The sequence below is a fragment of the Zootoca vivipara genome, chromosome 4 (assembly GCF_963506605.1).
Source record: "Zootoca vivipara chromosome 4, rZooViv1.1, whole genome shotgun sequence".
NCBI classification, from domain to species: Eukaryota; Metazoa; Chordata; class Lepidosauria; order Squamata; family Lacertidae; genus Zootoca; species Zootoca vivipara.
The window spans coordinates 57051366-57123454 of NC_083279.1; the positions used below are offsets into that span (position 1 = coordinate 57051366).

The window sequence follows — 72089 nt, forward strand, 5'->3', positions numbered from 1 at the left end:
GCCATGGGACTTTTGGGGTTTGGGTTGGGTTTTTGGAAGATGCCTGTGCATGAATTTGTTTTATGTGTGTAGATCAGTGCACACTGACCAACGCACAGTCTTCACAGTAGGGCGCTGTTCCGATGGCATGAAGTAGTCATGACAAACCGGTAGATTCCTATCTGCTACAGCCTTCATCCACCTTCACAGCCGTTGTAACGTACCACTTGTTATCATCCGCCTGTTCTGCCGTTGAGGACTTCTTGGATCATTCTTTGTCTAGCTCCTTCCCTTTGACCTTACCGCCTTGGGTGACCCTGCTGGGAGTACGAGATTCCCGACAGCTTCGCTCACAAGGGTCATAGGAACATGCAAGCCCACTCACCACGACAAGGTGATGATCCAGCGAGTAGGCCACCCTGGCACCCTGCTTGGAGGGTCATGTATAATTTTTCTTGTGTACTCAAACAAATGGGCCTGCCAAATCATTAAAGTTGGTGATTCTCTTTTAGTACGTGGTGGTTGTGCGAATCATGCTGGCTATGTTTATAAGTAGCTGTCTTATTACACAAGAATTTCAGAAATAGACTGGAAAGAGAAGTTGCTGAACTGCAACTTATTACCAAACTTAAAACCATGGAGAGACCTGGTCTGAATAAAGACATTGGATTCTTATCTCATTATAAATGATAAAGCTATCTCTAGCCATCTCACCCCTTGCTTTTTCCTGTGAGACCAATTGCAGCCGTTACAGTTGTCAACAGTTTTACCACACCTATCAGTCAATCACCCATTCCCACCACCCTTCTGAGTAATCCTCCCCCTTCTGAGTAATACCCCCGCTCTATAAGGGTCTGGTGACTTCTGTTTCAGTGTCTGAAGAAGTGTGCATACACACGAAAGCTCATACCAATGACAAACTTAGTTGGTCTCTAAGGTGCTACTGGAAGGATTTTTTTATTTTGTTACACTATCTGGTGTATCTGGTGAAATAAGTAAAGAATCTCTCTTGGTTTGTTTTTTATTCAGCGGGTTATTGTTTTTCTTTTATATGACCCATAGGGGTTTAATACTTTGTAGCACACACAAATACATAACAAGGCTGTCATTAAATTAGTATTGTGGAATTTTATTTGGCACAGACCTATCCTAAGTGCTTTGATCAATCTAGACAGCTCCAGTTTGGTGTATGTGTCCAGAATGTTTCTCAATTTTTATAAACATATACTGTGTCTCCAGGCACTTGTCTTCAGAAGACTACATTAATTAACCCACTAGTATGAGCAATTAAAGAAGCTTGACCCTTGGGTCTGTGCATAATAATATAAAGGTAATTAATGATTCATCAGTTGCTGAACACTGAAGAACTAGAAGTCACAGCAGAAATAGGTGTTCTTAATGATGCTGTTATTATTGATATCTCAAAAATCAGTGAACAAATTCAAAGGAACCAAAGGGCAAGCAATGGGCAAGCAAGTTGCTGCACAATAATATATCTCAACCGGTGTGTTACAACTTGTGGTTGATTTGGAGTGAGACAAACCACAAATCTAGGTTTGCATATAATGCTAAGCCAAACCATGGCTTAGCTCCTGATGATGTGGAAGTAGAAGCCCTGGGGGAGAAGAAAAGTGGCCAGAATTTTCTAAATGCACACCAGGACATTTATTCATTTATACTAGGCCATTAGTGTTACATGTGAACCAGGCCATTATGTCATTGAGAAGCAATTCAAGATGCTGTAAGTCAGCTTGGGAGAGCTATGCCCACCAAGGGCAGCATCTATATTATTTTATGAATGAAGTTTGAATCCCAACATTAATTTTGGCTCGCTTCTTCTTTTTGGACAGTTCTTACTTGACAACAGAGAACTATGTGGGGGGCTTCACAATCAATCAACTGATTTTTTTAAAAAAATCTACCTCATTTGTATTATTGATACCTTTTATTTTAAATGCATTCTGCATAGCCCAATTGCTTTCGTGATATATCTACATGGTGCTGTTACAATTACTGTTGTTGACATTTTGTTTACCCTTTTGTGGCCAAGGTAATGACATTTGAACAGTGGATTCCACCTCAGAACCATGTCCCAAGTGCATCCAGTGATACAGTAAGAGAGATTCCATAATTTATATTCCTTTTTCATTTTGGCTGAATTATGCATTGGCTGCAGTGTTTTGAAAAGCCTTCTTCGACTAAATGAACATGCAGAACATTATAGAAGCAAACCCTTTTAGATCTATGTCTTTGTGCCCTCACACTGATTTTCCAGCCAAAGTTGAGTGTGCCTCGGTAGTATTTGTGCCTGTGGAGATTTTAGGAGATCAGGTTGCCCCCATTTCGCCTTATCTACAAGGACTTGGATAACAAAAAAGTTTTAAAATTGTGCTAGTCGAATGCTGACCAATGTCGCTAACTGGTAGCATCGGGACAACTAAGATAATGCGGTGTTAGATTATGGAGAGAAAGATGGAGAGCTGAATTAAGCCTAGAAGCCCCATACCTGACACTGCCCAATTTTGACCAAAACACAGCCCTGCACCCTTCTAGGTGCACGAAGAACCAGGCAGAAAAATCTGGCAGAGGGCCTTCTCAGTAGTGGCGCCTGTCCTGTGGGATGCCCTCCCATCAGATGTCAAGGAAATAAACAACTATCCAACTTTTAGAAGACATGTGAAGGGAGCCCTGTTTAGGGAAGTTTTAATGTTTAATGTCTTATCATGTTTTTAATTTTCTGTTGGGAGCTGCCCAGAGTGGCAGTCAGTACATTTGCTTCCCTGTACTTCTCTCCACTAAGGTGAAGTGCAAACAATGAAGTCTTAAAGTATATTTTCCATAACTGTGTGCTTTCTGGCACTATTCAGGTTAGCAAAATAGAAAGGGGCCTTATTCCAGATCATACTATCTGCCTTTCTGATTCAAGACTGACCGACAGCTCTTCCAAATGAGTAAATGATATCCGTATAGGCTTTGCATAGATCATATATTGTATGATTGTGACACATTCAGATAGGCACATGCTTGAGTGACTCAAAAGAAAGACAGTAATAGATTTATTTGTCCCAGATTTAAATATATTCAATTTTTATTCATTCATTTTCACACGCAACCTCCCTCCTTCCTGTTCAAGTAGTTGATATTTCCCCTACCCCCACATAGTAGTGTGATGCTCTGAAACTGTTTCAGATCCTGTTTCTGATAAGTTGCTGTGGTCATGAAGCCCCAGAACATTTGGTGCTTATCCTTAATCAAAGCAAAAAAGAAAACTCAAAAGCTTTTATTAACACAGTTTGCATGGCGACTTGCATCAATAAAATATAACTACTGCATTTATTGTTCTGCTTACATGACTTTTGCTAACATGAAACTCTCCCCCTATCCACAGTAACTGCTCTTAAAACAAAGAGGATTACACTTCATCCATTAGCAAAATAGTCTGAGTAGATTATATTCTGTTTTACTTTGAGATGCTCAACCATCCACCCCTAAAAAAAAAACAAGTTCAGACCTCAGTTCAAAATTCATAGCGATGTTATTATCAGTTAATAATTAGAGTTGGGCACATTGTCTGCTAAACATTGCTTAATTAGATTTTGCTGGAAATCCACTTGATTTGGGTAGGTTTGCTTCTGGCTAAAATGCGATGATTTCTGTGTGTTTTCAGCTAAGAAGTCATTTCACTGATAATTAACCCCATTGCCTTTTGGTGGAGTGGTACCCACCAAAGTACTGCACAGTGACTTGAACCTATTTGCTGCATGAACAGATGGAACATCCATTAATGGCAGGACTCCAGCTGCTCAGGAAAGGACCCCTTCTGCATTTCGAGGTCTCATTCTGTGAATGGAATGGCATTATAACCTCAAGGATGTCTGACCCAACCAAGTGGTTTTTATATTTTAAATGAACATGCAACTTCCCCCAGATGCAGCCTTTTGCATCTCTTGTTAAGATGACTGTGAATGAAATTAGATTTTCTATTCCAATTCCACACACTCAAACATAACTTGAGTTGCATCAACATGCACCAGCTGAGGATGGCATCAAATAAAATTAAATTCAACGCAAAACTATAGACTGCTTTTTATCTTTCAAATAGAGTTCTGATGAAAAGTTCTCCGATATGTAAAATCATTCTTATATTTCAGGGGGTCACGCTTGGTTTCAGCATATTCAGTAATGTTATATTGCATCTCAGGATCCTATTATTTTGTAATCTCTTCTCCATTATATTTTCCCTATTCTACAAAGCTGCCAGTTCCTCATATGATTTGTGTACTCTGAAATCTATGGTTAGGTTGAAGAACCATTTGTTTCAGTACTTTTCCATTAGCTCACTCAAAAATGTAGTGTATTACATATTTATTCTAGCAAAATATATTCCTAGGGTAGGGTACTCTGTGAAAATACCCTTTACCAGCCTAGTAATGGTATTCCGCACATTTGTAACAGAAATACTAGTACTTAAAGGGACTTTTGGACTACAATCCAATAGTTGATGAGCACAAAATAGCTGCAAAATGGAAACATGTATCTTATGCTCTTTCCTTGTTATATTTGTTAGTTGCCCAATAACCTAAGTTATTGAATAATTTAAAAAAACAGAAACAGAGAATTCATAAAATACAATCACATGCATACTTAAAGCAAAAACAAAAAAACAGGAGCATAAACCCAGTTCCAGAGCACCAAAATACCTTAGCAGAGCAAAACACATCCATCCTAACCACCATAAAAACATACTCCAAAGTGTTAAGATCAATGTTTTAAGTATTAAGGTAAAGTCAAGGGAGAATAAAGACTTTCCTTGCTGCCAGCAAAATATTAATGAAGTTGCTAGGCAAGCTTTTCCGGGGAGAATGTTCAATAACCAGGAGGCCACCATGAAAAAGGCCCTCTCCCTTCTTGCCCTCCCTCTGAACTTCAGGTTTGGGAGACACTCATAGAAGGGTCTCTGTAGATTACCTGAGGGTTCAGGGAAGGGTATATATGGGGAAAGGCGATATGTTAGATACTGAGCTGGTCCTAAGCAGTGCAGGATGTTATAGGTTAAACCCAGCACTATGAGTTGGATCTAGAAACAGCTTGGGAACAGACTTGGTGCACATACTTCCTTCATACCTTTTTAAGGAGTGAGTTTTATGACAATAGAGGATGTGTTCACATTATTGCTTACTGTAGCTCCAGTGTGCTCCCACCACTGTCTTTTTAAAGCCAGGTTCACATGAGATTAGCCACACTCCATCTGCATCCTGTAGCTTTTAGAAAAATACTCCTCTTTGATTAGCTTTTTCTCAAACCAGCTTTCCGTTGTGGTGTGAACAGTTCGTGGTTCCATCGTGTTGTGAACAGTTCAGGCTGCTTTTGTGCATGTGCAAATGAAAGCATCACTGACTTGCAGTTTGGTGCATGCAAATAAATAACTGGTTGGAGATATTTCCAGTCCTGCTCTGCTGTGAACAGCAGTGGAAAAAAGCTACTTGAAAATGCAGCAAGAGGAAATGATCTTTCAGTGTTTTAAGCCACTAATGCAAACATAGCCACAAAAAAAGAAAAATTCACCTAACCAGTGTCGAGCTGCTGCACCACAAATGGTTTAGTGTAGCACTAATAGCTATGTGCCAAGTGGTTCTGTATACTAGCCTTTACTATCTGAATTATTGCAAAAATAGCTTGTCTGGTTTGGATTTGAGATCTATTTGCAGGCATAAACAGAGAACCAATAGGACTTTCCCACCCATTCTTTTTCGAAAGAATGCACTTATTCTATGGAAGATAGACTTACTGGTAGCAAAAATCAATATAGCCAGTTCTGAACCAATACACCTCTGGCCGCCAAATCATAAGAACTCAGAAGTAGAGAATAGGCATTGCCATCATACCTTGCTTCTGTACCGCTATGTCTAGCAGCTGTCAATAAGTAATAATGAATGAGCCTCACATGGCATACCACAGAGCTTAGGGCAGGCATCCCCAAACCTCGGCCCTCCAGATGTTTGGGACTACAATTCCCATCACCCCTGACCACTGGTCCTGTTAGCTAGGGATCATGGGAGTTGTAGGCCAAAACATCTGGAGGGCCGCAGTTTGGGGATGTCTGGCCTAGGGCTTGCAGGTCAGAAGGTCGGCAGTTCCCAGCAGTTCAAAAGCACGTCAAAGTGCAAGTAGATAAAGAGATACTGCTACAGCGGGAAGGTAAATGGTGTTTCCGTGTGCTGCTCTGGTTCGCCAGAAGCGGCTTTGTCATGCTGACCACATGACCTGGAAGCTGTACGCTGGCTCCCTCTGCCAATAACGCGAGATGAGTGCCGCAACCCCAGAGTCGTCACGACTGAACCTAATGGTCAGGGGTCCCTTTACCCTTTACATTTACAGTGAAATGCTACAAATTCCATAATCACAGCTAGTGCATTTTCCTTTCTTTCTTTCTTTTTCACAAAGAAAGAAGCTCACAAGTTATATACTTGTGGCTGAATTAATTAATATTTTTGGTAGCACCTTTGAGAACACCTCAGAGTCACTTTGTAGCTTGCAAAAAAATTACACTGTACAGTATTTCTTTGCTTCTTGGGAGAGAGGTTGCCAATTTTTGAAGGTCAAAGGCTGACTATCTCCACCATAACTTCTGTCTTCTATCAAAGACACATACTGCTTGAAACCTGAGAAGAGGTAGTGTAGTAGATCCATGAACACTATTATTGAAGGATCTTTAGACACATGAGAAAGACTCCTGTCTGCTGCTAATTAAAGTAGACAATATTGGGTTAGGCCGACTAGTAGTCTGATGCAGTAGAAACTATGATGTTTGGAAAGCCAGGAAAATGTGTATAGAACAAAGACTCATGCAAATTCAACCTTTTCCATGAGACTATTTTTCAAGTTGTCCTTCAAGCAACCATGCAGCTATTGAATCAGTCAGCTGGCTTGATTTAATTAATATTTTTTGGAACACCTCAGAGTCACTTTGTAGCTTGCAAAAAAAATTACACTGTATTTCTTTGCTTCTTGGGAGAGAGGGAAACAAACATTTCAATGTGTTTTGGCCATATGTTTCTTTTCTACTCTAGGTTGCAGAATCTGATGAAAATAAAGCTGAAACGTTGGGAACTTTGAAACGGTTGCAGAAATTAGTGCAAACTAAGAAAGCCAGTATACACAGTTTGGATGACATCAAGCATGTTTTGATACCTCTCAGTAAGTAAAGAAACACCTTTTGAGTCTATATATGCTTGCGCTTATTTCAGTTTTCTATGTAGGTTCAGAGAATGAGTACCAAAGTAGGTAAATTACGCAGAAAAAAATATTATTCCCTCATTTATTTAAATTAAATATGTCCTGGGGAGACTATAGTGTCTCCTGAGTAAGCTGAAAGAATCTATGAATTGTGAGATCAGTGGGAAGTTAGAGACTTCCTTGCTTCAACAGAATGTCTGCGAACTGGTTCAGACAATACCTCAAAAATTAATGCGGCTCATGTGAAACATGCACACTATCCCCACCTCTGCTGGCTTCAGTCACCCATGTGGGGACAGACCATTCAAATGTGGCCATCTCTGCATAAAATCTTAGGTGCATAGGCCATAATTGTGGGGTCAGTTTCCTAGATCAACTCTTACAAATATCATATACTTTATACCAAGTGTGTGTAAGTAGTTCCACAAGTTCGGTAAAGAATTGCCTGCATCCCAATATTTCCATGTGTCTTTGGGGATGGGTGGGAAGATAAAACACTATTTCAAACCACAGTTTCATTTATTTATTTTTAAACTTTTTAAAGATCCACTGCCACAGGATGTATATGTATCTGAAGATGAGGATGAAGCTTCAACATCATGTATGAAATTAACCAAATCCCAGGACAAGAAAGTATTGAGAGAGAATACAAGGCGAAAGGATGAAGCTGAGACGAGAACAGGCCTTCTGTCGACTTCCTTGGGCAGATCTTATACATCCAGACTAAGCAACTTGGGAAATATTTCCATCCGTTCAGAAACTGAATTTCAGCTCTGGAGTGATTGGAAACCTTTTCCTGATAACCAGCTTTGCCCCTGTGATTTCCTGATTACAAGGATAGAGGAGTGGGAAAAATGTACTTGTTGCTCTCACCAGCCCCGTCTTACTTCCTCTCTCACAGACGTTGATCTCCCAGATTCATGGGTAAGTTGATTTCCTCCCAATTAATTACCTCAGCTATAAAAACTGGTTGGGTTAAATCTGGCAGTTATTCTAGTCTACCCGTGACATGGCTGAAGCATCCAAGAGAATGGTGATAGAAAAATCCTGAAAAACAAATCTGATCCAAATCTGACTAGTTGCCTTTATTCATTCCCTCCTTCAATTTTTTTTGCCAGTGTTACTCCCTTGCTTAAGCAAATTTTACATAAACAGGCCTTGTCAGACCAGGCCAATGAGAGTCTTTGCAAACTAGAAGACTGATATGCCCCACTTCACACAGATGCCCAACACGTGATACAGGCTTGGAGAACATTGCTATCTACAGCGAACTATGAAATTTGTACTTTAAAAATAAATGAAAAGTTTGAATGTGCCATTCAAATTGTATATGAGGGAGGGGGTAAAGACTTTCACATGTCAAACTGAAACTGGGCTTCCACTGCTAAGTACTTAAAACAGTGGCAATTCAGCAGTATGACACTGACATGAAGAAATAAATTTAGTTTGAACTGATGGCTCTGGCAGAAAACAGTTTATTGACAGGAGACTCTGCTTTAGCATTAATCAGAATACATATTCGTTGATCTTGATTTTAATCACAGATAGGAAGACAGATAACATCACATTTGCAGCTTGAAAGGTCATCTACTACATGCTGCTTGCTCTTGGAGGTGCTTTGTAAAACAAAGGTTTAGCAGACCTCACCCTATGTGTCTGAAATATAGTCTGTTGATAATGTTGCAAATCCTCTGACTAAAGTGTGTTCTGTTTTTCTTCTTGTCTACTCCAAAATGACTCTCCTTCTTTCAGCTTTGTACAGATCTTTCAAATCTAAAGCTTCATCAGAATGAATTGGTAGGCCCCAGCATCTCCAGTTAAAATAGAAGGGCAGGGAAAGGCCTGTCTCACATCCTACATCTTGGAAAGCAAATGCCAATCCTCTAGTCTGACTTGGTATAAGGCAGTGTGAGATGTTCAAATCATACCAGTTTATATAGTACAAAAGGAAGCAATGGAGCCTTTAGCTGATTTTTTTTACTTGGGAAAGGTGAACGTAATTATTTTGATTATGGTGCCCATTTCTCCCCTTTTAAAGTCATCATTGCTAAACTTATTTGCTCTGTGGTAATGACGCATTGTGGACACATTTACACATGAATACATATTATCGGTACGCAGTGATGTCAGTTGATAACTTTCAGGTGAAGCATCAGTGAACCGAGTCTGTTGTGAAGTGCTATCCGTTAAATGATGTGCAGTAATTTGCATGTTCTGTGTTGTGTGTGTGATAAGGCTTCTCATATTTTCAACATATCATTTAATCTTAGTCACTGAGAAGTAAGAACATAGTTATGGACTTGCCTTCTTGTTGTTTGCTATGCTCATGGCATGTTAATTAATGAGAGCCAGTGTGGTGTAGTAGTTAAGAGTGTCAGACTAGGACCTGGGAGACCAAGGTTCAAATCCCCACTCCGCCATGAAGCTCACTGGGTGACCTTGGGCCAGTCACTGCCCCTCAGCTGAACCTACCTCACAAAGTTGTTGTGGAGATTAAATGATGAGGGAGAGAACTGTTGAACTCTTTGGAGAAAATGGTGGGATATAAATTCAACAAATAAACAAATCATTGAGAGCTAGGAAGGTGATTGGGAAGTTTATTGATGAAACTGGTTATCTGGTTGCATTTGAGTCAGTTTTAGCACCAAATCAGCCTTGGTCAGCCTGATGATTGGTAGAGGACAAGTGGAGTACTTGATCTCTCAGTGGCTTTTGATACTATCAGCCATGGTAGTTTCCACAGGATCTGTGAGATGGGTGTCAGAGGCACCGTTTTACAGGAGTTATGATCCTACATGCCCTCTCAGTTCCAAAGAGTAGCACTGGTGAATACTCATTGCCCCCTTGATGTTTCTGCTATGGGGTGCAAAAAGGGACTGTTTTGTCCCTGGTGTTATTTAACATCTATATGAAGCAATTGGAAGCAATCATTAGGGGATATGGAGCAAAATGCCATCAATGTGCTGATGGCGCACAGTTCTACTTATCTGTAATATCAGAGGTAGATTTAGGTTTGGCTCGAGCATCGAGCATCGGGGGCACTGCAGGGGGTGCCACAGCCATGATGTAGAATGGAGGGTTAGAGGTGTTGGGCACCAAATTTTGGTGCTGCATAGGGCACTGCTGAAATTTGAGGCCCCCATGGTCCGCCACTAGTAACATCTTAAATGGGACTGGGTGTGCAGACTCTGGACTGGTGTCTTGCCAATGCTGTGGACTGGACGAGGACTAATAAACTGAGTTTAAATGCTGATAAGCATAGGTGCCACCTCCTAGGGGCCGAGGTCCCTTTGGCTACCCCCACCCCCCAGTTGATGGGGATTGCCATTCAAATGATGTGTGTACACCAATATTTTATTCAAGCTGGCACCCCTACTGACAATTTAGAGGCCCTGTGTGGCCTTGCATTTGAGAGACAAGTCAGTTATCTCCTTTTCTTCTGGCAGCAGGGAGCTTCTGTGCCTTCTATGAATAGAAGAAGCCCTTCATTCATGAAACAGTCAATCTTGATCCAACCCATCCAGTTTTATAATAAACCTACAAACAGCTAAAAAGTCCCATTGGCAGCTAATTTCTTTATCTATGATGCATCACTTGTAAATGCTAGTGGGCTACAGAAAACGAAAGAGATCCATTTTACCATGAATAATATAATATAATATAATATAATATAATATAATAATTTTCACTACTATTAACTACAGTATGTTTTTACAATATGGCCAGCCATATGCATGAACAACCCTGCATGTAAGTCATTTCTTACATGGGGGTGCGGGAATTTTGTAACCTGTAACATACACAAATAATCTGTGGTTTACTAAAAGGGACTGATCTGAGGTATTCAGGTGCCATTTATAACCATCCCTAATTGTGTGTGTTTCACATGCTCCCTGTTCACCTGTCCCATTTTATGATCAATGTTGTGCAATGCATTCTTCATATTAGACCATTTGAAAATTAAAAAGATACAACTCTCAGACTACATTAACTTCCCAGGCATTAAAATTCATTCAAGATTCCAGCTTAACTCAATTATGTGCTTGTAATGTTACGAGTGTCAGTCTTTCGCTCTGTTTGGTATTTTCAACAACTAGTGCAGAGGTCAAACTTTCAAGGACAAGGAGATAATCAGGTCAGCCTTCAACCTGCTGTAATTTTTCTGATGCATGGAGAGAGGAAATAGATATGGGTGGGCACTATATCTCCTGAAATGGCCTCTTTCTACCCGTTTAACGATAAATATTCTAGCAAAGGGAAGCTCATATATTACTCTACATATGAATTCTCTTTTTATTAATCACACAGATTTTAACAGTGGGCAGAAAAGGAATTAATGTTTGAATTATCAAGGTGGTTTGATTCTCTCTTAAAGGTTTATTTGGTGCTTTAAAGGTTGGAACAATGGCCAAGAGTGTAACAAATGAATTTATAATTGGGTGAACTTGGGTTCAATGTGCCTTTCCAAATGATATGATAAATGCATTACTAGGTGTGTTGTGCTCTTGTTGCATTTATTCTACAATAATTTCATGTGAGTTTGGTCAGGTCTACAATGGCATTTCAGCTGCCATTACCAGACGTATAGATATTCTACTCTTCCAACAATTTTATTATTGACTCTATTGCAAGAATACAAGATAGATTTAGGCATGTGAAACTACTCAAAATCTCATGAAAAATTTGATGAGAGAGTGAAACCTGAACATGAATTTCTGAAATGCTAAAATGGCTTTTAATAAATATAGGGACTAATCCATAGGGAACTTCTCCTACAATACTGTATTAAAATTAATGGACTCATGATTTATGGTAGGTACTGCCCTGCATAGAGCAAAAGATGACTGGATTGTGCCCATGCACTTTTCTTATTCAATTGTTTAGAAGGTTTAAAAGAAAATAGTTATGAGGAAGCCTTATAAATACTCATCATGTTTGTAATCTTTCTTTGTTAGCTAGTCAGCCCATTTTGATCAACCCATCTTGACATGATATTGCCTCCTCAGATTTGCATAAATATATACAGTGACCAGAATAACAAAATTAAATGATAACTCATCTGAAGGGTGATATATAAGCTTCAAGCTTTCTTTCTCTGGAATATTTATTGTTAACTCCAGAAAGACAGAGGCCATTTCAAAAGATATAGTACTTATCCATTATTTCTTATTCATGCATCAAATTTTACAAGGGCGGAGGGAAAGGGTATATAATTGAAGGTTAAAATATTATCCTAGCAACTGTTGATATGTGTTTGGGTCTTTTGTCAAAGTTTTGATTTGTTTTTAATCTATGAAGCACTATGCTAAGAGCTGAGCAGTACACACACACACACACACACACACACACACACACCTTACTGGTTTCATATATAAAACTATAGAGATATAATTTAGGAGGGTGCAATGATCACAAGAGTAGGTTCACACTCTTGTTTGGTGTTTTGGAAAGTGGCCCATTTTAGTTTGTGCTGCTTTGCCTTAGATTGATATCAGCACCTTAATTTTGTAAATCTGGAGCTCTGTGCCTCTTTATTGACTTGCATCAACAAATGACAATAGCTCTCTCTCTCACACACTTTTTTTTGACAGAAGTGAATGAAATTTGTAGGCATAATAGGCCCATCTATATAAAATCTTCCAAAATTCCAGAGAAATAGGTCCAAGTTATATTTTTGTTGTTTGGTGCTGGCTGCTGTTGAAGTTGAACATTTTTTAAAGAGAGAGAGAGAGAAAGAGAGAGAGAGAATCCTCTATGACTTTTAAAATTCCATGTTAGGACTACTGGATCCAACTTTTACTCAAATAACTTGTAAAATTGAGGAGTGTGCATGTTTTCTCTCTATTTGGGGAGGAGAGATTAGCAGGAGTGGGAAAAGAGGCAACAAGTGTGGGCGGTGCCCATGGTACTCTTCTCAAAATTTCAAATGGGTCCCAAAAGACCACTATGCTATTCTGTACAAGCTAAAATGGGTTACTTTCCAAAACACAAAACGTCCTTGTGGTCACTGCACCCTCCTAGATTTTATATCTCTTGAGTCTTTTATTTGAAAGCAGTGAGGTAGGGGTGTGTGTTTATTATTCTAAAAACCAGTTGGCTAGAAGTACCAGGGGTAAAGCTGATTTTAATCTCATTGATATCAAATGATCTTCACACCAAGTGTAGTCTGCTAATAAGAAATATGATTCCATTTCTGGCCAAGATGACAACCTAGGGAGGATTTTGTTCTTTAAGGATAAGGTTGTTTGGCACATTTAGAATTTTTTTTGTAGAAATATGCCCTGGAGCAATGGTTGCAAAGGAGTCATAAGCCTAGCTTCCCATGCACTTCTGAAAACCTACTCTAAAGAAAACATGTAAGAATATAAGAAGAGTCCTGCTGGATCAGACAAAGGTAATCTATCAAACAAAAGTAGTTCCTCTGTTGCCCACAGTGGCCAACCAGATGTTCCTGGGAATTGCACAAGGAGGAAATAGCAATCTCTGCTTGTTTCCCTGCAACTGGCAATGCTGCAGGAGAATGTATATAAATTGTCTGTTACCCACCCTCATTAGAATATCACATAGTAGGCAGTGTTTGTTCTTTTACACTTCAGCTCACTATATTTTTAAATTTGTTTTGAGAGGGATGTGCCAGAAGATCATGATTGTTGTGGTACTTCCTAGTATGGTTGTAACACTGAAAGAAGAGAATAATAATAATCCAGCTGTTTGGGATGTTATAAATTGTTGACAAAGCTATAGAACACTGCAGGGGTTCAAACTTCCCTGACTTGTTCACCCTTCCACACAAGGCTGCTAGTACCGGTATGGAAACAGTGCATCAAGCACTGTTTCTGTGGAAGTTGCCATGAAAGAAATGTGGGGAAGAAGCTGAAGGAGCAGCGCTTGCTGAGTTATACCCAGAGCCTCTCTCTCTCTTTCTTCTTCTCATTTTGTCTTCCTTCCTCTATCTTCAGTATTTCAACCAGTCCTAGCAGAAAGCTGAGTGAAGTCACATCCTTAGCAGAATAAGGAAGTTTTATTTTGCTGATTTGAGCTCTGTGTATCATTCACACTGCTGCACTTTGGCTGAGCAAATCAAGCAACTCTGCCTTATAATGGTATTTTGATTCAATCTGAATGTTAAGATGTTGAAGAGAAAACCTTCGAATGCTTCAGATAAGGAAAAAACTCAAAAACCAAAGGTAAGATAATTTAGAATTTAAGAAGGGGTTACATTTAGATGGAAAAACCCAAGCTGTGGTGCTCAAAATAATCTCAGTTATATAGTACCAAATTACAAGTTTTTGATATTCACAGCCCAGAGTTCATTGGGACTGAGGGCAGCTGGTCAATGTCCATTTCTGGAAGGGGGTGGGCGGGCTTTTTTTTTGGTCAGGGTAATTTCACACAAACAGGCCCTCACATGAAAATGAGGTGGCAAATGCCCTCTCTTCCAAGAGTAGATGTTACAGGCTTCAGACCAAAGTACCAAGCAAGCAGAGGTGTCCTTGAAATTGTCTTCAACATGCTGCCCTGAGTAATTCCCAGATTTAGGTAATCAAATTCCAAATGAGGATTTTACAAAGGCCCCAGCTAAAAGAGAAGACTACCACCCTCAGAGGGAGTTGCACAAGTCCAAGTCTTGGTAACTGTATGTAGCCCTCATTCCCAGTCCAGTGAGGGACCTTGATTCTAAGTCACCTCCACATACAGCTCAGTCTCACTGGATTGTGATATTTTTAGTTTAAAAAATATGGAATTAGCTCCTTCAGAAGTGTCATCTCCACAGTTCTACTTCTTTCATTGGGAAATGACCCTACAGGGGTCTTAGGACTAGTACTGACAAAAAGTAATGGACATTTTATCCACAAGGATGTGTGCTCAGTTACATGACTGTGTTCAGAAACTTTGTAAATTGCTGTGTGAGGAAGTTGTCTGGGAACTAGCCGTGGCTTAGACAGGAGCATCACTATGATTCCATAATTGTAGCAGATGCTTGTTTGTGTGAACCAATACTTTTGTTTTTCCATCTTTAGTGAACTTTTTAGTTTAACAGTCAGTTGCACTTTGCTGCAAGTGCTTTTTTTATATTAAAGCCTAACAATGGCAGATGAATGCATTTTATTTGAAGTAGCATACGCTTGTTATTTTGGTACCCCTTTGCCTTCAGGTATAATATAATTGATCCCTTGACAATGTTTATTGTTCAGTTCTTCATTGTTTTGGTTCTGATGACTGGATTGAATAATACAGATTTTCATTTTTGAAAAAAGCAAAGGGTTTTGGTTGGGTCAAAAAGATATTGTTTATGGATGGAACCCTCCCCCCCCCTTCTTATCGGGTACTCCAAGCTTTCTGTGACTGTTATTGTGTGTATGCGAATTAAAGGTTTTATGTGTATAGAAAAATTTTACTCACTGAACCACTTGAAATTAATTACAGTGGTGCCTCGCTAGACGAATTTAATTCGTTCCACGGGTCTTTTCTTATAACAAAAAATTCATCTAGCGAATCCCATAGGAATGAATTGAAATTTTTTTCGAAATTTTTTTTTTGCCCATAGGAACGCATTAATTGAAGTTCAATGCATTCCTATGGGAAACCGCGATTCGCTAGACGAATTTTACATAAAACGAATTTGTCTAGCAAGGCAACCTCCGCTCAAAAAATCCTTTCATTAAGCGGAACATTCGTTAAGCAGGGCATTTGTTAAGCGAGGCACCACTGTAAAATATTTACAGCAATACAGCAGATTACAGCTGTAATAGTAGCACCTTGTCTTATACTATTATTTGTAATAAGATTTATTAGTCACTTGTTACCTTAAAGATTCCAAATGACCTGTGTTTTTTAAAATGGAAAATAAATACATTATACCATCTGAAATTCATATAAAACATTAACATTTTCATACAAACAACTACAATTCACATACACACAATAACAGTCACAGAAAGCTTGGAGTACCCCAAGAAGTTCCTGCACTTCCTAAAACTCATCTTCTGATGATAAAGGGATTTTCCCAGATTGAATTACACTTTCTGCCACTTTCTGGGGAAAGAATGAATGAACTTGTACTATCAACAGTAATCTTGAACAAGTCAATATTTTCTGGGAAGATAGAATGGATAACACAATCCTCTTTTCGCTGATTTAAAAGCTGATTAGGACTGTAATAAAATGGATGAATTAATAATTGGTATCAATAAGTTATTTAATCTTATATGTTTAATGATGGGCAATGGCCACCATAGGGCCGGCCCTACCCTTGCCTTAGGTAGCAGTTGCTAAGCAAACAGCACTCCAGCTCTTTCTCCTGAGGCCTCTGACTATTCCTGTCAGTTGGCAATCAGAACCTTCTAACTAGATCTGCTGCCCTTGGGCGCCCTGAAAGATGGTATCCCATTGCCAATGTTGAAATAAGATTCAGCTGCCAGCCTGGTTGGATTCTATGGATGGAATGTGATCTCATCTTTTGCTTCAGGTAGCACAATGTATTGGGCTGACTCTGATGGTTGCTAAACAAGGAGGTGATTATCACACCACTGGAGAGACTTTCTCTCCTTCAACTTTGTTTATTTTAGATTAATACTGTAAGCTATCATACAAATGTTTTTATGTAGAAGGTAGTAGTATGAATTGATTTTTATAAAAACACATTTTCACACACTTGGTGAATGGAATTGCCTTGCAATAGTAAACCAGCCCCTACCCCCACCAATGCCTCACCTCCAAAAAAATATACCTTTATTCTTTAGTGGCTTTCACAGTTTCCAGTAAACTTCACCAAACAGTTGCCCATCATCGGGGGTAGATTTGTTTTTCAAACACCTCCATTCTACAGCTATAATGTATTGACCCCTAGCAGAGGGCTGATAGCTCCAGAAATTAAATCTGGCCCCTGACTGCCACAACATTGCCACAATATTGTCATGGACACATTGCTCCTTAAGGCTTTCTGCAGGCTGGAAAAAGATAGCAATTTTAAAACACCTTACATGGTTCCCCTGAGAGGAGACATGCCTCCAGACACTTCAGAAGTACATAGTCTTGCCACACTTTCACAATCATTCCATCATCTAGAGTGGCTGTGTTCTGCGTTATGACTGCTCATTGAAAGTCTCTAGATGACTGGCTTTCTACATGTTTAGAACTACTGTGTGAAACATAAAATGGCCACTACTCAGCAAATTTTCAATCTTCTTAATCAATGTAATTTCATGTGAAGGAAATGACAAAATAAATGACGAATGTACCACAAGGTAGTACATTTATCTTTTATTTTGCTATGATAATGTTTAATGCAAAACCATAGTGGTGCTAAGCCAGTGTGTCTTCCACACATTTTATATTGACTTTCACTACGTGTTTGAGAGTAGGGAACAGTGGGAGAAACGTTACTAAAATCAATTCTGCATTCGCCAAGCTGAATTTTGCAATTCCCCTCTAAAGAAGATTGTTACCCAACTAACCATATGGTTGGGAAACATTTAAAACATGCATCTATAGTTGCAAAGGAACTGGCAGGATTTCACAATGAACTTCCTTGCGTGCCTTCCTGGCTGGTCAGGCATTGCATTCTACAAAAACTAGTAACAGTCATGCTTAGTAGTTTCAATATTTATCTAGCAACCATTTATTTTTCTTTTAAAATGAGCTTCAGTATAAACGAGAATCCCCTATTCACTTCAGTGGATAAATTGAGCAGCTACACACAGACACTCAATGTCTCTGAGAGATGCATTTTTTAGGTCAGCATACACACATTATTATCTTCCTATTGTTGGTATAGCATGTTTTTGGTGTTCTGAAAGCACCTTTCCGTAGAAGATTTTACTTACACCTTACATTTCCTTGTGTGGAAAGTCAGAACACCATATAGGAACCTCCTATTGGGGAGAGTCTTATGACATTGTTGGACTGCGCTTGTGTAGATACTCCCCCACATCCTTCCATGAAGATATTAACCTGAGAGGTACCTGAGCCATTTGGTGTTGGGATTACTTTGAAGATAATCAATTTGTTCTGTAAAAAAATCCCCAAGTATATTGGTATATTTTAGTCTTTGGAGAATTGGCTTCACTAATGTTTGGCTATTTGAAAGGAGGGGGAAGAAACAGCCTCCATTAAGTGTTTATGCTCTTTAAAATGACAGATGGAAACAGCCACCATTAACTCTTTCTCATCTGCACGCAAACACAATTGGGAAGGGGCTGGCTTCTGCCATGGTATTTATTGTGGTGTTCCTTTTTAATTAATCACTCCAGTTTATCGAAACTTTGATCAACTTAGTGTTGCAATCACTAAAAACCTTTCCACCAAGAGCCATTTATCTGATGCTTATGGTAGCAGTTTGATAGATATGAAGTGCATCCGTTTTGTGCATTACCCTTGGACAAAACACAGCTGTATGGTGACATTTTAAAAACCACAATGACTCTAATGTAATTAACTGGTTTAAAAGGGAGCACATATATAGGAATCCTGACGTGCCTTTTTTGCATTCTTTGTTGAACAAATCAAACTGTGTGATGTTCTTGACCTGTCTGGTACTAGGGCAGGAAGACTCTGAGCACAATGCCAAAAGTAAAAAAAAAATCGTAGTCATGAAGTTGCTTGTGTGGTACAACAGAAGGAAGCCTCCGGGCAAACACTGAGGGCAGTATAACTGCATGTGTAGCCTTTGTTACTGGACTTTTGGTATCTCAATAAACCTACAAGCATTTTTTTATGGAGTTCAGTGGGCATTGAACAGGGAGGGAGCAAAGAAATTGGTGTGCCAGAGGTGATATGACCTCTGTGTGGCAACTGCTCATGTTGTCTGCATAGCATGCAGGTATGGACACCTGCAAAGCAATGTCTGCAAAAGCGCTTTTAGAAAAAACCCCAAACTGCAGGGTTTACTGGCTAAAGTGCACACACAGACATACTGTTCACACAGTAGCATGTAAAGAGCTCCTCCCTTCATTCCTACAAGCAAGCAGGGAAGTGGTAGCCGGTGGAGAATTCTATTCTCCTACAAATGGAAAAAGCTGCTTGATGAGGATGAATGAGATTAACTTTGTCGAGGAGTGGATGGAGGATTGGGCAGAACCACAATCAAAATTGCTGGAATCTAAGGGCTGATTTACATGTGTACTTGATTTCTGTACATTTCAGTTTCAGACAGGATCCTGATTGCATAAACTGACTCCCAAACTGTATTTTAAGTTCTATCCATGGTGACTCATTCACATGTGTGCAGGTCATTACTTCCTGTTGCAGTTCTCAAATCATGAGCATATGCTTATGAACAAAATTTAAGTGCATTGCAACTCCATACCACCTACGTAACTGTCCCATTTTTACTGGGACATTCCTGGAATTACAGAAGCTGTTGAGCACCTTGGCTGGTTGCTGCCGCCTACCACAACATGCACGAAAAGGGCCGTAGCTTCGTGATGTACAGCGCCACTTCTGGAAGTAAATCACTGTGGGCCTCCTTGTGTGTGTGTGGTGGCAGGCAGCCCCCGGCACACAAGTGAGTGGTGGTGCAGTGTGGCATGCAATAGTGGGCTGCATGCGCACACACAAGCCACTAAGGTGTTGTTTGTGGAAGCAGTGGCACGATGGGGTGCAGGGGGGCGGGCTAGTGGACAAGCAGTGGCGGCAGTGGGATGGGGGGTACAAACCAGCAACTGGTGGTGGTGGTGAGATGGTGTGTGTGGGGGGGGTGCGAGTCAGCAAGCGGCAACAGCAAGCTAGTGCAGCAGGAGGGGAGAATGTCCCAATTTCTTCTTAGGGGGTGGTGGAGCAATTCAGTGGTTTGCTATTTTATTTCCAAAAATGAAACAGAATTGTGCTTATAGATCAGATAGATTCTTCATAAATTTCCTATGTCATTCTCCTGTTTAACGGTGGATAAAATGAATTCCAAAATAGCAGATACAAAAAATAAAAGTCATGCTAAACATTCATTATTCAAAATATAATTGTGGGTTTTAAAGACCAATATATGCAATGTGGAGACTGTATACCATTAATGAATATTAACCAGGGTTAAGCTTTCTAATGTTATTTCAAAGGCATTTAGGAGGTTCAGATTTAAAACAGAAAATTTTAGATTTCATAAAGAAATTGAACCCATAATTAATCAGCTACTCATATCATTGTAGCTGGTTTCTACAACCTATTTGGCAGTCACACACACACACACACCCCATTTGCATTTATTCCTACAATAATGAGAGGTGATGAGCTGATGATAAAGCTACATTTTTCTGGCTTCCAACTGTGTAAATTTATGCTTAGAGGCAGAGATGGCACATAGGTCTGTCATCAAAGGTCTTTAGTACAATCTTCCAAGAAGACTGTCAAGGTATTTGCAAGTTCTGCAAAACAGCCACAAACAGATAACATCTGGTATGATGATTTTTGCTGGAAATACCTGTAAGCATTATCGGATGACACCCACATGCACAGAAACTTGTCTTCATATTCAGTTAAAAAAAGAACTTCAGGTGACATTACAGATAAGGTTTTCCTGTTTCCTGCAGGCCTTGTAAATTAAACTGGGTCAGAGCTAACATCGGCTGCTTCATCATCAGATGTGTGTGTGTGGGGGGGGGGGTTCCATTACCGGTAGTCAAAGTTTCTGCAGCCAACAATACTGCTTATTTTCTTGTATTCTGTGTAGGCAGTTGAGCCAAAACAATCCCCTAGAAAACTTTGTTTACCGTGGTAGCTCCTATTTATTTCAGTGATGCCTATAGAGAATAGCTTCTTAATGGTTTCCTGTTCATGATTGCTTGTTAATGTTTTTAATTTTCAATTTTTTTCAGTGAGACGTTCCTTGTTTTAAATTTGCATGTTTCTTCAATCGTGTTCATATATCATAACATTCTCATTTTAAGATTTTTTTTCTTTTTTTTACACTAAAGACAATTTTGGAAGTTGTAATACATGTAACAAAAGACAATTTAAAATAATGTTAAAATAGATTGTTGTGATGGTAATTTAAGCCCACTTTGCTAATCTGTCACTCTGTGATTGTAAATATTCAAAATCATAATGAATTGTCTCATCATCAGTTCTACTATTATATACCTAAAAGGTGAATGGGAGTTTAAAGATCATTTTGGTTTTGTGTTGCATTTCCAGAGCTCGCTGTCCCCCATCTAAGATCGTGCTACATGAATGTCAGGCATCCTTTTTTTATTAAAAAAAATAGGTGCAGCAAGAGGATGTGGTTGAAGGTTTTTTAATGGTGACAGAAAACTTCCAGTAATCCAAACCAGATGGTTCTAATCTACTAACCTCATTTTTAAAAATAAATAAAAACGATTACGATACTCAGACAGAATTTACCTGACTATTTTGCATGGCAGATTTTTCTGAGGGTTGCTGCACTAGATCACTGCACATAATGTGAATGTGTGTGAACTTAATTAGATAAAATAGCTGCTTATCTAATTTGAAAAATATCTGAGATTCAGAACAAGAAGCAACAATTTAGAGAAAAATATCACTTCAAAGGAAAGAGAGCAGAAGAGTTGTGAGCCATGCCCCTGATGCTGCTTTGTCCACATCTTTGGATGTTAGGCTATTCACCCAGTAGGGCAAAGAAGTGAGTACAGAATTTGCCTGCCTACTCACATATGTGACTGCATAATTTTCTTTTATAGTGCAAATGCATGGAAAGTGGCTAGTCTTTGTACAGTGGGCATGTTGTCCAGCTGGGATCAACTTGCCGAGGCATTCATTGATAAGAATTCAAGCTCTTATTAATTGATGTACTTTTTTTAGAATAAGTATATCTACTGCTTTTCCAACATCAAAGTGCTTTTCAGCTATAGAGAAGTGAATTAAAATAATAGACCCCCTCTGAACAACTCATGGGAAAAGGGAAGGGGAATTGTCCTGTCTGATATGCCTGCATAGATGGAATGTTTGTAATAGTGCAATGTTCAATTCAACCCAGTGTCATTTAAACTGTAGGAGAGATTACAGAGGCCACATGGAGATCATATGAATCTTCTTCTTCTCCTCTTCTTTGGCAATAACTCGTAGCCGAGTAAGATTGTCTTACATAAACACGGTTTTAACAATGAGTTCATAAGTGACTGTGGAAGCCAATTCTGGATCCACACGTCCTTCCACAGTGGGGACATTGGTTTCTGAGCAGGAGTTGATCACAGTGTGGATTTGCCAAGCATGCCTTCCTCTTAGCACGTTTCTCCCTTGCGTCCTCCTTATCCACTTATCCACTAATCCACCATTAGTCAAACTTACGTGCATAGATTTCATTAAGTCTGCTCCCGGTATGACTTAGTTGGACACCCAATGTAACCAAGCCATCTGCATACTGAACCCATGTCACTTAAATAACCTATACAGTACAGTCTTCATTTGGTTCCATTCTTGCTCTAAACAATGCAGTGCTGGGCCAAACATGGAACAGCTTCAGTACTGGGGGTTTTTATACACTTTGCTCTTCCTTTTCTGCATCTAAGTCAGCAGGCTTCAGTTTTTAACATCTGTCAAACAGCTACTCAGCTGGTCCCAGTTATTTGTAAACTTCAGTGCGCTGGATCAACCTTGCATTTACTTTACATTTAAAAAGTCCTTTTACAGATTTACAGTCCGCTATATAAATGAACTGGAGACAGGGCAATCCAATAATATTTGAAATAAATTTTCCTCACTTTGCACTCAAAGGTGAAACCTCTGTAGAATTGACAACACAAAGTCCTTCACTCTATATTTTTCTTCCTTATTAACCTGCTGCCTGCAACATCAGCCATTTGTGCTCATTGAGCTTACAAACCTTCTCCTCCAAAAATCCTAAGAAAAGATTTACTTATTTTTATTTATTTAGGATTCCATGATATGGCATATTTGCTATGCATAAAACTGTCATTTGCTTTTTTAAAAATAAAAAGTTTAGGTTCAAAAAATCTGGTGGATTGGGGGCTGCTTGGGCATGAGGTTGTTTATAAGCCCTGTTATATTCACTGCAGCACTCAACCTCAGGTGATATAAAGCATGCAAAAAAGAACTTTCTGTCAGTTTTATTATTTCTAAAAAGGTTCCCCTTGAAGGAGAAGAGTGACCTTGTTCTGCTGAGCTGACATGTGCCATTGAATTAATGGCTGAGCTTCGCTTTAGGGAAGCTTGCAGAAACATTACAACTCTCGTGGCTGAGTTTGCTGTGCACATTAATCAGGTAAACCAAAATGATGCATCAAACACTCATTTAAAAGTAGTAAAATTCCTCCCTCCCCTCCACATTCCTTTAAAAAAATCTTCCTAAGAATTAGTGTACAGTTGGTCATTGCTTATGGTCAAGGGCACTGCTGGATGGATACAGTAAAACATAGCTGAGGGGACTGGAACTTTTCTTAATCTCCAGCTACTAAACAAGCTCAAGAAGGAAGTTAGATATAATAGGGACAGGTTAGGACCTGTATTTAATACAAACCTTATCTCCTAGAACATATTTGCTCTAATTCTCATGACCATAACATTATTTGACATTATGATTCATAACAATGTGGTAGCAACATTGATAAAAAAGGAACGAAAGGGTTTGATCACACTTCCAATGAAGACAACAGGGAGTTTATCATTCATTTAATGGAGGCCATGATCAATGGCTTCAGGCAAGACAAACAGTTTCTCCCATTGACAGTGATTTTTGTAATAGTCTGTTAATGAGATTTATGAAGTATTTAATAGTGCTTAAGGGTCCAATGCACCTTTTATTTTTCCTGAGTCATTTTGTGGTGGTCGTTAACTGAACATAGTGCTCTTCTGGAGCTCCCAAAACTAAAGTTGTGATAGACATGTCCACAAAACAGATTTAAAGCAGATTGCGCATGCACACACACACTTGTAATGAAGAAAGCATTCATCTAGAGCAAACATCCCCAGAGTTCGGCCCTCCAGATGTTTTTGACTACAAATCCATCATCCCTGACCACTGTTCCTCTTAGCTAAGAATCACGGGAGTTGTAGGCCAAAACATCTGGAGGGCCACAGTTTGGGGATGCCTGATCTAGAGCTACCCAAATTGTGGATCTCAACATGGTTGAACATCCCCATTTTTCAAATTCAATGACCAATAATCACATAGCATAGGGCAAAGAAGGTAAATGCATTTACAAAACTGAAAGCTTAAGCTTATATTAAAGAACTGAGATGCTTTCAGGAAATGGTTATTTATTATGTATGTCAATATTTGCCAAACATCTCCACAGTGACACAGCCACTAAACTTGCTAACAAAGTCAGCCACAACCTGCTTTTTGAGACCAGATCAGAAGGCTGCCTTTACAAAGAGAGCATATATTATGTTGAATGCTCCAGTTCTATAAAGCCCAGAATGGTTTGCACCGATGGAAGCAGCTATGGACTAGGTGGAGTGCTTCCACAATGGCATGGCTCAGAATGGATGCAATCTGCTCCATAATTCTTAACAAAGCAGAAAAGTGCCATGCACGAATAAAAAGAAGCGCCTTGTAAAAAAGCTGGATGAATATTTGAGATGTGAACAGCTCACTAAAGTCTCTCAACAGTTATCCTAAGAAACTAACCTAGTTCCAAAGGAGCACTTATGGTGATGAAAAAGTTTATGGCCATATTAAACAAAAGATTTTGCACATGGGACAAATAAAAGCCAATGTTATAAAAGCAGGTGGATGAACCTGATTCCTGTTCAGAAGACCAGCACATGATCTCCCACTTCTTTATCCTTTGTCTTAGTGGTGCATGAGGCCCTGTGTTGTCTTTCCTGCAGTGCATATTTACCATAGGTGCAATCTAATAAGCACTGATCTCATATAACTCCCACATGTGCTTATAACTTGGCAAAGTTATTTTTATCATTAGCAAGATTCAAAGATTTGCCCTGGCAATTTGCACACGGGAGAGAGGCTGTGGGGAAAAAGAAGTTGTCCATGTGACGCCCCTTCTCTCCCCAAAGCAAAGTCAAGCACCTGTCCCTTGGAGGGCGAGGTTCCAGGGGCAGAAGAGAGCAGCAGCTGGCATTTTGGGCACGGAGCTTTGCATGTGGGCATGACGAAGGCGCTACTGGGTTGAGCCCAGGAAGCGCTTTGCGCGACGCTTCGCCACCGGCGGGATTCGGGGGGCTCTTGGGCTCTGCGTGCTGGGCTCCTCCGTAGCCCAAAGGCCAAAGGGGGGGGGACTGATTCCAGGACACAAATTTGCTTCCCATCGTTTTAGTGCCTGAACTCTTTTGGACAGAGAGAGCAGAGATACGGAGCAGCGGCAGCGGCTTCGCAGCCACCTCCGCGGCACCCCCTCAGCCTGCGGCTTGGCTTGGCCGCGCAGCGGAGGGAGAACCGGCCGAAACAAAGCAGCCCCAAGAGCGAGGCAAGTGAGCAGCTGAAAGGCGCCTAGAAAGAGCCGTTGCCGCGACCGCCCTTTGCTTGCCTCCTCTCCATGGGTTGCGTGGGGGGATATGGGCGATTCGCCCACCGCGCTACTACTGTGGAGACGGTGGCAGCAAAAGCAGCAGAAGCGCCAGCCCTGTCCTGATTGCGCTGCTGGGGCCGGGCTCCCCCCACCCCCAGGAAGCAAGAAGGGCGGTATGTCATTTCTGTTATGTATTAAGTTAACTGCAGTAATCCTTCTGGCCACCGTGGCTGCAGTTCTCACCCTGCCCACTGTGGCTGCAGTTCTCACTCAGGTCCACAACATGCAAATGAAGGATTGAGAGTGCTGTTCACGGATTAGGTAGCTAGGGGAAGTTTGTTACTGTTGCAAGTTACTGACTACTATATAAGCCAGTTGGCTAAGCTACTGTTCAGTCTGGACTCAGAGCTAGAATAAAGAGCTGGTTGTTTTGAGAGCTGTGTCTTCATCCTTCTTACCCACTATTTTACAATTTCCCTTACAGGGAGAGGAGGGAAAAAAAACACAGGTCTTGCATTGCACTGTTTTTTCTCCTCTCTCTACAGCCGCCTCTTCCTCCGCTCGCCACTTCCCACATGTCCCCAGGACCTTTCTGGCTCCTTCATCCCCTGGCGAGGGGTGGGGGAACCTGAAAAACACGCTATCGCCGGGTCGAGAGCGCATGGAAGCGCGCTGTGCCGCTGCTCCTCCTGCAACCCTTTTCTCTGGAAGTCAATCCAGCCGGAGGTCCCTCCCGCACTCTGCAAGGCCGCCGCCCCCCTTGGCCGCCAGCTCAGCGACCTTGCAGAGAGCGGCCCAAGACTCTGGTCAGGCCTCTTGTGACACCCGCGACCTGCCTTGGCCCTCCTGCCAAGAAACCTGAGCAGGGAGGAGCAGGGAAACGAGAGAAGGCAGCGGCCTCTGTGCTTTTTAAGCGGCGGTGGGGACAGGAAGCGCGGAAGTGCTGCTCCGACGATCAGCTGTCTGGTGGGTGCAGCGGCGCCCCTGGTGGCCAGGCGCCCCGCGCCACCGCACCCGGGCCTGGAGATGGCCCTGCTGGTGGGCAGAGCTGGAGGCGGAGCACAGCTCAGTGGAGCGTGAGTTCGGCATTCCTGCCCGCCACGCCATGCGCTCCAGCTTCCCATTGCGCTCTCTGGTTGCCTGCCACGCTTGGCCTTGCCGAAGGGCGCGACAAGGAGCTGGAGGGAGGGCACAGTGTGGTGGGCGGGAACACCAAACTCGCACTCCGCCGGGCTGTGCTCCGCCTCTGCCCACCAGCCCCGCCAGCGGCGCTGCTCTCGCCCACGGCTGCACCAGCCCTGCTTCTAGGGGGGCAGCTGCCCCGCGCTGGGTACGCCCATGCCTCACATTCTTCTTCTCATGGCAAATCATCCAATCAGAAAGATTTTGGTGCCCAAAGGGAACCTCCTGCGTTCTTGCTCCTTCTTAATGGGTGCATGCAAACCCTTCCCTTCCTGCAGCACATTTTATGTTCAGGGAGATTAATTTGCTTAATGTAGTCATCCTTCCAAAAGAAAATCACTTAATTTTATGGGATTCTGAATACCAGTGTCAAAATCAATGGCCCATTCTCTTCCAAGAGACTTGCATTTGCTTTAAAAGCTTTTTGTAAAACTGGAAAATAAGGCTCCCACATTACACCAATGGCTTCACTGGGCAGATACTCACTGAAGCTGATGTGGCGGCTGGCACAGGTGAGCAGAAGGACTCAGGAGTCACGTACACACACACACACACACACACACTGCAGGCCCTCAGCTCCTCAGTGTGTTTTTCTACGCTGTTGTCATGGGGTTAAATGCATTTTAAAAGGTGGCAGCTATATTGATTACTTAATGGGGAGAAAAAAGAAGTTGGGACTGAGAATTGCTGAAGTAGCCCTGCGTAATGCTCTCCTGTGCAACAAGGCCATTATCTAGAATAGTGGAAACCATCCTGCAGTTCTTATTAATGTTTAATAAGTACGGCACAACACAAAGGTACATGACAAAATAGCCCAAGGCCTTTGCTCAGATAGGATAGAAGATTGTTGTGAGCCTCGAAAGGAATAACTGATTTCCCTCAGCTCTGGCTCTTTATGAGAACAGCAACGATAAGCATTATTTCCCCTCTGCTCCACAGTGCCTCACTATCACGTTGGCACTTCAATAAACAGGGATTCATCGTAGGCATCCCGAACGCTACTGAAAGGCACTGGCTGCTAAATTTGTATCATGGCACGAGCCTGTTCCTCAATTAAACATTGTGGTGAATTGTAGCCTGCCTTCATTTATCTGCAGTGCTGTGGGGCATATTCAGCTCAGGACTGAAAAGTCAGCAAAAGGTGTTAATCCTGCCTGATAGGCCCATAATCTTTGGTGCTGTGTGTGTTATTTCACACTATTGAGGTGCCTCTCACCACTTGTCAGGATATTGTTCATTGATTTAATATAGAAAATCTGTAAATGAAATGTTAACTGTATGAACTGAAGGAGGTATCCGATGCCCTTTTGCAAAATGTACACACACACACACACACACACACACACACACACACACACCATATGTAATGGGTAGCAATGAAAATGCTCTGTTACCATGAATCAAATAAGGGGGCAAAGTAAACTTGATGTAAAATTAGAGTAAGCCAGGAGTGGAGAAGCTTTTGTAGCTCAAGGGCCACATTGACAGACTGTTCGGCGGCTACGTGCATGGGATGGATGTGATAACCCCAGGCCTGAAACTCTCACATGCACCAGTAGTGGCTCACTAGGTGGGGCACTACTAGTTTCAAGCAGATGGGGCATTGCTGCCTGCCAGGAGGGAGGGGAGATGAGACAGGGAGATCAGTGTGTTGCAAGCACATTGGCAAAACCAATTTGGCCGTCCTGCTGGTGTGTTTGCACCATGATGGCCACCCCATTGCCCCATTTTAGGGGGTGGAGGAGGTGTTGAAAATGAATAGCACTGCAACCCTAAGCAAGTTTACTCTGAAGTCATTTCCACTGCACTCAATCAGATTTTTTTCACTAGTGAGATTGCAGCTCTAGATAAGGAATTATTCCTGAGCCTTGAGGATTAATGTGGGCTATAAAATCGAATAAACAATCAAAAGAGGGTTGCAGCTAGCAAGACTGATCTTCATGTGATTGCGAACTAGTTGTCCAAATGATAATTTTATTCCATCAGTAAATTGTCTATTACTCTTTATTTTTAGTTTCAAAAGAAAGTGAAAGAAATGAGAACTAACACAGGTAGTAAATTTGTGATTTATTACCAGGATTGTAATAAGATGAGGCACCTTCCAGAGTGAAAATTCTCTAAGGAAGCTACTTTGTAAAGTGTACAGTTAGTGTCAAATTGCATGAACATCGTTCTTAGAATCATCACTGCTGAACTTGAATGCACACTTGTCACTTTGCACAACGGTCAGCAATGTAAACATACCCATAATGAGACTCTTTCAGAACCAACCATCAAACCCTTGCAGAACTAAATGGGCAATATGTAAATATAGCCAAACTACCTTTAATACATATGTTTCATTGTTATAAAAGAAACGGAATTAATAGAGTAGGATTCAGTAATACTTAAGAGTAGACTCGCTGAAACCAGTAGGGCTTAAATTAAGCATAACACCAAATCTGGATCCAACTCATTGTTCCTACCTTATCCATTGTTGATTTGATCGCAATTAAAAAACAAACACTTTATAGTACATTAGGAGTGTTTGGCACCTGTGTAGAAGAGAACAAAAAGTGTGTGTCTTGAGGCAGACATTTAAAGCACATCCAATGCACATTTGAAACACATGACTTTTCCCCAAAGAATCCTGGGGACTAATTTCCCCTCCCAGAGTTACAGTTCCCAGCACCCCTAACAAACTACAGTACCTACAATTCTTTGGAATGGGGAGTCATGTAGGCTGGATGTGCTTTAAATGTATGGTGTGGATTTGCCCTTAATTCCTTTAAAAGTCAACTGTAGCTCAGGGTGAGATTGTTGAGCAGAGCCATCCTTTGGGACTGGACTCAGGATAAAGGTAACAACTGATACCTTCCAATTCTGCAAAGTTCTGGTTGACTCATCTATAATGTATTTAATTATCATCGCTGACCATATGTCAAATATGAATGCATAACATGTACCAACTGGAACACTCAGAAAAGTTATGAAAACTTTGTATCAGCTTACTCTAAAAATAAATAATTATGCCAGTGTGTCTATCTACATTTATTTTATTTATTTTTTTATAGCGAGCAAGTAGCTTTGGGAACTTTGACCAACGCAGACATCAGTCAGTTTCAAAGCCAGATGATTCATCTGAGGTTTGTATATTACTCAATCTAGTTATTTTACATAACGGCTCCTTAACTTTTGTACATGCAACAGAAAGCACATTGTGCAAAATACAGTGGATTTTGTACCAACTGAGTGAGCAACTGACTGCTGAATTGAGTAAAATTTGTACACACTTAATGATTTGATGATACAGCACACAGAACCTTGGTTCTGGGAGGGGAAAACACTCAAACAGGTTACTGTTGAGAAGTTGTACGTCTCATAGTCATCTATTGTCTATTGCCTGTGACAGTGCTGGTGATTAGTTATACACGCACCTTCCATGCTTTTGGAGATTTGCATTGGCATGTCCAAACACAACTGGACAAGGGCCAACAAATCTTGTCTTGCCTTGTTGCCAGTCAGAGTACTATCATCTTTACCCTAGTCCCCCATCCAAGTACAGGGGGAAGGGCCTTCTTACATTATGTTGAATTCAACGCTCAGCCTGGCTGTGGGGTGTGAGAAAGAAATCTACTGGCTCTCCAAGTATCTCTGAGGTTCAATGCAGTATCAGGGAGAGTCTTTAAATTTCTCCCATGCTTCTGAAGCCAGCCTGGTACTTTTCTAGGCACTGAAGAATGGCAGGGGCTGTTCTTGATTTTGTGCTCTTTCCAGAGCAAAATATGTAGATTCTTGCCAGTGGAACTCTTACACAACTTGCCTGCAATGAACAAACTGTAATTTGGGGCAGAAAACAATGACTTGCTACATGTATCATCAGAAAGCTGCACCAAGAGACTCCTATAAAGTTTTAAACAAACTTTTTTCTTTTTTTTCTTTTTTTTTAAAAAAACAAAAACAGATATGTGAAGCAGATGCTGTAAGTGATGGTGGAGAACTTGGACATAACAAACCACCAAATAGTGGGGGAAGCCTTGGAAAGAAGATGAGGGCCATTTCCATGACTATGAAGAAAAAGATGGGTAAAAAATACATCAAGGCACTTTCAGAGGAGATGGTAAACATATCACTAAACTCTTTCGATCTTCTTTATCTGCTTGTGGTTTAACTTCCGGTTTTTAAGCTCTGCTGTCAAAGTTGCTTCATATTTAGCTGTGTATGTCACTGTGTTCATGCAACATCGTAAACACTGTAGTGATATTGGAAAACTAATATGTAAACTAATTTCCCCCAAACTTATTGAACTTAGACCTACTGTCTATGCTTAATCATGCCAATCCACTTCTTTGAGTGAACATGTGCAACTGATTGTGCATCTTCTTACTGCAAATGAAGGCTTTGGGAATGAAGTGGGGGGAAATGTTCAGATTCTGTTAATAGCACTAGATTCAACACTGGAATCTACCTTACATCTTAGGTGTTGCAATTCAAATACTTTCCCTTATTCACTCCCATTTGGGAGTTAGAATGTTCAGATGGGGTTAGGGAGATTACATCTCACACTGATTTGAATAAATTAATCAAGCAATTATTTTGTTGCAGACGTACAATACATTAACTGAATTTTTAATAGCATTTCTGGGCTCCCATTGTACACAGTGGTGTTTACTGTATCCCTGAGTAGACAAGCATAGGTTTACATTTTGATGACTAAGCTAGAAGTTACCCTGAGTTGCTTTTCCCCCTGTTTGGCCCCTTGCTGATATTGTGTGTTATAAAGTTTTTCTAAGTCTCTTTCACCAAAACAAAATGCCAAGTTGTTGTTGTCATTGTATTGAAATAATACCTCTCTTTGACTACTGTTTAAAATCACTGGAAGCCAAAAGTAGTGCATAACTCCCAAAATGGCAGATCCCAGAAACATGCCTGGAAGAAGTTATATTCTTTGACACCTCCCCAAAGCTTTCTGCTAATTCCAGATGTGAAATAGCTGGCTGAAGTTACCTAGGGCAAACTACACATTATACCAGGCATCCCCAAACTTCAGCCCTCCAGATGTTTTGGACTACAATTCCCATCATCCCTGACCACTGGTCCTGTTAGCTAGGGATCATGGGAGTTGTAGGCCAAAACATCTGGAGGGCCGCAGTTTGGGGATGCCTGCATTATACAGAACCATGTGTAATTAAAAAACCAATGGCTATTTTCTGGTGGAGGGTGGAAGCAAGAGTAGATGCTTAATAATAATATTATAATAATTTATTATTTGTACCCCGCCCATCCGGCTGGGTCTCCTCAGCCACTCTGGGCGGCTTCCAGCAAAGATTAAAATACAATAAAATGTCACAGATTAAAAACTTCTTCTTTCTTTGCCAGCTGCTTTTCCCTCCCTCCCCAATCTGAACCTCAACTTCTTTTTCTGCCCAAAGCTTGCACTGTGAGAGTAAAGATGTGTCTGGATCTCTGCAGCAAGAGCGATGCATTTTGGGACAGTTGCTATTTGGAATAGAAAAGCAGTGGGCATCCTCCTTCCCCTTTTCTACTCAAAGGGTTCCCCTTGCAGCCATCAGGCTTGTGTGATATGTCCTGTGGTCCTGATTCTGTCATTAATTCAGTTGCCATGGTACATACAATGGGAGACTCTTGATTAATATTACTTCACTTGCTCTGATGTCTTAAACCAACAGATGTTCGGGCTGAGGCTAAGCCCTTGTTCAAATTAAATGCTGAGTTGATGATAGGCATAAATAATCAGGCAAATCTTTTGGCACGAAGGTGTGTTCAGTGAAATAGTCTAATGATTTTTTATTCTCATATTTATTTATTTTAAAAATCCATTAATAGCCTGGGGAGGACTGTGAAAAGTGAAATGGCAGAATTTGATGAAAGTACTAAAGTAGGCTATGAAGAATTGCATAAGAATCTCAGAGCCCAAGCAGAATGGGAAACTATAGGGCAGCTGAATATCCATTACCTGAAGAAATGCACCTTGGAAATATAACCCAGTTCTACATAAATATGGTTAGATACTGAATACACGATTACTGCCAAGTAAGGAAGTTTGGGAGTCACTGTGCACACTTCCTGGAAATGTCAACTCGGGCCACTGAAGTCTTGAAAAAGTAACAAATGTTAGTGATTATTATTCAAGGTGACATAAAATAACATGCTTCTAATTGTGTGTGGAGGTCCCCCAAACCACCCCTCAAATAACTCACACCATAGACAGAATTTTTGTTTAATGGTTTTTGGCATGAATTTGGCCACAACTTTTATTGAATACAATTCAAACCAGTGCGTGGTTGGACAGAAATAAACTCGCCTTGTCAACAAGGGGAAACCCTACAGGGAGAGACAGGAAGTCGGGTCCAATAGGCTCTCCCCTCAGGCTCCCAGGGGCTCATGCGTGTTGCTGGTCCCCTACCGGGGATATGGACACTGCATAGAGCCCCTGTATTCCTGACTGGAATTTCCCCTAACTCAGGCATTAACACAAGGGGCCAACGAAGTCAACAGACCCCATATACAACCAATAACCAATGCCTAACCACCAACCTTACAAGTTGTTACTTATTTGCTATGCAGTAGGCAAAAACCAGATGGCACCAGCCAATCAGCCAAATGGAAAAATTCCTACCAGGCCCCTGAATACAGGCGACCCCTTGAGAGGCACAGCAATGTCAACACAGAGGCCTAAAAACAGCAGAGGGAGGGTGGGGATCCGAAAACGCAGCCAAAGAGAAAGAGAAACCTCTTTCCTTGGCTTTTAAACCCAGGGGGCTGACCCTCAAAATCACAACATCTGAATTTGCCTAGCAACATAGGGGTGACTACTCATGCCCCCACCTTTGGACTCAGGAGTGGTTTTTAAGCCCCCACCGCAAATCGTGCTCACCATGATGTTGAACCCGCATTCTCTATATAAAGTGAATGGTACAGTCTCTTGCCAAAAAAAAAAAGTGATAGAATGTGAATGTTTTCAAAGAAGAACAACTGAGATTGTCAGTGGTAGGCTAAGTTTTTCATGTAAAGAGAGTCTAAATGAATAGGATTTTTCAGTTTTAAGGGCGGGAAATCCAATAAACACAGCATGCACAACTGTGCATAAGGCAACAAAAAGTGGTGGGTGAGCAATACCACCTACTGTAGGAGTGCACAAAGGAGGTGCCATTTCTGAATGATCTTCCATGTGAAAGCATCCAAAAAGAAAGACACCAAGGAGAAAAATTCTAGCTAAGCACAGTTCCTAGAGTCTTGTTTTCCCTTGCAGGGAAGGTTAAGTTGGGGGGGGGAGGTACAACCCTCATTCTGTTATGTGGGTAGACTCAGTGTAAGTTGTTGAGACAATCACCTGCAGTTTGGTAAAAAGAGACCAGGGTCTGACCTATATTGGATACAATGGATTCTTATGGTGTAGCTTTAAAATAAACTATTTTTTTTCCATTTTGTATATAGTTAACGGGTGGAATTTAAGAGTGCAAATGGGGCAAAAGAACTGGACTCAATAATAGACAAGATGTAAAAGAATATTACCAGAAGGCACACAGTTCTTTTTGATGGTGGCAGTGGGCACATTTGCTAATGAATCAACAAGCAACATGAATAGACTAGTAACTATTGGGGCACTACAGGTAGGGGGAAATGCTACAAGCCAACAACAGAAACCCTCTTGTGGGGGCAATGGGTGATATTTTGCCACTGCAAGAATAGTGGACAGAATCCTGCGGTAGATGGGCCATTGGCCTGATCCAGTAGGCTCTTCTTATGTTCCTAATGAGTTACAGACAAGCTTGTATGAGTTGGTCCTAATCTAATATTAATACATTTTGGAACATAAAAATTCCCATAATGGGCATCATGGGGAAATATGCTTCAAATCTCATCCTGTGTGTAGCTGCTTAAATCAGGCAGCTTTTGAGTCTTATCTGGGGCATCTGATCATTTAATCCCTTACTAAGCCAAAAGAAATTGCACTTTGTCATCAAGGTAATGCATCCTGCCACCCAAACATGAACTTAGAACTGCAGAACTATAAAACTGGAAGGCACCCCAAGAGTCATCTAGTCCAACCCCCTGCAATGCAGAAATCTCTACACGGGGTCACCCATCCAATCTGAAACTATGCTGGACCCTGCTTAGCTTTGTGAGACTACTTCATGTAGTGGATTAAATAGTGTCATTGCTCACCAAACCTAATAACGTGAATGTATTGTAATCTCCCAAGGTACATGCTACCTCTCTGTCATGCTGACTTCATATGATGCAACAATAGGGAGAAGTTGCTTCCCGAGTTCCCCTTTTCTTGTGAAGTTATTGTTGCTTAATTATTTAACTTAGACAGTGACACATAGCAAGTTCCCATTTTAAAAATAAAGCAGTCATTAGTTTAAGTACTCTGGATTTTTTTAAAAAACCAAAAACAAATCATAAGCAAAGGTAACCAATCCTGTTAGGCCATAAGAAGAAGAAAAAACCTTCAAAACCCACAATTTAGAAATACTAAAAATGTCACAAAAGTGTGGTAAGTTTTCAAGATCTTCTAAACTCTTCCTTGGGCAAGATGTTACAAAGAGGAAGGAGTGAAGGGGGTGAGGAAGAATTTAAAGTACAGTACAAAAATTTAGCTAGGTGTTAGAGTTGTGAGGTCAGTTTGTGGACTCAGTTCCAAAATGGAGATTGCAAGCAGAATTAGTCCCACCCAGGTGCTGCAGATAACAGCTTCCACACCAGGATTCTGGGATAAAGAAAAAATGGCTTCTCCCCATTTCAGAGAGATTTAAGACTGGCACCAGCTATAGCAAATTTTAGATGAACCCAAGTTTCTGTTGAAATAAATGATCCCCCCCCCTTTTGCCTATTTGGTTGCTACCTACAATGATGTACTTGCAGGGCTCAAAACCACTAGGATTTTTTTTAAAAAATGATGTTGCTCTGTTATGTGAAAGCTAGTAATTATAGCCTTGACATACATGTTTGTCCCTTGAATTCTGAAAAATAAAGTGATTTTCAATCTGACAGCAGTTGAGAGAATGGCAGAGAGGAGTGAGCACTTTTTCCAGGTGACAGGAATTGTATGTCTTCTGCCAAAATTGCCTTCGTTTCAGACAGCCTTGCTTTCTTTTGAGTTACTATATATGTTTAGCAAGCTCTTTCTCTACTCCCACCACCACCTACACATGGCTTTACTAAAACCATAGCATGTGACATCTCAGCTAAAACATCTGTTCTCGCTGCCTATATCCTTCAGGGACAGGTTCAAGGTTCATGCATTGATATACAAAAGCCTGAATGACATGGGTGCAGGATACCTTAGAATCATAGAATCATAGAGTTGGAAGAGACCACAAGGGCCATCCAGTCCAACCCCCTGCCAAGCAGGAAACACCATCAAAGCATTCTTGACATATGGCTGTCAAGCCTCTGCTTAAAGACCTCCAAAGAAGGAGACTCCACCACACTCCTTGGTAGCAAATTCCACTGCCGAACAGCTCTTACTGTCAGGAAGTTCTTCCTAATGTTTAGAAAGAATCCCATTATCACATATATCCCATTATCACAGCTCGATCACTGAGACCACCTGCTTGAGCACTGTTAGTTGTCCCCATGTTACAGAGGCCCAGCTGACCTCAACTAGAAGTTGGCTATTTAGTGTTGTTGAATGCTGTAGAATGCTCCTCTAGCAGATTCAACAAATATTCTCCCTTTTGTCTTTCGGGTGTCTCTTGGTGACTTTTTAATGCCAACATGCCTATGCAGATGTTTAAAATGTCCCTTGATTAGCCATACATTTTAATGACCTCTTTGTATCACTTTTAAATGTTTTTTATACTGTCATGCACCACCCTAATGCTTTTTTTGGGGGGGGGGAGATATATGCATACATTTATATAAATAAATAACTAAACAAAATAACACCTTCTTCCAAGTCCTGTTTGGTCCCCATTCTGTTTTGCTGCAGGTACAATGTCAAGTATACCATTCAATTTAATTTTAAGCGCATCCACATTTCCCAGAAGAATTTGGAATTTGTGATGACTTGGTGGAACTGGTTCTGCTTAAGTACAGGAGATGATGAACTAAATAGTGTGATATCTTTCGGCCTTGATATACTGCTTCTTTAAGGGGACATATTTTATTTGACAAATGCATACATGGGTAATGTTTCTTTATACTTACCATCTTCTCTCTCTCTCTCTTCTGCTCTAAAGAATGATGAAGGAAGAGATGATTCCTGTTCTAATCGAAACAGTGACCCTGGTGGAGGGTCATGCACTGAGAAGGCCTCTCTAAAGGCCAGCGACTCCATGGACAGCCTCTATAGTCTTAATAGTGGCCAGAGCTCATCAAGTAAGTGCCAGTTAATGATATGCTGCAGAATATATATATTTGAATGGCTAGAAACAATCTCAAGAACATAATGGCATCAGTAGGCTTAAGTTCACCTAATTCTGAATTGAATTGAAGCCATTGGCAATTCTTTACTTGCTTTCACATGCATGAAATGGGACTTCCCTGCCTTCCCTTTCCATTGGCAGCCCATCAAAATCCTCTCCTTGCGTTGGGTTGCCCCTGGGAATGGCATAGGATTTGGTGCAGCTGTGTACAGATAGAGCAAGAGGTGGTGAAAATCACCCCTGCTTCCATTAACAAATAACGTGGTTTGGTTGTATCTAGTGATGGCTTTGCTTTAGTGGAAACCACTTCTGCTCATAGCATCAGAGCACTTGATTTTGATCCTGACCCATACTTCTTGCTAAGGCAAAGCCACCATCAGATACCACCCACTGTCTTTTCCCAAACTACTTACCGTACATTATATAATTTAACATACTAGGGTATTTACATTGTAATACCAATTTTAGTATTTCTATAGTGCTGTAGAGTATGCAGATAACTTCACATATGTTATTTCAGTTTTTACAGCAGTCCTATAAAATAGGTCATTCTTCTTATTCCCATATTACAGATGTAGGGTTCAGTAGTATTAGTTTGGCCCAAATGACTCAAATGAGTTCAAATCCTAGGTAGATTTATGCTGGGGATTTACTGACTCACAACCAACTCTTTGGGAGATGTACCCAGTGTTAGTTATACTGTTCAAATTAATATACACAACTAACTTAGGTTCATTAATTTTGGTGGGCCTACTTTTGGTTAAAATTTAGTTAGATAAGTTGTCATTAAACTATATCAATATCCATGTTATTTAATACAATGCATTTAGGTGAAATATTGTAAACAAAATACATTATTTGTCATTGCTGACTTTGTCTTTGGTGAAAATTAATTTAGAGAGAGCCTAATTTTCCTGAAGAAATATTTTATTACCTTTGTTTATTTATGATTTTTTTTTAAAAAATGGAACACATTCATAAAGTTATCTGTTCTTGCTATTGCAAAGGGTATCTAACATGCTGCAGAGAACATGAGACTAAAAACAAGAGGCCAATTATTCCCTTTTTAACAAAAAGCTGGAGAAGTTGACGGCACAAGCTTATAGAAGTTTACTCACATGTAATTCCCATTCAGTGGGGATTAGTCCTTAGAAAGTGAGTTTAAGATCACACCCTGAATCTTGTGTATGTCAATAAAAAGTGTGTCCTAGGATGTGTTGCATCTGATCCACATAAAAATTATGGATGAGGCTTGTATCTGGTGAGCAACAGTGTTTGAATGGCAAGCACTGATAGGGATTTTGTTATCATATGCTTTCACAGAGAACTTATGTAAGGTTTTATATTGTCAGTCTGTCTAATAGAATTGATTAATGACACTAAATGATCCTATTTCAGTCTTTTGAGCTAAAACACCACTCCACAGTAAAACAGAATTGTTCACTGACATATCAATTCAATTTTCATTTCCTAGGTCTAGGTTAGCCATATTTCCAAAGTGACATGGCTTTTGTCCATTTAAGTGCTTAAATGCAGGGTAATATTCTGCAGGTGCTACTTCTAACTCTTAACTGCAATGGTGAGTTCATACAGATAACCTATCTTACCCAAACCTGATCTCTCCTACGTAGGATAGTCAGACTGTCTCAGGTTTTTTAGTATTTAAAGATGTGTATGCCCACAAATGCCCACACAAGTCCATGGAGCACCTAACAACATTGTGTAAAAGAACTGTAAAGCCACTATAAAATGGATAGCTAATCAAATCACACATGTAAACTACACATCCCATACACAACCTGCAGTTGCAGCCATCATATTTTAGATACTTACGTCAATGCCAGCTCATATGAACAAAGTCCACAGGTACAAGATGGTCTACAGAGGGGGTCTCCAGCTGTTTTTGGACTACAGTTCCCATCATCCCTGACCACTGGTCCTGCTAGCTAGGGATGATGGGAGTTGTAGTCCAAAAACAGCTGGAGACCCACCTTAGGGGAAACCTGGTCTGTAAATAAAAACTGAGCCTACATGGTGGGCCTTTTGAGGGAGGAAGTTTAAAATGAAGATGCCACTGCAGAAAAGCCCATTACAAAGATGAACGTTTAGATGCCTATATATGTATTGTGGGGCTCATATGGACAAAGTTCTCTTCCAAGTGAAGATGGCCCAATCATTTTAGTTTCTTCATCTCTCCTGTAGGGGCATACCACATGGTAAGTAGCATTTTACCAGATACCAAATGCTAAGATGTGGTATTGCTGGATGGGAAAAACTGTACCTGTGGAACTTTTGTTTCCCTCAGAGATCTTCAAAGTACAGAAGCTATGTCCCTCTGGGAATGTGGTCACTATGTTTAGGCCTCAACCCTAGTTTTCCTTTGTCAATGTGATACGAAAAATGGTCTGTTGCATTCCAAGCTATCTATGCAAGAACAAACTCAAACAATTTCTGCATGTGAGAGAGACCGAAAATGGAATATAAGTTGCCTCTTGGGTTTCTTTTACACTCATGTTGCAAAGAAGAATGAAGGCATAGCTACCAGAACATAGGAAACCACTTTATACTGAGTCAGACCACTGCCCCACCTAGTTCAGTACTGTCTGACTGTCAGAGGCTCTCTAGAATTTCAGGCAGAGTTCTCTCCTAGCCCTAACTGGAGATGCCAGGGATTGAACCTGGGACCTTCTGGTGCAAAGCAGCTGCTCTACCACAGAGCTACAGTTCTATTTCTCCCCTGTTTCCAGTGGCCACCCTCAACTCCTGCCAGATGTCAGAAAGAATCAGAAGTCCTGCTTGCTTCAACAGGAGAAGCATAGGGTGAGCGAAGTCATAGACCAGGCATGTCCAAAGTCTGTTTCGGGGGCCTAATCCAGCCCACCGGTCAGTTTAATCTGGCCCCTGTGGCAGTTTCATGGGGTAAAATCCAAAAAAAGATCAACAACATTTGGGGGCTAAAATTTAAAAAAAAAAAAAGCTGAACAACTTTGGGGTAAAATCCTTTTTTAAAAAAGCTCAATAACTTTGGTTGGGCCTCACGCATGTCCACTTCATCAAATCTGGCCCTCTTTGAAAAAGGTTTGGGCACCCCTGTCATAGGCTAAAGAAGCTATGGATGGCATTCAATTAAGTTTTACTCAGAGCAGTTCTATTGACAGTAATGGACATAAATTAGTCATGTTCATTAATTTAAATGCATCTACTCTGAGTAAAATGTAGGTGAATACCACCCAATGACTGCATAGCATTTTGATGGTGTGGTGCTGCTTTTAAATTATCATGACCTAGCAACTGTATTTATTCCTCCCCCATGTATAGCTAAGCAAGCACATCAAGTGAACCAATTTTTGTGTTCCATTATCTGTTTTGTCGTGGGAGAATTCAAGATGCTGCTGTTATCTAAAGCATATTTGAATGGAATATTTCTGGGCTTGCTCAAATGTGCTGATGCAGGTTTCTTCAGATGACAAAATGACAGAAATTTTAAGAGTAAAACCTTTTCCTCTCCAGTGTGCAATTCTTTTGAAGTTATGTACTTTGTGTATTCTAAGACATCACCTGTAAAATGTTGTCCCTGTTTGTCTGAATAAAGAGGAAACAGTCAGCAGATGATTATTGTACATCGTATATGAAAAAAAAAACAGTATTAGTTTTGGGTCATTTTATTTCAGTGAGGCCTGAGTAAAATCTAGGTTCTAGTTTTCACATCACTCTATTGATGGAGATTTTGATCATTTTAATTGCTTTTCCATTGTTTCAGAATTTTGAGAACCAAATAGTTTATCTCTTAGCACTTTATCACAATTGTTATCCTGCAGCATATACTAATTAATTGCATGGGGCATGATCCACATTTGCACATCCACAGACACACAATAGAACAAGAGGCTCTTAACCTTAGGGTTGTGGGATTTGAGCCCCACACTAGGCAAAAGATTCCTGCATTGCAGAGGATTGGAGTAGATTACCTCCAGGGTCCCTCCCAACTCTACAATTCTGTTCTACTAGCTGTACCCAGCCACGCGTTGCTGTGGCTCATCTCTGTGACTGCCCCCACCCTGTTCCGACCCATGACCTATTCTGCCCCCTCCCCCCCCACCCCGGCTCATCCCTGTGATTGGCCGCACCCTGTCCCGACCGATTACCTATCCCGGCCCCTCGGCCCAGTCTGTAAAAGCCGAGGCGAGATGCTGTGGAGAGGGAAGGTTTCCTAGGTGCAGTACCGGTGTAGCCATCACTAGAGGGTGCTGTTTTGCAACCTCTCCTGTGCTCCCAGCACCCCCGGCTGTCTGAGTTTTGTGTTTGGGAACAGTGGGTTTTACCTGTTTTACCTGCCATAGGTGTGACATCTATCTACGCAACCTGTATATGGTCAGTTGCATATTCGCTTGAGATGTTGTGTCCAAATTTGAATGCAATCGATTAAGTGGTTTCAGAGAAAAGTTGAGACTAACCCACATGCCCAGTTTACATTTTTATATATACAGTATAGATTAAATCCACTGCTAAATCCTGTGAATTCAGTAGAACTGTACATTGCTTATTTTTGGCTGGAATGCATCTACTCCATAGAAAGTTGACAGTAGTGATTAATAAGAATGAAGAGTGGATGTAAATGAAGCGCAAGCCTAAGCAGAGTGCCTTGGAGGAATTGGGAGCTTCTCAGAAGTCAAACAGGATCTCTGTGAGATGGCACAGGTGAAGTGGGAACCCCTAAATCACCTCACAGTACCTTGGTAATCCAGACATTTAAAAAAATCCTAGAGACATGCATCTACTAAAAGCAGAAATAGTGTCTCTCAACTTGCCATATGAGGAATATAACCAAAATTGGGTGGTGAGGGAAGAGAGGGGAAGTACCAGGGTGGGGAGAGGATGGAGAGCCTTGTTGTGATTGACTGGTCAAGCTAGTAATCAGAAGGAATTATTTTTACTTTGAACATGAATCTATTTTAGTTCTTCCCACCCACAAAGTCAAACTTATTTGTCTGCAGTGTAGCAGGTTTCTTACTCATGAACATCTCTCTTATGTGCCCCCCCTTTTTGCCCACCTGCAAATTGCAACAGCTGCCCTTCTAGGTAAGCCACTGCAGCTATCCTTCTGACATTTGGCATAATTTATACCCTCTAGAAGGGTAAAGATAAAGACATATCCTTTTTGGTTGGACAAACTTTAAAGGTGCCCAGCACAAAAGTCAGTGTCCTGTTTCACTGTAATTTAGCAAGATTTGATTCTATCAAAGTTAAATTGTATTTTAATTATATATTTTTCTATGTTTTAGTGGTTCTTGTTTTATCTGTAAGTCACCTTGAGTCCTGTCAGGGAAAAGGGTAGGGTATAAACAAAATAATAACAACAACAAACTCCTTCTAGCAGTAAGTAAAGGTAAAGGAACCCCTGACCATTAGGTTCAGTCGTGACCGACTCTGGGGTTGCGGCACTCATCTCGCGTTATTGGCCGAGGGAGACGGCGTACAACTTCCAGGTCATGTGGCCAGCATGACAAAGCCGCTTCTGGCGAACCAGAGCAGTGCACGAAAATGCCACTTACCTTCCTGCCGGAGCAGTACCTATTTGTCTACTTGCACTTTGATGTGCTTTCAAACTGCTAGGTTGGCAGGAGCTGGGACCGAGCAACAGGAGCTCACCCTGTCGCGGGGATTCAAACTGCCGACCTTCTGATCGGTAAGCCCTAGGCTCTGTGGTTTAACCCACAGCGCCACCCGTGTCCCTGCCCACGTAAGTATGCCCTCAAATTTCATCCACTTCTGAAAAGGAGAGGGGAATTATAGTCTTTTAAAAAAGAAAAGAATACTCCCTCAAATAGTGAATTGAGGTGGGATGAAGTGGTTTCACGTGAACCCTAATCCAATTCAGACAGCCGACCAAGTGGGCTGTTTTCCAAAGTGCTGTATTGGAAGTCCAAACCAAATCTTGTGGCTTATGCACACCTCTTGTGATTTTTCTGTTTTATATTTTTCAAATGATTTCATCTTCAAACTCTTTTGGCTTCATGTTGTATCCATCTTAAATGCTGTGAAAGGTTGACCATTCTTATTGCTTCCAGGTGGAATTACTAGTTGCTCAGATGGGACAAGCAACAGGGACAGCCTAAGGCTTGATGATGAAGTTCCTTACACTGGACCTTTCTGTGGCAGAGCCAAAGTACACACAGACTTCACACCTAGTCCTTATGACACAGACTCTCTCAAAATCAAGGTGAGTTAACTATTTGTTACATGTGCTTTATTCCCGAAGTCACTTTCCACCTGTGAGGCTCTCCCAGTTCAGGCAGCATTATATAGAATTCATTTTTATAGAAGAACAAGTCTTGCCAATGAAGAACTAGCTTGGTTTCCACAAAGCTAGCTTGTGTCTAACTAATCTTTCCATTGAGTGTCTCAATGAGCATGTAGATTGGGTTGATTTGGTGCGCTTTCAAAAAACTTTTGACACAATCCCTCACTAAAAATTCTTGAGTAAACTTTGCAGTCATGAGATAAAGGGACACATTCTCTTAAGCTGCTTGAAGAGTGGAAAGTAGATAATAGGAATAAGTGGACAGTTCTCACAATAGAGGGATGTGAGAAGTGGAGTCCCCCAGGTAACTAGACTGGAGTTTGTGGTTTTTAATTTGGTCATAAAATATCTGGAGTCAAGAGTGAGTGCGTGAAGTGACCAACTTTGCTGATAATATCAAATTGTTCAGGATAGTAAGAAACAAGATGAAGAATGGAAATTGGGGGGTCACAAAAAGAGTATCTCAAAACTGGGTGATTCGGCATTTAAATGGCAAATGTGACTTAATATAAGCAAGTGTAAAGTGATGCACATTGGAGCAAGACAAACAAACCTAACTTCACATATATGCTAACAGGGTCTGAACTGGCAGAGACTGAGCAAGGTTACAATCTTGGAATTGTGGTGGATAGCTCAACGTAAATGCCAATTCAGCATGCAGCAATTGTGAAAAAGGTGGACTCCATGTTAGATATCATTAGCAAAGGGATTGAAAATAAGCCTGTTGACTTCATAATGCCATTATAAAAATCTATGGTGAGATCACACTTGGAATTCTGACTACAGTTCTGGTCACCTCACCTCCAAAAGCATATTGTAACTGAAATGACTGAGGGGCTGGAGGAACTCTCCTTTGAGGAAAGGTTATAACATTTGGTAGTTTTTTTTAGAAAAGGGGGGAGAATATACAGTATATATAGAGAGAAGTATATACATGGTGTGGAGAAAGTGCAATGGGAGACATTTGCTGGATCCTGGAGAATATGGATCTTTGGTCTGCTCTAGGTGGTCTCTTGATATGTTCTTATCAAACTTGTACCTTAAGCTTTTTGTGTCACACAAAAAAAGACGTAACTAATAATAATCTTCAGGTGTCTTTTCTAGCCTTACTTCACATTGTGCTGCCTAACACTCTGCTGTAGTTCTAGTTGAGTTATGGCTGTGGAGTGTGACATGTGGGGAGGGAGCTGTTTCACTTTTCCATATTAACAGAGACAAGATGATGTCTCATGCCCATGTTCCCAGCAATGTGGGGTATGATTAAGTGCTGATTTGCTACTAGGGGAACTCTGAAGTAATAATTTGAGTCCCAGGAGAAAGGAGGGACTGCCCAGGTTGTCAGTATTTACTGGAGCATAACTGTGATGTGCTCTCTTTAAAGCGACGGAAAGCAAAAACCAATGACTGCTCCAAAACTACAATAACACAATGCAAATGTTTCAGAAACAGAACACAGTACTTGCCTAACAGATGTGTTTGGATCAGGTCATATTTGGTAAGCTGCATATTGTGTTAACTTAAGTGCTTTGGCTTAAATTATGCCTTGCCAGAGCAGAAAATCATTTCCACTTGCACATAGAGGTGGAAATCCCTTTTACATCTGCAACAGCCCCACATACAACAATCCATTCTGTTTATGAGGGCCCCCCAACCCTGAAGAGCAGATTGGGGGTGGGGCACACAGGTAGCTGCATCAGGAAAGAACTTAAAATTGTGATATAGAAGCTGGTGAAATGTGTTGCACAACTGCTTGTCCTTTTTCTTGGCACCTGTCTGGAAAGATTACCTCCTGTGTTTCTGGATGTTTTGATGTTGCTCTTTTATTTTTGCTATTTACCTAACATACGTGTTTGGATCAATATGTTTTGAGTTTGAGCAAAACACTTAGTTTTCATTTTTTTTCAAATCCTGCTTTAATTCTTATAATAATGCTTCATATACGTGGGGAGTGCAAAGGGGTAAGACTGACACATTAGTAGTGCACAGGCCAAATGCTATTTACATTTTAAGTAAGTATGTGAGGGGGAGTGCAGAGAGTATCAGAAAATCTGGAGGGAGGGAGGGAAAGGTAGTGATTTAGAGAAGAACATCATATGGACAACAGGAAGCTTACTCTCCACATTAAATGACAGTGTGGATAAATAAGCTCTCCTTTCTTTTTAGAAAATGTGCATCACTATTTGAGCCAACTCTGATTTTCCATTGGTCTGCTTTTGATCAACTGAGGCAGACGAGTCTTGTGTATCACAAATATGTACAGTACTAGTTTCAGAGTTACATTTTGTTTTTCTTCCAGAAAGGGGATATCATTGATATCATCTGTAAAACCCCAATGGGTATGTGGACGGGACTGCTAAACAACAAGGTGGGGAATTTCAAATTCATTTACGTAGATCTTATTACAGAAGAGGAATCTGTACCTAGAAAAATAAAGCCACACAAGAGGAGTAAAAGGGCCAAGCCTAATTCTCTTCAAGAACTCTTGGACCGACTCCATCTACAGGTTGGTAAAACTCAAAAAAATTATTTGGTAAAGCTTCTTTTTGCATACAGTACATTGATCGTTCTCAAGCTCAGAACTTGCAGCTTCAGGCCATACCTTAGGAGCTGCAAGCAAGATTTGTTGTGTACTTTGGCTAAAATGGATAATTCCTTTGACCTCTAGAGTCAAATTGCTCCATTTATTAGGCAGCTATCACCCAGGTTGGTTGTATGTGTGTGTCCAGATATAATTAGCCGATAATCAGATAAGTGCCAATCAGGTATTGAAGGGGAGACTAAATAAATCCTCTGCTCCCCCTCCCAAAGGGTTGCTTGATGCTGTCACTGATTATCTGACTAGGGTTATGCATGTACAACTGACTCCTTGTGCAGACTAGAGTCACAGGTGGCACATTTTGCAGTATAGGAAAGTTTCGCAGATTTATATTGATGTTTGGTAACATCAATACAATATGTCTCTGACAATGGTAGTTTGGGAGTTACTCTGTGAAATTAGATCCGCGCTCCCAGGTGACCCAGATCAGATGACATGCATAAAGTCAATAATATAATCGTACCACTTGCATTTTCTCCGCATTCAAAGCGTTTCACATACATCTATTAAAATAGCTGCTTTGGTTGTCCTCGAGGAAAAGGTAGGGTATATATCAGGCATAGGCAAACTCGGCCCTCCAGATGTTTTGGGACTACAATTCCCATCACCCCTGACCACTGGTCCTGTTATCTAGCGATCATGGAAGTTGTAGTCCCAAAACATCTGGAGGGCCAAATTTGTCTATGCCTGGTATATATTGCCTAAAATGAATGATCCCCTTGGTGCTCGTTATAAAATTGTTGGGGGTAATCTACGATTCTCTGGTTGTTACTGGACTAAACTTCCTGTTGGAAAACGCCCACCATCTCCGAGCATTGGCTATGCTGACTGAGGTTGATGGGATTTGAACAACATCTGGAGTACCATAGAGTATCATTCCTCGTTTTACAACAGTCCTATATGGAGGGATGTATTATTTCTTTGTCTGTAACGCAGAGAAAATAATAATAACCTCCTGAACAAAGGTGGTGTAAGGGTTGCTAAAATAATACGTGATACAAGCTTCCAGTGGTTAAGAAAGCTTCTATATAAAAAAATCAAATTGATATTTATATGATGATGATTATTATTATTAAACAGATGTGAGACAACAAATAGACATCAGGAACCAAGTCTAAGCCATAGGCAAGGATATAAACCTATCTTGAAGCGGCACTTCTTTTGATGAACCTGTCAATTGTATACTTAATATTTTGTTAATAAAAAATCCTTCACTCCACTTTCTTTATCACTAGAGAATGGTTTGTAGCTGATTTCAATGTAGTTCCTAAGGTATTATAAAACTTCCTCACATAGTATTTGTCTATTTAAACCATAGAAAAATATTACAGCATTGATGTAATGCAATATAATCAGCATTTTTATTAATGCTTCAGAATCACAATGTCATTTTCTGTTGTTAATTAGTCCTCTTAGCTTTGCACAGTAAGATACCCAAATGCTTTTTTTCACATGCACAGTCTTCAGAAATGTATTCCTATAAATATATAGCATGCCACAAAATAAAAGACATGCCTATGCTACTGCACTTCATGTTGTGTGCAAAAAATGCAGTCCTGCTTGAAATGGCATACTTATAAATTATATTGGTGACATTTCCTCCTATAAACTAGATATAAATTTTTCTTTATATAATATTCAGCAATGATTTGTTTGAAAACTGCATTAAAGAGGAATGTAAATCATTTAAAAAGCAGGAGAAAAGGTCTTTGGAGGTTTAGGTTTGCCCCAGCTTGCTTGTTGAAACCTTTCACTGAAACTGTAGGTGTAAAAATAAATAAAAACATATAAAGTTCTGAGTGCATTTCTAAAAAACTTGGGAATAATCTTGCCAAAGTTAAGCAGTTGTAAGGAAAGGGGCATAAAATCTTCAGATGAATCCTGAGTGGAACTGAGGCTTGGGAGCTTCAGAAAGATTCTGGACTTTTCCAAGCTGAAGCAGGATCTCTCTGGGGTGCTCCAAACCAAACAAGGAGCCACTGAAGCATGTACGGAAAACACCAGAGTGGGGAGAGGGAGAGTTATATGTGACTGACAAGTTTAATCAGGGAACAAGTTTAGCTTCTGGAGGGACTACTATGCCTGCAAATGCCATTCACTTTTGTCAAAAGGAATAAAATGCCCCATTACTGAATGTAGCAGGGGGAAACTAAGTGCCCTACCAGAACAAGGCAGCCTGTTTTCTGAAATGCCAAGTCAGGGCCAAATCAGGGTTCACACCCCTGAAAATACACACAAACACACACACACCATTGCTTTTCTCTTCAGCAATACAATCAAGAGAGAAAAAACTGTCAATGTAGAATATAACAGAAGTATGGTTTTTTTTTTCAGGACTACTCATCAACCCTCTTACTAAATGGCTATGAGACTCTGGAAGATTTGAAAGATCTAAAGGAGAGCCATTTAATTGAACTTAATATTGAAAACCCAGAAGACAGAACAAGATTACTGTCCGCTATTGAGAATCTGCAGGACTATGAAAGTATGTCAGAAGTTTGGTATTATATATTGTCACTTTTATGTATAAATTTCCCTGCCTCCTCCCCCAAAAAACTGGGATGGTGGGATCTAATACAGTAGTAGCCAAATTTCAGCTCTTATCAACCCCAGCTGGTATGGCCAATAGTCAGGGCTAATTGGAGTTTTTTTTTCCTGGCAACATCTGGAAGGCATCACCTTGGCTACCCCTAGTCTAATGCGCTACCATAGGTATGCCTTTAAACGTAACTCCCAGTCTGCCAACACTCAGCTTCATGGGATGACCCTGAGTTCTAGCTGCATAAGGAGGGTGTAGAAAAACTCCCAACTAATAGGAACTGAACTGTCAGTAATTGATCAAGCTAGAAAGTGTGCAGTCAAACTGACCCCAAACCACCTGAGCTTCTTTTTGGTTATACAGAGGTAGGAGCTCCATAGGGCCAGGACCATGTATGCCTTCATGATGTCAGACAGAGGAATCTCTGAAGTAACTCCCTCTACCCTTAGAGAGGGAGATCTAATGCTTCCAAAAGGCCCTTTGATGCTCTTGCAGAGGCCATAGGACTGCAGGGCCCACTATCTGACTCATAGTTATAAAGAAGCTCTTAGCAAGACATTCTGCACTTAGCTTAATGCATGTATAAGGAACACTTTAATAAAGAAACTTGAAGCGGGTCTCAATGGCAAATTGATCTTTCCTATAGAACAGTAGCATTTTCCCCCTATGTAGATTGGTATTGCAGAAGATAAGAAAAACCTGTAAAAGTATGCAATGGGATATATTAGGTCATCCAGTCAAGAAATTATAATGAAAGAACGGCAGCCAACATGATCCTGGGGTTAATTCTTAGCAGAGTAACTAATTCTGCATGACCTTGGCAATACCATTGTGTTTAAGTCAACCCGAGTGGAAAATTGGGTTGAAAAAGCTGAACATCATTGTTGTAACTAAATATTGCATCTGAAATCAACTTTCCAAGGTCAATATTTTTTTCTTAAATAGGCATGACTCTGTCTACTATAAATGATTTCCTAATTAAAATTGATTATCTGTACTGCTTAGAAGTGAGATGCATAATTACCCAATTGTACAAGAGAATCTAGATTCTGACCACAGAAATTACACTAAAGTGACAAAAATATAAGCATCACCTACAAATAGAAACGATTTTTTTTTTAGACTGTATGGGAAAATTCCACTTTTTAAAAAAAGAAAAGAAAAGCTTGTCTTCCTTTAACAAAGATCCATAGAATTAAAGCTCCTCTTTTGAAGGTTTAGATCAGGCATCCCCAAACTGTGGCCCTCCAGATGTTTTGGCCTACAACCCCCATGATCCCTAGCTAACAGTGGTCAGGGATGATAGGAATTGTAGTCCAAAACATCTGGAGGGCCAAAGTTTGGGGATGCCTGGTTTAGATGGCTGACTCACATAGGGGCCAAATATGACATGTGAGTTTTTCCCGTTTCCCAAAATTTTGACAATTGGCCTTCCATTAGTTTGACTCTACAGGAAATAAATTACATCAACAATAACTTTATTGTTACTAAAATAAATTCCAAAGAAGAGTGACCCTGATCTTGTGAACAGGGTTTGTACTGTTAAAAGTCCATTGTGAATCCCTTCCATATGAAGCCATGGTAAATTCAATCGAGCTCCCCACCCTCAATTGATGACTTCACTCTGCAACTGTTCTTATAGCTAAAAGATATCTACTTTATTGTTAGAGTTTTATTACCAATAAAGGGAATTGAATTGTATGATGAAATGAGTGCAGGTCTACATGCCTGGACTACATGCCTGGATTTTCTGCACATAGAAAACTAGCATATCACTATGCTAGAATCCATCTCCCTTATGTGCTAGATTATGTGTCTAGGAGTCTATACTTGAAGGAAAAATTAAGCGTGCAATCACTCATCTATGGAGTGTGGGTTGTATCCCAGCAGAGTTATAACATACGGTGTCTCTATTTGGATCTGACGATAAGTTCTAAATGGACCTGTGGTTCAACTGAAGGACATATCTAGAGCTTCACCGAAGTCAGGAGATGTCAAACTCATGCATACAGCAATTATTCTCCAAACAAAGATCCTTTCAACTGCAATTTTCTTTATGAAGCAAGCCATATTGTCACAACTTCCATAGCAGTGATCTAGACACCTGTACATTTGCAAAGGCAGGTTCCAAGGGCAAAACAAGGACAAAAATGGAGATAATGAATATTTATAGCATAGCTCTTGTCAGTGTGTATGCATCAGCCTTATATTTCTTCAATATCCATAGCCTAATCCTACAGACTAAAGTAGTATCAGACTATACATGTCAAAATGATGCATATCATAGACTGTGCTAACCCTATCTTAGACAACTCTGACTGAAAGCCATTTATCTTTTATGAAACTGCTATGCTTTAGGAAAATTACATGACTTCTAGTAGCTGATAAGATAGCATGTTCCGCTGATTCTGCAACATTTAATAGTAGCCTTTTAAAAAAATTCTCTATCCTGGGCCTCTAACTAATATTTAACAGATTAAAACCAACATCTGCCTTAAGTGGTACAAGGCTTCAAATCAAAATTTGTGCATTGAGTCACGAAGCAAGCTTGCTACTTTTGAAATTAGAAGATTGAAGATTGTCATATGCTTCAATTTCTTGGTCTTCGGAGTTGTACTCCTCCTCCTGGGACTGGGAGTAGTCTCTTCCACATTTGACCAACAACCCCTTGATAGGACAGTTTGCATGGAGCAGAGGTGGCTTACTTACACCTCTTCCTAATGGGCTTTTCTGGCCCATTGGTGCTACAGTGCTGGCATTTCCTCCTTCCAAATATGGCAAAGAATGAATTTGGCTGCTGCATAGGTTGATCCAAAGCTGATCTTTTGGAGTAGGGTATTTTGATTCTAGGGACCCAGGTGGCGCTGTGGGTTAAACCACAGAGTCTAGGGCTTGCTGATCAGAAGGTCGGTGGTTCGAATCCCTGCAACGGGGTGAGCTCCCGTTACTTGGTCCCAGCTCCTGCCAACCTAGCAGTTCGAAAGCACATCAAAGTGCAAGTAGATAAATAGGGACCGCTCCGGCGGGAAGGTAAACGGCGTTTCTGTGTGCTGCTCTGGTTCGCCAGAAGCAGCTTTGTCATGCTGGCCACATGACCCGGAAGCTGTCTGCAGACAAACGCCAGCTCCCTCGGCCTATAGAGTAAGATGAGCGCCGCAACCCCAGAGTCGGACACGACTGGACCTGATGGTCAGGGGCCCCTTTACCTTATTTTGATTCTAGTGGTTCTACCACTGGTAACCTGAAGGACAGACTATTGTACTGCATTATCTGTTGAGCTACCCATGAGGCTCGTTCAGAAGCTGCAACTGGCTTACAATTCTGCAGCTCTGTTGTTATCAGGCATAGGCTATAGACACCTACAGTATATAAACACCTGTGTTGAAGGAGTTGCACTGGCTGCCAGTATACTACTGAACTATCTTCAAGGTCTTACTATTAGTATACAAAGCCCCCAAAGAAATGTGGCCAGTTCTTTGCATTCTGCCATTGAGGCACGTCTGACAGGGCTTGGCAGTGTTCGACTGTCCTCAACAAGGAATTGGGAATTTAGTGTAGTGGCACTGGTGTTATAGAACTCTCTCCGTAATGAAATTTAAGTTAGAAATCAAACTGGTTGCCATCTGTAATGAGGTGTTTTTTTAGGCAACACCTTATAAATTGATTATTTATTGTGAAAATTATCTACTTTTTTATAACTTCCTTGTAGGACGAGCCATTCTGCACTTCTGTTTCCTTCCATTTTGTATTTTGCTTTGATTCTGTTTGTCATGTTGTTTTGGTTTTGAGATTCGTACGCTCCATTTCTGAATAGGTCTGTGACATAGAAATGCATAAATAAATTTGGTGGAAGAAATCAGCCCTCCGCTTCTCTTTCCCAACAAATGATTGTGCCCCCTGCTGTTCATGGAGCAGTGGCTTTTTTCATCTTTTGGGGAAACACATGCAACACTGGTTTTCACATATGATTCTTCCTATAGGATTAGGATGCTACGAAAGCATGCCATTTTTGGTTATGATTTATTTTTGATGTTTTAAATCCTGCCTTCCTTCCCCAGAGTTCAGGGTTATGAGCAGAGTTCAACTCATGTTGTCCTTGCATCAATCCTGCGAGGTGTTTTAGGCTAAAAGATAGTGACAGGAGCCAAGCTCATACAGTGAACTCCATGGCTGAATTGGGATTTTCATCCAGGCCTCCCCAATTCTAACTGCTACCCCACACTGGCTTTCTGTGATATGAATGGAAATTGGCTTGTAAGTTGTCTGATGCCCTTCCTGCAGGTCGAACCAAAGCAGCCACATAACTATCAATCTTTTACTCAAAGGGATTTTTATAGCATATTGTTTCAATTTTACAGATGAACAAGACCAAGAAGCAGAGCAAGTGCCACAGACCTTAAGCCCTGACCTCAGCTTTAACAAGTCACAGTTAAATGACTGTCCAAGAGACTCTGGTTGCTACATCTCACCAGAAAATTCAGATAACAGCAAAGAAGACCTAGATACAGAGAACCTGCCTGACATGGTGCGGGCAATCACCATCACTGAATCAAACTGAAAACGGCTCGCATTTCCAGCGTACTGACTCACACTGAATTTGCCACTTCAGCAAATGCATGGAACTGATCTGTTAGTCTGGGCATGCAATAATTGACAGTACCATGCATTATCAATGAACATTAAGACTGGACAAGCCATTTGATTTCCATCTTTTAAAAAACTGCAAGAACAAATATGTCTGTTGAATCTTCTACATGTTTGAGCAATTGCATATGTTTACGCAATTGCATTTTTATACATTATTTGTACAGTAAGCTGCTTTTCTATCATGTGAGAGTAACTAGATAATGGTTTATAGTTCCAAGATTGTTCATTTCCCAAAAAAATCTAAATATTGTAAATACTGTATGTAACTGCTATTTTGCAAGTTATCTTATCCTTTGTATCTAATTATACTTCCTTCTCCACCACCACCAAAACACCACTGTGATTAAAATGTAGCCAGGCAAATATTTAAATATGAATTTTTCTTGGCCTAATTTCAATAATGCAATGCAGAGTTAACTCTAATCATCACTTAAAACGATTTATATTGTCATAAAGTAATATTAATATACATAGAAATTAGACTTTTTATAATCACACTGGGTTGTGTCTTCAAAATACTTTATCTATGTGCTCCTTTTTATAAAGGGTTTACTTATTCCTTTTGTTGTTTTCTTTGTAAACAAGTGAAAGGAGAGTTATTAGAAGCAAATGGTTTTCTTTTTCTTAATTCTCTATTTCAAACCCTTCTTCAATGTGCTTAATATAATCATAGACATTCAGAAATTTCTATTTATTAGTGAACAGTCAATTACAGGTTGAAAAATGAGTATATAACATTGTCTGTCCCTCAGAGAACTATCATGTCTGCTTGTATCTTGCAACGGAGTTTTTCTATTCTCTTCTTAAAAGTACTCTCCTTGAAAAATAAACCAATATCACTGAGTCCATTTAATTGTTAACGTTTACATTTCTACCCCTATTATTTATAGGAAATGTTTTGCAGAACATTTTGTTCTGTATTATAACAACATAGACAAGATAAAACAACATATAACAACATATTCCGTATTATAACATATCAACATAGAAGCTCACACTTCACAATTAAAGCCCCATTTTTAAAATACATAGTTTTAGTTACAAATTGGAATTTATTTAATTTGTAAGGCACAAAGCAAAAACTACTAAAGATGGGTGAAAATATGGTATTCTGATCTAAAAATGGTTCAGTGAACCTATATTGTTCATCAGTCTGTAGAAGATCAACTCCCACTGCAACTTCTAGAATCCATTCTGGATTCCAGAGGCCCACTAGTGGACTCCGCTAATGAACTTGCCAGAAGCTGGCAGGTTCTGACTTTATCAGGTGCTTCCATGTTGGCATGGAATATGTTCTTTTCTATGGTTCTCTAATATTTGGAAGCCTGGAACCAATTTGTTGTAGAAATATGCAGATGCCTTTCACACAACTGTTGTCTTTACAACAAACTCCGTTTCGAATAACTAGTGTGAATTGCCCCATGTAGATGATTGCAAGTTTCCAAATACAGTGGTACCTCGGGTTAAGAACTTAATTCATTCTGGAGGTCCGTTCTTAACCTGAAACTGTTCTTAACCTGAGGTACCGCTTTAGCTAATGGGGCCTCCCACTGCTGCCGTCCCACCACTGAGCGATTTCTGTTCTCATCCTGAAGGAAAGTTCTTAACCCGAGGTACTATTTCTGGGTTAGCGGAGTCTGTAACCTGAAGCGTCTGTAACCTGAAGCATCTGTAACCCGAGGTACCCCTGTATTAAAGCAATAGCCAAGGGTAACTAATTTTGTACTCTGAGTAGACCCACTGAATTTAATGAACATGTCCACATGGGTCTACTTTGAGTAAAATGTAGTTGACTGCCACCTGTAATAAAGAATTAATACCTTTGTTAGTATTACCTGAAAGAAGTAGAACCTGGTTAACAAGGTGCTAACTTCCAAGCTAAAAAACCCCAAAGTGAATTCTGTATTAGAGCAGGATGTGAGATATGGGACTTACTCACAATATTTTCAGGTGCACACCAGGCAAGGAACAGAAGATGTGATCCAGGCATAGGCAAACTCGGCCCTCCAGATGTTTTGGGACTACAACTCCCATCATCCCTGACCACTGGTCCTGTTAGCTAGGGATGATGGGAGTTGTAGTCCCAAAACATCTGGAGGGCTGAGTTTGCCTACGGCTGCTGTAATCGAAGTGTGCACACTTGTTGCATCCCTGCACCACCCTCCCCAAGTGGCCTCGCAACGCTCAGATCTGGGGAGGGTGGCACAAGAAGGGCACAACTGCCATTCTACTTGGGGCTGGTGTTGCTCCAGTGGCAGTGAGGGCTGGGCCTGAGTGATGGGCTCCATTTGTTCTTCACCCCTCACCATGCCCCTGGCATGTGTGGGCACACGTGTGGGCACACACAGCTACCCCAGGCAGCATGGAAACACACTCCACCACTGGAACTAGTGGTTAGCAAAATCCACTTTTCCCCAACATCCCAATGCCCTGGTCACTCACCATCCCCTGCTGTACACTGTCATTCTATTCTGGCCACTTGCAATATTTTGGTGGGGCCAGACAGGTATTGGAAAGCAGGCATATATGATACGCTGCTCTAAAGGATGTGGGTAGAAAGCCATTGTCAGACTAGGACCTGGGAGAACATGATTCAAACCCCCCCTCGGCCATGAAGGTCACTAACCTACTTCACAGGGTTGTGGTGGAGATTAAATAAGGAAGGACAGAGCCATGTTTGCCACCTTGAGCTCCTTGGATAAAAAAGGTGGGATATAAATGTAATAAAGAAAATAAATAAAAACTTTGAAATAATTATAGTCCAAACCAGGAGGACTTAGCTTGTGCAAATAGACCCAGCACCCAAAGCATTAAAATGAACAGGGGAAGAAAAGTGCTTTATTGTTGAAGTGACAAAGAGTTTTGATATTAAAAGCCAAAACAGCCAGCAGTTCTCAAAAGTTATGTTCGGCATTTAAAATTCTACATGAATTGATTAGCTCCACACTGTACAGTACCTTATAATTTCAAACAAAAGCCTAGGTACTACTCATCCAATTAAAACCTACTCAACTGAAAATCCTATTTATCAGAAACAAATGTTTGTCCTATCTATACCGTCAACAAACTATTCACATGAGCGGCTAGCAATAAACAACAGAAAGCTGCACAATGAATGTCAATTAATGCAATTTGCTTTTCAAATAAACTTGCTCTCTATGTGCACAGCGTAAGTACTGTCCTGTGTAACCATTATATAAAGGTCAATTAACTTCAATTCTAGTTAACGTGCTTATACTAAAATAAACCCAGCATTCTGTGCCACTTGGTACACAAATAAGTTGAAAACACTTTTCTCCCAGAATACCCCATGTTTCATGTTATAGATCATTCTGAAACACACACAGTCTTTGGCATCTACTGAGTGCACTTTTCTGTAACTTCAACGTAAGATTTCATTATCTGGCACATCATATAACCATGTCAGGAAAGCAGAGGTCCACAGTGTGTTGGCATACAAAGACTTTAAGACATGCACATTAATCCAAGACAATGCCAACACCTCTCTTGAAGTTGAAATCTTTCCTAAAGATAGCCCCAATGCTTTCAAGATTGTAAATGGGTTTTATCTTTGGCCTCAGAATGTCAGCATTTATAGCAAAAGTCAATCAAGTGCTTCCTTTGCTTAATCAGGAGGAATATTTGCCATGTAATGGGCAGCTTTGGAAGCCCTTGTGTGGAATTATGCAAGCAGCACTAATTGAAAGGCCCATCAGTAGTTTAGAAATAATTGAAGCAAAAGCAATTGGTTGAAGTCAGGAGTATTGGTCTGGGAAGGTACAGAACCCTATCCTCGCCAAAAAAGAAAAGGGGAAAAGGGAGGAAAGGGAAACTGTAAAGACAGGTAATTTAAAAGAGCATTTGGTCTGACTGCTGTGTCATCATTAGCTTTTCTGCTGAATCTTTGTTTCTTTAGATCAGCAGTTTTGAAATGTTTTTTTCCCCTACAGTGAACCACAGAATTTTATTTTATATTGTTCAAGAAACACATGACTAGCTTCTGTAGACTTCTTTCAGCATCTGGTGTGCCCTTGCCACAGCCAAAGTAATGGTGACCTGGCAACCCACTTCCAATCTTCCTTTGGTGGGTACAAAAGTTATTATCTGGGATAGTATTAGAGTCAGTTCATACAGTCATTCTTTGATTCAGTGAAGTCAACCCAAGTCATCTTTTCCAATACTTGGCACACTAGCCTAGCCTTGAAAATGTTGTAACATAACTCAAGACCTCTTCACTCATTTTCTGAATGAAGGGTCAATGTGGATACAAAGTGGGTCTGTACATTTACCTCCCCACCCCAGAGCACAAGGCTCCTCTGCCCCCCCCCCCCAGGTGGAGGAATAACTTCTGAAGTGAAGTGCCTTTTCTATCAACGTAGCCTCCCTGAACAGTTTGGAACAGTGCATATTTATGGAATATGGAATTCACTATGACAAGATGCAGTGGCAGTCACCAACTTGGATGGCTCTAAAGGCGGACAGACAACTTGATCAAGAATGGGTCTATTGGTGACTACTAGTCATGACGGATATGTTCTACTTCCACTGTTGGAGGCAGTATTGCTGCAAATCACAAGTGAGAAGAGTGCTTCTGTGATCATGTCCCATTTGCAGATTTCTCATAGGCATCTGGTTGGCTCATGTGAGAACAAGAATGGGTCTTTGATCTTATCCTGAAGGGCTCTATTACTGTTATTAAAATGACTAGGGAGCTACATTTCTATATGTGTTAGAAGATCACAGAATGTTTATTATTAAGTTTTAGTATCTTAAACTTACAGAACACATCATGTACCCGAAAGAAGTCCCAAAGTGATTTGCAAGACAATAAAACACAGAAATACAATTGAAAATCCATTGAAACAGTGCAATACAAAACTGGTTTACTACAGAGAAAGCCTCTGTAAAAGAACATCCAGATGGGTTGACTTAGCTGTGTAAAAATAAGCATGGGAGCAAGACTTCAAAATCAGCATGTTTTTACAAACACCTGCAGTGTCTTATATAAACCCTGACAGAGAATCATTTTCAAGGAAATCAGTGAAACTGATTCAGGTCAGTGCTTGGTTTCTTTTGTTTGTTTTAAAAGTATTTTAGTTGCTGATCTGGTATTTCTGAAAACAAATATAATTCAATGTTGCAGTTGGCATCTTTTTTTAATAAATCACATATTCCGGATTACACAGAGCTAGGAATTCCAAAAGCCTCAATATAATTTTGAAGTATTTCCAAGTGGCCAGCAAAGGACAGATGAGGGCACAGACCTTAATGAATTCCTACAAATACATAACCGGAGTTTTATAAATATAAACTGTTGGAGGTTATTCCAAGTCAAATCAGCAAGCTCTGGGGAACTTTGGAGTTAAGGGCTGAATCAATGCACTGCAAGACCCATTCAGACAAATTGGACCAATATAATTTCAGAGTTCAAACCTTGCAGATTGACATTGCTCTCCATTCTTCTTGACAGGGCAAAGCACTATAACCCTTCATTTTTATTAATCACTATGTATGTGTGTTTTAAATACTATTTGCTGTGCCTAACTATTTAAACCAAGGACTTACCCCCCCCCCCAAAAAAAAACCAATGTCTGGGTTGACTGCATTCTTTTGAACAATGTGGTCCTTGTTTTATCAAACCACCAATATTCAGACTTTTGTCAGTTTACCTCTCAAGAAAAATCTTGGCTAATTCAACATAGGAATGTAATCATAAGTCCGCTGATCATCTGATCTACTGAAACCTCATTTATTTATTTTATTTATTTTCCGTAACACCCCCCCCACACACACACACTGATTTATTGCGGTCCATAGACCCAAAATACACTTACAACAATAATAAATATCAACAGATATTAAGGTGTAAAATTGGCCATGCTAGCCAACAGAGGAGCTTTCGTCTGTACATACAGATTTCAGATTTTTACTGCCTTTGAGAGGAATTTTGCTACAACCAGTTTAATAAGGTAGTATCAAATTCTAAATTTATTTTTTGATTAAGTGATCTAAACAACTTGCAAAATAAATAAGCAAATAATATGAACATGGAACATACGGGTCATCTACTCCACCTCTGGCAATGCAGGAATCTTATTTCCCCAGCATGAGGCATTTTCCCCCCAGCATGATGTGTATGTGAAAAGAGCCATACCTACATCAAAACAACTTTGGCTGGGGGTGGGAAAAAGGCTGTTCACTTCTCGGATCAGATTTTTCTCATTCAGAACTTTCCAAGACGGTCCATCCAAGATGGTCCTGTCTCAAACAGCAATCATCTAACCTTAAGCTCTCAGAGCCTGGTCAGCAGGTTTGACCAAAACTTCAAATAGTCCTTTGGCTCTGTCAACCCTCTCCTGTCCCAACCTCATTATTCTACAACAATATCAAATGTAGACCCAGATGTCTATTTGCATCAACTTCTGCACACAGAGGTGGTTTGCATGCAGTGTTAAGCCAAACCATGGCTTCGTGCATATGGACAAGCATGGCAGGTTCTGAAGAGAAGATTGTGTCTGCTGGTTTGGTTTCAGTCCTGCTGCTATGAGCTAAGCTATGGTTCAGCTTAACATGTTGTCTGAACCGAAGCTCATGGTCTGTCTCCTCCAGACAAACCATGAGCTGCAGAGCCAAGGATGAACCTTGGTTAAAGCTCATGTCACCTTAAGGGTAACTTTGACTGAATCAGGGCAACAACATAAAATGGTTGCAATAGGATTTGCTCAGAACCTTTTCTTTATTTCACAAAGATTACTAGCACTGTATATTTGTGTGTGTTAGAGATCCTTATGTGTTAGCTATCTTTTCCTACAAAAAACATTAAATAAGATTTCTTATTAACTGGCAAAAATAGCAGTGAAACAGCTCAGTGGACCACCTGAGTGCCTTTTCAGAGAAGATAGTATGATTAATAACTCATGTCTTATATTTTGATAAGGCTTCAAGAAATATGCCATCTGAGGCAGCCAGTTTGGATTCAGGCAATACCTCCTACAAAGCATCTTGAACATCGTCAGGGTCTTGTGGAACAACATTTTGATTAGCTAAGTGAAAATGAATCACAAGTGTTGGCATACAGTAATGCTACAGTTTTTATTCAAGGAATGATCAATTGGTTGCAGAGTTGATGAAACATTAAAGCAGGAAGATCAATGGAAGACATTATATCCTTATAAGACTCTGAGATCCTCTGCTCAAGGCCTTAAAGGTTCCACCATCCTCATCAGACACGGATCATAATTACAAAGATATGGTAATTGGGGACATTAAATCAAGCACACAAGCGAGATCTGCTGTCACAGCAGGAACTCCTTCACTGAGAGCTGGCAAATATTTTCTCTCTCTCCCACTATTGGCACAGCAGGATCATCAGCCAGCCACTGGCACAGTGGCTGGCCCCATTTTCAATCTGTTGTAGCTACACCCTGTTGAAGTAATTCAGTTAATTGCAGGCATCAGTCTTCAGAGAAATCTTTTGCTCTGCTTGTTGTAAGAGATATAAGAAGACAATGAAACAATTTGTAGCAGCACACACAAGGCTCTGGAAATTGAGCCAGAAGTCTGCAGTGGGGAGGAAAAATCTTCCATAATAGTTTGGGCGTTTTAAAAATGCCTTAGAGTTCAATCCTAGGCATGTTGATTGCTTACAAGGGCTTTACCACCAATGCAAGGATTCTGTGCTGAGGATGAACCTATATAAGCAAGATATCAATTTATGAATTTACATAATATGGAATTCAGTTCCACAAATTCTCTATTATTCTCCCACAGATTCGTTTAACTTCCTTCCTCATTGCACTGTAGCAGCTGCAGCTCAGTGTGTGACTTCCAAGCAGCACAGAAGCAAACAAAGAGAAAGCAAGAGCCCTCTGGTTCCAAGGCCTCCTCCAGTTTAAGATTTAAACTCTTAGTGATTAGACAAAGTGATTATGGTAGACGTTCCCAAGTGATGAAAGCCAAGTCAGAGACTGGCTAACAGGAGATTGGCTCTGGGAATATCAATCTGGAACTAAGGTCTCAATTATGTATGCTAAATGAGATAGCAGTTGGAAGATGTTTAACATCTTGAACTGCTTTAGCATCTACATGGAACCACTAAGTGAGGTCAGCTAGAAGTTTGGACTGAGGTGTCACCAGTATGTGGATGACACACAACTCTATGTTCCATCTACTAATCTCAAGGAGACAGCTGAAATCCTGAACTAGTGTCTTGAGGCAGTTCTGGGATAAATGAGGGCAAACAGATTAGACTGGAAAAACCTGCTAATCTGGATTGGTTTCTTTAAGTGGAATTTAAAGGCATTTAGGTATGTTTGTGGCCTGTCCTTCTGCTCTTCTTTTTAGTGAGGAGAGTTGAGTTGGGTCTGCCCTTTGAAATATACATTTTATGGATGAGTATTGGCAGTTCTTCTTTTATTCATGCTTTATTTTGGATTTTAGTGTTTATTTCTGCATTGTGCATTGCTTTGTGCCACTTCTGTGAATAAAGCAAATGATGTTGATAATAGCTGTTGTTCAAATTGTTAACTTAATTGTTTTTAATTGGTGTTCTGTGTTGTTGTTGTTGTTCTTATACCCCATCCATCTGGCTGGGTTTCCTCAGCCACTCTGGGTGACTGTATGTGTTTTAAGACACATCATGAAGGTTCTCTCAAGGTGAACTATAAATATATAAAACTAGTTGGCCATTCCACGTGTTGGGGTGGCTCAGTTTGTTAAATGGAGCCTGAGAGTCCCACTTCAGACTCCCCTCCCTGTTTTTCGTGTGTTATGTTTACATAGGTGCATCCCTGTGTCTCCCCCACCCTGTTTTGTCCCTCCTCCCCCCATCCCCCAGTTCATCCCTTCGCCCCCGCCCCCCCCCCCACAGGCAGGCCCCTACCTCCACTTGGCCTATTCTGGAAAGTGGCCTAGTCTGCTGCAGTCTAGTTTCATCCCTGTGTCTCCCCCACCCTGTTCTGATCCATTACCTATCTCTGCCCCCTATTCACCACCCCACCCCACTTCCAGGCAGGCCCCTACCTCCACTTGGCCTAATCTGGAAAGCGGCCTAGTCTGCTGCGGCCTATTCAGTCTGCTGGGCAATGTTGGGCCTTGTTGCTGCAAAAGGCCTGTTTTCAGTTGGTTGCTGAGAATTTTGTGGTGTCATCTGGTGGTGAAGCTTTGGAGGCAGCACCGTGCGATCTGTCTTTCTATTGGATGCTGTTGGAGTCTTCAGAGCTTCTGCTGGTGATGTCTAATGGGGCGCCACTTTTTGTGTTTAATCATTATTTTAGGTGTGAAAGGTGTGGTTTTTTGATAATTTTTTAATGCCAGATCCCTCCCTGATGGGCATGGAACGTTGTGGCCAAATTTGTTGGAATTCAGTTCAGCAGTTACGGGGGGAGGGTGTTACGCAGTGGGAACATTTTTATATATATAGATAAAATCCTCACCACACAATCAGCCTGGTGATGAATAACCTCATATGCACATCCTGATACTACCTAGTAACCCACTGGACATTCCAAGAACAGATAGAATCAGTGGTTAGATGGTTGCTTTTTTCTTAAAGCAAGTTGGAATGATTATACCCACTGATAAAGAGAAGAAATAGATAAAATGAATAAGGGCCAACAGTACAATATGACAGTGGTTTGCCTTAATAGTAATATCACATGTTAAAAACAAACAAACAAGGGAGGTAATTATTCTGCTGTATTTGGCACTGAGCCTGTACAGCTTGGAATGGACTTTGGCTTTTCGTATTTGACTTGGCACCAGCAGGCCTCATTTGGAGAGCTGCATGCCATGTGGGGCACCACATTTTAGAGGAGAGAGAGAAAAGCTGAAGAGAGTTCAGATGAGAGCAACAGAAATGATGATGGAGTCAGTAAATAACAGCTCTGAAGGAAGCTTAAGGGACTCGAGCCTCATCATTCGAAGGGGAAAGAAGACAGAAGGGAGGCATTATCGTCTTCAAATATGCAAAGTGCTGTTACACCAAAGACATGGACCAATTATTCTCATTAGTGCATAAGCACTAAGCAAGTTGTAATGGCCTTAAGATGCAGCAAGGAAAATGTTTAATTTTATTAGGAGAAAAATTTGAAAACTACCAGAAACAGGAAGTACTGAAGCCGTTCAGCACCCAACTCTCTTCTACTGGAGATACAGAATGAGAAGGCTGTACAGGTCACCCCCAAATATGCAGCTTTAGAACAGAGGGTGACTGTTCAATAAAAATGCTAGAAGTTTGGTTTCAACTTGTTGCCTTCCATGCTGTGATGGGTTCATCTCAGTCTGGAACAGGGTAGTGTTTCCCACTCTTTTTGGCACAAATCTTCAAAGAGAACCCAGAACTCACAATATCTTATCTGTGAGGCTGAGCCAGCACAATTAAGGACCCTCAAAGCAGTTGCTTGACAGTCCTTTTGTTTCCCTCTTTCAAACCCAGGAGCTGTGTTTGATCTGGCAAGTCACAAGAAAGGTCTGCAATGAACAGAAAGGCTAAGTTTCAAGATGGGGAGGAGGTAAAATGGCATCCAATGAGTTGTTTATATAGCTCAGTTGGTAGAACATGAGTCTCTTAATCTCAAGGTTGTGGGTTTGGGCCCCATGTTGGACAAGATTCCTGCACTGCAGAAGGTTGAACTAGATAACCTTTGTGGTCCTTCCAGCTCTACAATTCTGATTCTATAAGACAGGGTGGGAAACCTCCACCCCACAGGTCTAATAAAGCCCTCTAGGCATCTCCATCCAACCCTCAGAATTTTCTCCAGGCCACACACCTCACCAACCCTGCTCTGTTCAGCTGGTGGGGTGAAGTTGCAGCAATAGCCTTCTAGCAGTGACATCACTGCCACTTCCTGGAATGGACAAGGTAGGGGCTATGCAGACAAACACACCAGTACAGCTAATACAGCACTCCCATTAGTGCACCCAGTATTCTTTGTGACCTTCCATAGGATCTTGATTTACATGCAGCACTCATTTTGCAACCAACAGTTGCCTCTGGTGGTAAAATGTCTTGAGCCAGCCCTCAGCAGAGATGGGATACTCCCAGCATCTGTCACTGGGCCAACCCAACTTGGGACCTATTAAGTTGAAAACAGTCCCCCCCCCCCTATGCCTGACAATCCTTGGTTTTTGTTTCAGGTTTTCAGTCAAATGCAGGATGTCAATCAAGCCCTTGGGACTGCCAGATATATGTACTGTAATAGATTAGCACAGGAATGAATGTGACTTACTAGGACTCAGCTTCTCTTCTATATCAGGCCCAGCTGCCTGCTGACGGTCAGGAGTAAGCTGTGCACAGAGGTGGTCTAGGTTGCTAAAAACTGGGAAGGAGGCATAGAGGGCTTGCCCTTGTCAAGCAGTGGCCTCCTAACATAGGGTGCTAAACTTGCAAGGCAAGGGGAATGGCTCCACGTTGGATATTGTTGCTGGCAGGACTATGTACCTGTCCCAGACCTTCTGCCTATAAGATTTTTATTTTTTTTAACGGAGATCATGAGAATTTATTCACAGGTGGAAATGCATACACACTGCACAGAGTAATCTTTTACATATTGGAGTCAATGGTAAATATTCCTTGCCTTGCTGGAAGGTGATTACTCCAGAAAGATAATTGGCATTGACCCTTTCAAAGCACTTTTTTACATGAGATGGTAGTAGTTCTAAGATCAATGCATGGGCTGGCAAAAGAACCAAGATGCCAAAATTCCTACTTCTCTGGGGTGGGGGGTGGGGAGAGAGAGAGAGACCAGCTTCTCTTTGCAAGCACAAGATTATTAAAGCCAGCTTGGCAGAAAAAGCAAACCCCAAGGAAAGGTGCCAAAGTTGGAGAGAACTGTGACGTTCTTTCGTAGCTATAGCAATAATTTTGCAAACGACTAATAATAAAGAGTCAATAATCAGAAAGATGTTCTCTGAAGTGAACACTACTAAATTACTTCAGGGAGGAAATCAATTATCTCCAAGGTAGCTGCAGCTCCCCAGCTCAATATCCAAATTTATGATACCCACTGCAGCTACAGAATGCTGAAATTCAAAATCTTTCAGCAAAGAAGTCACCGCAGTTTTCTCGGGAAAACTGACAACTCTCCTGCATTACAGAAATATTTTTGACAACACTAATTACTATAATGTTTTTGTAACCTGCAGCGCCATCTGCACAAAATATGTGAAAAGAGCCATCTGCACAAAATTCATGTACAATGGCTAGATCAGCCATTGTCAACCTTTAAGCCAGCATAGCCAATGTGGTGCCCTCCAGCTGTGGTTGTGCTCCAATTCCCATCAGCCCCAGCTAGCATGCCTATTAGTTACGGATGATGGGAGCTGGTAGTCCCACAAATATTTGGAGGACACCATATTGGCTACCCTTGCAGCATATTCACTGAATGCTCCCTCCTTAAAACCATCAGTTAAAAAATTGAGAACAAAGAGCACTCTAGACAAAACAACTTATATGTTTGATATATATCTAAACCACAGAGCCTAGGGCTTGCCAATCAGAAGGTCAGCGGTTCGAATCCCCGCGACGGGGTGAGCTCCCGTTGCTCGGTCCCAGCTCTTGCCAACCTAGTAGTTCAAAAGCACATCAAAGTGCAAGCAGATAAATAGGTACTGCTACAGCGGGAAGGTAAACGGCGTTTCCGTGTGCTGCTCTGGTTCGCCAGAAGCGGCTTAGTCATGCTGGCCACATGACCTGGAAGCTGTCTGTGGACAAACGCCGGCTCCCTCGGCCACTAAAGTGAGATTAGCGCCGCAACCCCAGAGTCAGGGGTCCCTTTACCTTTATATCTACATTACACAGTGTGTGTAGCAGTGAGAATGGCTACACACACCCACACCTTTTTTCCATTATGGAGCCCAAGACAGTGTACATGTGGTAGTCAGGCAGTCATTAACCAAGCTCAGACCTGCTTGATAAGGTGGCAAGACCACAACCTGGGAGTCATCCACCATTTTTATAGAAATGATGCTTAAATAAGGTGACATATATTGGAGTTTATACTGGAAATGCATAAGTGCTTATATATCTATATATATCTATATATCTATATCTATATCTATATCTATATATATAGAGAGAGAGAGAGAGAGAGTTGCCCATCTCTACTATATTTTATAGACACTTTCATGTACTAATCTGCTGGATATTGCTTCTTGCTTTCAGGATTACTAAACTATTATTCCAATGAAAATTTCACTCCCTGGCTGTCCTCTTTCTTTATAATTGCAGTTAATGTGGAGCGCTTATGTACTATATCAATTTAATATCTGATATGGCCTCTGTCAAGGTATTACATCCTGCACTTACTGGGTGATGGACTCTAGCCTAATAGGGCTTTTCTGTCTCTAACTACCCTGATTCAGTGTCCATTTTGCTATTCAAATGGAACAGTGTCTGCTGAGATGGAAAACTAGAAAGCAATACTTAGATGGAATAATTTAAATTTAACAGCAGTTTAAAAGCATTTGTTTTAAATTGCAATAATAACAGAGGGAAAACACATATGGAAAAGCTGATTCATTTGTGACGAATACATCATCCAGAAAGCCTAATCTTTTGCACAGACAGCATACAAATCAATTAGAATATCTTTGACCGTCTTTATGTTGTGGGTGTTTAGATTGGAATGAACCTGCTAGGTGTAGCTGTACAGTTAGGTGAAGACACATGTCACACTGAAAGAAGACTCCATGGCAGGCAAGGAACTGGAAGAAACAGCGAGATCCAAAGTGGACTCATCTCAAAAAGAAATAGGGAAAGGGGTTAAGTACACATTGCATGCAAATACATGTGACTGAACCCCAACACCATTTTAAAAAATGAAAAGCCACTTCAGAAGAGTGGAGAAATGGAAGGGGGCAAAGGGGAAATCAACTTGTTCTCCATCTACAGATACACTGTCCCAAACCACATCCCAAACCATAGCGGAGTGTGGATGGACAGACAGGTACCTGGGCTGTGTCTGCGTTTTCTCCTAACAGCACATGAGCTAGTAGCATGGGAAGGAGAGGGATAATTTTGAATAGGGAAATGTGAAGACAGGAAAGATTTCCACTCAACCAGCTACAAAGCCCAATCTGATTTGGACTCTCCACTTGGTGACTGCTTTTCTCTTAAGAAACAGTGTGTGCTAAATTTAAATGGTTTTTTTTAATTAAGTATTTTATTTAAAAAGATAAAAAAAATTAATGATACTATAAAATCCATGGATTTATGTCAGCATAATGACCAGTTCAAGTGCATACATTGACATAGAAAGCCCAGTCAACTTGGGTCCGAAATATCTGAAGGAGCACCTCTTCCCATATAGAACTGCCCAACTGCTGACATCTGCATGGGACATCCTGCTGACAGTTCTGTTGTCCTCTGTTCATGGGGCAGCAGTGCATAAAGGGCCTTACCTGTGGTGGCTCCTAGGTTGTGAAATGACCTCTCCTCTGAGGTGCACCTGGCCATATAATTTTATACATTTCAGTGTCAGATCAAGCCACAAGTTTTTGCACAGGTGTTTAGTGGTGGAAAGGGATGTGGGTGCCGCTGTGGGTTAAACCACAGAGCCTAGGGCCTGCCGATCAGAAGGTTGGCGGTTCGAATCCCTGAAATGGGATGAGCTCCCTTCCTCAGTCCCTGCTCCTGCCAACCTAGCACGAAGTGCAAGTAAATAAAAAGTAAATAAATACCTCCAGCGGGAAGGTAAACGGCGTTTTCATGCACTGCTCTGGTTCACCAGAAGTGGCTTAGTCATGCTGGCCACATGACCCAGAAGCTGTATGCCGGCTCCCTCGGCCAGTAAAGCGAGATGAGACTATCTCTGCCATTTAATATTTATGTAGTACGTGGGTTAATTGTATTGAGCTGTGTGTAACCCACAAGGCAAAGGGTGGGCTATAAATGACTGCAGTGGGGGAAAGTAGCTGTTGATGAAAATGACTAGATTGGAGGGCAGAAATTGTCTGAGGGTTGGAACAGACCCACTAGGGAAATGCTAATCGAGTGTGATGTCAAGAAACAGGACAAATGTGACTCATTTAGGAAAACTGTATGCTTTGCTGATAAGCTGTAGCAGTTGGGTGGCAACAATCAATATACAGTCATACGTTCGCTTCATGTTAAATTTTTTCAGGTTGTGTCCCGCGGCGACCCAGAAGTACTGGAAAGTACTGTGCAGTAGCACAAAATCACGCCACGCACATGCGCAGATATGGCGCTTCATCTTGCGGGCTTTTCACGTTGCAAACGGGACTCCGGAACGGATCCTGTTCGCAACCGGAGGTACCACTGTATAGTAGAAATGATGGACTGGCCAAAATTTGGCCAATCACATGTTTGTACTGGCATTTATTGAGAAGGCAGCTTGAAGAGTAAAAATCCAGGTGTAAAAGAGCTTCAGAGACAGGAGGACTATAGGACAGGGCAGCAAGGGAGCTTTACATTATAAAACTATGTTTCCTCTACATGCCTATAGTTAAAGCTATGGTGTTCCCAGTAGTGATGTATGGAAGTGAGAGCTGGACCATAAAGAAGGCTGACCGCTGAAGAATTGATGCTTTTGAATTATGTTGCTGGAAGAGACTCTTGAGAGTCCCATGGACTGCAAGAAGATCAAACCTATCCATTCTTAAGGAAATCAGCCCTGAGTGCTCACTGGAAGGACAGATCCTGAAGCTGAGGCTCCAATACTTTGGCCACCTCATGAGAAGAGAAGACTCCCTGGAAAAGACCCTGATGTTGGGAAAGATGGAGGGCACAAGGAGAAGGGGACGACAGAGGATGAGATGGTTGGACAGTGTTCTCGAAGCTACTAAAATGAGTTTGACCAAACTGCTGGAGGCAGTAGAAGACAGGAGTGCCTGGTGTGCTCTGGTCCATGGGGTCATGAAGAGTCAGACACGACTAAACAACAAATTAGGGAATTGGAAACTGCAGCTGATAATTGTTGTAAAAAATTCAGTAAGTGTAAGTTCCCTTAATGCATAGTTATTCAGAAGCATAGCAGAGGATCTCCCTAACACAGACAGACACACATTAAATGGCATATACAATGAACCAAAAATTGGTACAGAGAACATAGTAATGGCGAGTTACATAAAGAGCTAAGATGCAGCCCAATGGGCCTATAAACTCCGGCCAGGCAGAACAAAGGTAGAGAGCCTTGCTGGATATTTTTATTGTTCTGCGGTTTGTGCAGGAAAGAGTTGCTTCTATTTTTACAGCTAGATCATGTTCAAGAGAGGTGTACAGCCTCTCTGCAAGGAATGCAGGTTTACAGTATCTGCTTTCAACAAACTTTTTCTCCAGGCAAAACAGACACTTGCTACTCACATGACAGCATAGGGGGAGTGATGCTGAGAAAATGAGACAGGTCGTGGGTAACATTTTTGCTTTTCTTGTAAGAATAATCTGACTAATGTCGGAATGATTCCATCAGTATTGTCAGAAATAGCTCTAAGAACCCTCCAGGTATGTTGTAAGTCTTAGCAGAGGCTACAGCTAAACCAAACTGGATGCCAAATGACTAGAGATTTCTGGAAAGATATAAAGCACAATAGCACTAAGGACCTTGACTTATGCTGATGAGTTGGAAGTTTTCACTTTACTAATTACAATGAGGTCTACTGGAGCTGGACTTTCTGCACCTTCACAAATTGTCTTACACAGTGTCTAATAGTTTCTACGTGACCATACCTAGAGAATGATAAAAAATTGATTGGGTTTTTAACAATTCCAATGGGGCATTATCCCTTATTAATCATTATCTCACTATGCATTGATTAACTATATCCTACTGTAAAATAATGATGGATGTTCACATACTAATGACACCTCTCACCTCTGCCTGAAAGTCACAGAGGTTGTGATTGTGAGCCACAGGCAAAGAACTTTTCTGTTGCTTAAACTGTGTATAGTGCCTAGAATAAACATTAAGCAGCAAACAATAAATAAAATGAAGTCTGAGCATAATGAAACATGTTGCCTCTAAACTATGCCAAAGGCACAGCTATTCCTGTATATTATGATGTTTGTTAAGAGTAGCTGCAACTTCTAATAGACAGGATAGTTTGCTGTTTAATAGTAGCTGTGTCCTAGCATTAAAAATAGTCGAGTTCTATTTCCACCAACATTAGGCACAATATTAACCACCTGAAAGCTTATGAACGCAATCCAGAGATGGTTTCACATGCCTAACTTCTCCCCGCCACCCGGTATGGTCATAGTTGCCTACTTTAGAGAACAATGACAATCCCACCCCATTAATGCTCACAGGATTTGAACATAAATATGGCTACTGTATTTGTAAGTAACCCACTACGCTTATGCCCGTAGCCCTTCTGGCTTTGTACGGTACCTGTTTTTTGTTAAGTGGGAATATAGTTCCAACAACTCTGGTTCCTTGCCTGGAACCTAGTATCTGCCAACAAGAAGGTTCAGTATGAACCAACAAGGGTTATTCCTTATTTGGGCAAACTAATTCAATTGGTTTGTGCATCAGACATTGACTTGTGTAGTATATTATTATTATTATTATTATTATTATTATTATTATTATTATTATTATACCTCCCTTCATCCAAAGATCTCAGGGTGGTTCACAACTGGTTCACAGGGCAGTATAAGACGACCCCCGACTTTTGAGAAGATTTCCCTGGGTTAAAAAGTAGTCTTATATGAAGTGGTACATAGTTGTCACATGTCAGCAGTGGGTTGGGCAAGAGGTAAAAGTGTATAGAGCAATGAACACAACAATTAACTCTTATATAAGCTGCCTTATATCAGTCAGGCCCATTGGCTCATAGGATTTTACTCTTAACCCGGTAATTCTGTGCTTAAGATCTCTATGAAATTCACAGATAATGACTTTCACCACTAATAAATAGTTCTGCTTCTTATTACAATGGGAACATAAAAAGATTTCTTACACAAAAATCTTCTGATGCAGTAGGCAGACTGTGGCTGTTGTCTGCGTATCTTCAGATGCTCAAGAAAGATTGCATTCCACTCTGCAGCTAGAAGCCATGTCTGGAAATATCCTAAAATATTCAGCATCTATTAAGTAGGTCAGAGCATCTATCATTTAGAGCTCATCATAAGACACCAATCAACTTCCCATCTCCTTGCTTTTAAGCTGTACATGCCAACACAACTCAAGGTTAATATTAATACACTATAGGGAGAGCAGGGAAACTGGTCGCTACATATGAGCCTTGAAGCTGCCCACTTTACTTTGCGGGGAGGAGGGGAGACCATTGATGATACGGAGAGAAATTGCAAGGAGACTAGAGGTGAGATCTGTAGCTGGTCCCTTGGACATCTCTCTACAGTGGTACCTCGCAAGACGAAATTAATGCGTTCCACGAGTCATTTCGTATCACGAAAATTTTGTCTTGCGAAGCACGGTTTCCCATAGGAATGCATTGAAATTTAATTAATGCGTTCCTATCGGCAAAAAAAGCACAAAAAAGGCGCCAACTCATCTGCCACGGCCGGAAGCAGGAGGAGGGCCAGGGAGAGGCTCCCTCCCTCCTTCAACCAGCAGCCGGACCCTCATGCCTAACCAGACAGACAGCCTGTTCACGCGCAGGCAGGCAGGCTGTCTGGTTGGCCTCTCCCGTTCGCGCTCTCCTGTTCGCACGCAGCTCTCCCGTGCACGGCGGCTTAAGGTGAGAGTGAGGGGGGATCCGGCTGCTGCTCGGCTGCCGTTTCGGTGCAGCGCCGCCAATCGCCATGTCCCTGCGGAAGCCGGGTGATGGCGGCGGCGGAAGCGCAAGGTGGGCGGGCTCCCTGGAGGAGGCTCGGTCTGACTTTCTCCTCCTTGCGGCGCCCTGCTTCGTCTTGCGA

The 72089-nt window shown here is 41.0% G+C and overlaps 1 protein-coding gene across 2 annotated transcripts; it reads left to right on the forward strand.

Annotated features, from left to right (window-relative positions):
- The first annotated feature begins 2032 nt into the window (after positions 1–2032).
- SAMSN1 (SAM domain, SH3 domain and nuclear localization signals 1) lies at positions 2033–54262 on the forward strand. Of its 2 annotated transcripts, XM_035116043.2 has the most exons (10): positions 2033–2092; positions 7050–7176; positions 7760–8139; positions 29849–29920; positions 30739–30894; positions 36986–37124; positions 43240–43391; positions 45769–45975; positions 48403–48553; positions 52966–54262. In XM_035116043.2, exons 1-10 carry the CDS (start codon positions 2033–2035, stop codon positions 53163–53165), a joined length of 1644 nt encoding a protein of 547 aa, XP_034971934.1. In that variant the 3' UTR covers positions 53166–54262. The 2 variants fall into 2 exon arrangements, with proteins under 2 accessions (XP_034971934.1, XP_034971935.1); XM_035116044.2 differs by lacking the exons at positions 2033–2092; positions 7050–7176; positions 7760–8139 and adding an exon at positions 14263–14402.
- Positions 54263–72089: the final 17827 nt, after the last annotated feature.

Excerpts from the sequence above, each read along its gene's own strand:
- SAMSN1 (XM_035116043.2), top strand. The coding sequence starts at position 2,033 with ATGACATTTGAACAGTGGATTCCACCTCAGAACCATGTCCCAAGTGCA. Across the intron at positions 29,921-30,738 it reads AGCCAGATGATTCATCTGAG|ATATGTGAAGCAGATGCTGT; the intron begins GTTTGTATATTA and ends AAACAAAAACAG. Across the intron at positions 48,554-52,965 it reads GAATCTGCAGGACTATGAAA|ATGAACAAGACCAAGAAGCA; the intron begins GTATGTCAGAAG and ends TCAATTTTACAG.